The following is a 60,948-nucleotide window of genomic DNA, read 5'->3' as shown; positions in this document are numbered from 1 at the left end:
AAATGCAAGTGTTTATCTGAGATGCCTAAATGAGGAGAAAAAGAAGTGAGCTGAATCTGAGGTAACACCCATCTTCTTACTTGGGAGATGGCAGGGAGTAGAGAAGACAGCTCTTATCTGAGGAGACAGCTCTTATCTCAGTATCTGGAGTAGAGCTCGAAGACCACAAGCTTAGATCTGTGGTTAGTGACTCTCCTGCAATTAAGGTGAAACCTGAGATCACTATGTAATGATAAGTCTCTGGACTTTGTGGTTGTAGAGCAGCATCTGCCTGACATCTGCTAACAGCTCAGAACAGTTGAGCTGAGAGGCGAACAGTCCCAAGCATCTCAACAGGGTGCAGCTCCTCAGCTACGCTGGCGGATGTTCCCAGCACCTTGTTGCATAGATACTGCACACGGGTGGATCCTGGAAGATGGCAGAAATCAGGGTTCAGTTCCCTTCTGCTGAGGAGAAACTAATTAAAAATAACCTTAAAATACAATAAAATTCAGTCCCTCAAACTTTTTTTCCCCCTCCAGGAAACGTCGTGTGAATTTTGTGACTTATACTTCAAGCCTTCCAAGGAGGGAGACTCCCAAAACCACACTATCCTTTTACCCGAAGAGATGCTCTAACCTATTGGCATGCAGATGCGGTCCATGCGAAAGCGCTGCAAAATGCAACCTGACGCTGACAACCAAGTCATCTCACTTCCAAAGTAATGTCTCTCCTTTCCTCAACATACCCTACTTGCTGAAATTTTGTCCTCAAAACTTGTATTGAGTAATATTCAGGAAACTACCTCCCACCCATTTCTTTCAAACAACCCCTTGACTCTGCTGCTGCTGTTTTCACGGCACTTTCAGGTTGATGATGAACAAAAAGTCTACAAAGTAACATCTTCCAGGGTAAAGACTCCCTCCAAATTCCAAACAGCCAGAGTCTGGGTTTTGGTTTGGTTATTTATCCAACAGCTCAAATTCTGCAGTTGGCCTATTATCAGCCTCAAGACTACATGCAAGCAAGATTAAAGAAGGCAACTAATTTGAAGTGAGAGACAAGCTATCAATCTGGTTAAAAAAAAAAAAAATGCACCTTGATCCAGCATTTTGCTATTGGTATATATGTGTCATTCAAATGAGATGCATTAATCACTGAAGAATACTTGTCAAAAATCAAGTGTTTTCTACTCAGTCTTTCAGATGCAGATCTGAGGAGGTGAGCTGCAACTGTACATGCAATAAGGTTTCCAAATTACTAGCAACTCTGAGCTGGTCCTAAATGCAAAACAAAAACCAAAACAGCCTAATGCTCTATGCATGAAAGATAATAAGCAGTGAATGGGTCTGCATACCTGGGAGACTGGCAGCATATTGCTCTGAAATTACAGAAGCAGTACCCTGGAAGATGATCAGCATCTTCTGTGACATGTCCATACTTGGAATATTGAGATAGAGCTAATTTGCTTAAGCCCCAAAAGCCCACTTGTCTGCTTCTGAACTGGCAGGGACAGGAATGAAAACAGAAATGCAACAAGATATGCCCTTCCCGGGCCCTATTTATTAAGTGAATACAAAAATAAGATCATTTAAGTGCAGAGGCACAGTAATCCGCTCCATTGTGAAAAGATATCTTGGGTTAGCAGTAAAAAGTTTACAATGCCTTGTAAACAGACCCCTTTACAAGCAAGAAGAATACTGAAACATGACACACATTGGATTAAAAGTTCCCTGTTGCAGCAATACTCCACACTTCTCATCTGGCAATTTCAGAGCACTTCGCAAAAGGTGAGAGCATCCTTCACTCTGTTTTCAGAGGAGCACACATGAAACAAATGAAACACAAGGAACTTGCACTGTTAAAGAGTTGAAAAAGTGCCACAGCATTTTCCAAGGATGATTGCTTATCCCTTGTTAGGTTTGTTTTGCAATGAAAAATAATGGCCAAAGCTATTGTGCCTTATGGAGGTTTTAAAAATTACTACTTTTTTTTTTTTTACAGTAACCTGTTGCACGGTTGAATAAAAATTTTTTTTTCTTAATACAGTACATGGCATTTCTCCTCAATTGCACCAGAAGTAAATTTGGAAGCACTTTCAGTTTGTTATAGGCAAATAGGAAAGAAAAACAAGTCAGGCAGGCTTTCAATCTTTTTTCCATCTCTCTGCCCACTGTTTCATCCCCACCCTTTCACATCTCTGAGTCCACATACATTCCATTGATCAAGTAATCCACTTGTGTGTAATCCTTCTTCTTGTAGCTCTCATAGGCCTGCATAAGGAAAAGAACTATAACAGTTATGAAAAAAACCGTACCAACTAAAAGCACTGCAAGAAGCAAACTTTTATCCACTAAGTACTGAGTCAGGGGCTCGGCAGCAATGCGAAGATACTCATTGTCCATGTCCTGAGTTTCTGCAAAGCCCGAAGCTGTTGTTTTGCGTGCATCTGCTGGAGCCGTGGTTGTTGAAAAAATGTGAGATGTTGACTTTATCCCATGCCCAGTCATAGTTTCTGCTGTAGAGGCAGTAGTTAAAACTGTGGCATCTCTTGTAGAGCCCAGAAGAGAAGTTGATTTACTCAAGGATGTTGTGGCTGTACTTGCTTCTGGCCCTAGATACAGCAATGTAATGCCAGGCAGTGGATTCCCAGAGTGTGAACTCTCCAAGGGGTTGAATGCCGTGGCATGAATGGAAGCAGTGGAAGATGCTCCTGCATCCTGCGGGATGAGGGTGGTCAACGTTGTGCTCAGTGTCGTTGGGCCAGCTCCAACAGTGGAGGGGCTAGTAGAGCGGGGAGTGCTGATGGTAGTGATGGCTGGGTTAACCTGCTCTGTTTGAGCCATTTGAGTACCTGCTTCAGAAATGACAGCAAGGGGAACAGAAGTAGAAGTGGGGGACAATACTGAGACAGGGCTACTATTTCCTGATTTTTCAGTGGTGGTCACAAGCTTGGTGACATGGCTGGAAGTGGAAGCAGAGATGTTAACAGAAATGGGAGAAGAGGCAGTGGATGACATGGCTTCAGCAAGGACACCAGAACCTCCAGGGCCATTTGAGGCTTTGGCAGTTGTTTCATAAGCTGTAGTGAGGACAGTTGCGTTTATAACATTTGTTTTTACGGCTGTGGCAGTGGTGGTGGTTGCTGTGGTGGTGGTAGCATGGCTTGCAATTGTTTTTCTTGCATTTGTTGTTACATCTTCACTCCCAGCCACAAACAAATGCTTCAAGTCAATCTTATGAGTCTGAGCAGTTGTGGAAAACAGGTTTTCCATGTTGTGCTGGTCAACCCATGCATTCAGCATCCTCTCCTTTCTCTGCAGATAGCTTTGGTGGTGAAACAGGACTGTCTCCCTTTTCCCACCGACAATTTCTTCAAAAAGACAAAACGAATGAGTTTCGTAAGAATAAAAGTCTCAAGCTCAAATCTGACCTCATAACCCCAACATGCAAATCAGAACACATATTCTGCAGTACATGTAGTACAATCATCTTGAAGTCAGCAAGAACATGAAAACTCAGACTCCTGCCTTTATGGCACATAATTCCTTTGGGGTTGGGGGGCGGGGACGGGGACGGTGGGTGTTTGTTTGTTTTTTGCCACAGACCTCTGGCATTTGCCCAAACAGGGAATTAATTCCACAAAAGGGGGGTAATGAAGCACAGAGCGACAACACAGAAGCACATTATCAACAAGAGCAACGTTACGAATGCCAGCTCCTGAGAAGACAACTCATGCTTTCAAAGTTACACAGCATCAACAAAGCCTTCGTGCTTAGATTCATAATTTTCACCTCTCAAAACTGAGTGGAAATTTCCACTTACACCTTCATACTTCGGGAGAATTTCCTTCACAGCTAGTGATCTAGATTTATAGTGACATAAATCCCATCTGCTTATCAAAGGTCTGGTTGCTATGTTGCAGAGAAACCTTTGCCAACCCAAAAGAACCATGAACAAACTTTCTTTTTTTTAAACTTGGGTACAGCGAACTCTTGGAACATACTTTAGAAGATTGATTACCAACCAGCTCCAATTACCAACAAGCTCCGTTTTGTTATTGTGTCACTTAATTAAAACTGAAGACCTGCACTGGAAAGTCACCATGAGCAATTGCTGCTAAGGCTGCTCTGATTATAGAAGCAGCCTGCTGCCTCTGGCACAAAATCCTGTCAATCTCAGAAAAAACAATGCCAAGACATTTTCCTTTTCCTTAAAAAAATATAAATACATCTGTTACGCCTTTATTTTCCAAAGGACAGCGTGTGGAGTGCAAATGGCTTGAACGAATATCTTCAACATGGAGACAAACTGTTACTCAGTAACAGTTACAAAAGTTACTCACTCAGAGACACATCATGCACATGTAAGTGCCAGAGCCCTTACCAGGCTAATGAAACAGTTTTTCCAGTGAACTGGTTTTACCTACAGAATCATCCTGCAGGCCTTTCACAACCCATCTGCCTCAGCTGAAAGCCAGTCAACAACTAAACCTAGGCATTTAAAGCAAAAGGACCAGGATTCCGGATTTAGCAGGAGCCTGAAGCATGGCGTTACCTCCGAGCAGATCTTTGATGTCTTGTTCTCCAGCATTCTGGCACACGCTCAGCTGGCGACACTGCAAGAAGATGCAGTGATTCTGGTAGGGCACAGACCAATTACAGTAATGGTTATCTGAAAACAGCAGAGAAAATGGGTTGCTACACATAGTATACTGAACACACTGCTTCATGGCTATAATTAAAGCATTTAAAAAACCCAAACAATAAAAAAAAAAAACCAAAAACAATAGCTGCAAAGTCTGGCCTTAAAGGATCCTAACTCAGCCCTAGTGAAAATAACTGGAAAGCCAATGAAATCAATATAGCAGCTGCAGCCTACCTACCTGCTTGTCTTCTGGTACCAACACCTCCTAACAACAGCAATTCACTCACCCAGACAGGAACAAAGAGAGTGCACTACAGTTTGGACCCATCTAAATGCTAGTGTTCATCTAGATGTCTTAATGAGGAAAAAAAAAAGTGAGCTGAAACTGAGAAGACACCCATCTCATCACCCATGGGAGACAGATCTCATCTCAGTGCTTGGAGTTACACAGGAATTTACTCCTCATTCACTGAACAATAGTATCATTTAGCCATGGGAGCCATCACAGAAATTGTCTTTTAGTAAGTCAAATCCCAACTCAAGCTAAATAAACTCATCACAGCAGGAACTCTCTCTCCTGGCATCCCTTTGAACTCACTGACTTCTTTCTGAGTGTGTCTACATACACATAACCAAGCTTTGAGGGAAGGAATGGACCTCCTCTAACCAGCGTCGAGGAGACATCTCAAACGCTGCTCCCAGTTTTGGGCTCCCCAGCATACAAGAGCAGTATCGACATAGTGGAGTGAGTCCAAGGGAGACTACTAGATGTCTGAGGGGCTGAAGCAGATGATTTACAGGAAATCCCAACTCAACATCAAGGGAAAAAATTAGCTTCCACCACGAGGGCACTCAGACACTGGGCTGAGGGCCAGCGAGGTGGTACACTCTCCATCAGGTCTTGAACAGTCAGATCTAGGTCAGGTTCAGACCAGAGACCTTCAGAAGGTCCCTTCCTGCCTAAATTATGCTATGATTTTATGTAATGAATTTCTGGGACACATGCTGTAACAAAAAAAAAAAACAAAACAAAACAAACACAGAAGAAGATAACACAGTGCTCAGTCTGGGATGAAGCAGATGTGTGCCGAACTGACCACCTATCAGTGGATTAAAGGGAACTTAAGTGTATGGTAGGAGAAATTAATTTCTGTGTTTTGTTAGAAGTGTGAGAAAGCACAAAGAACATGCCTATGTGGTACATATGGCTATATTTAAAGCTCTTATCTACAAAGAGAGTTACCCTCACTGAGGATTAAGGCTTTGGGAAGCTTGAACTTTTCATAAAAACACATTTACATTACCACAGTTATTAAAAGGGCTTGTGGAAAATTTATGGAGAAATCCCTGTACCAACAACTGCAGTCTGTTTTGACAGCCCTAAAGAAACTAGCAAAGGTGGAATTTTACTGACTTTGATAAAATCTTAAGAAAGTGACTGAAACGATTCAAAGCCTTTAAAAAATTGTACTTAAAAAGCGATAAAATTAAAAGCTTCAACAGTCGCACAGAGCAGGAGATATAGCAGCAGCCCTTCAAGAAATTAAAATCCAGTCCTCAGAAATGAAAGCATGTTTGGATGTGCCCTGATTCCCAATTCCACCTCCCATCCCTCACTCAATAAGCCATGCTAGTGGAGAAACGCACACCATCTACTACTGTAAATTGTGCCATTTCTCACTTCTTGGGAAGGGGAAAACAAAAAGTCAGCAGCATGTATTGCATTGGCTACATATCTAAGTCAGTCAGTTCAGAAAGGTCAAGAGACTAATGGGGCCAGCATGGCTAAAGCACCCTGGCTTTTGCTGCCATCAGGATGGTATCCAGCTGTTCATGACTTCCCTGCTGCTCCCCAGGACAACCAGATACCTCGGTTGAGCTGGACTGATTAGTACTCCCTTTCATGCAACTCCAGATTGAGGCTCCATCTGATGTGTCCACTGCAAGATATGTGCCACCCAGTGACTCCTTTTTGCTCACTTCCCATTAGGAGCCAGGGGGGAGGAAAAAAAAAAAAAAAAAGTGGAAGGACAACAAAAGCTCTTCAGAGCTATTTTGAAAGGAAACCATGTAGGCAGACACCAAGGTCTTGCCCTACCACAAGGTCTTGCCCTACCAAGCTGATTTATTTCATTTTTAAGCCTGCTGTTACTGGAAAGAAATCACAGATGCCAAGGCAAGCAGAAGCCAGGTAAGCAGATGTATTGTTGAAGTAGGGAGCAGGAATATTTGCTCTTGCAGCCATGTCATATTTTCCCTTTATTTTTCCCAGAACATGCAAGATAGCCTAGGATTGTTGCCAAGTGGCTCTGTTCTCAAAGCCAGACTGCTCAGATGGCCAAGATGTTCCCCTCCAGCCCTGGGCTGGCCACCATAGAAGAAACCAGGGAGAGCTCCAAATATGGCAGGGGATGCAAGGAAAGTGCATGAGCTTATCTTACCTCCCAATATGGCTTTACCATGCTCACCAGGCATCTGAGAATCCTGGATTGCCAGATCTTTGCTAAGATGGGCACTTTCTCCATCATGTATAACACTTACCCCAGCAGCATCTGGAGACTTGAACCCATTGCATTAGACAACATACAGAAGTTGGAGTTACTACCCATGCTGTCAGCTCTAGAGAGTTTTGCTGCTTTTATTAGCATGTAATTGAAGTCTCAAACTCTTTCATGATATTGGTAAAATTGTTTTGTGATATGTTAGTTTGCTAACTACGTATCCTGGCCTCTGGTGTGGATATCCAAAGGTGATGCCGGAATAGCTAGACCAGCAACCATTCCCTTTTCTGCAGGGCACATCTGAGATGTGAACATACTGGCAAAAGCAGTTCTTTCTGTGACAGTTGCACTACTTCTTTAAGTTAGTGATGTTATATCAGCAAGGGTATAAATTACATCTACAGAAGAGAGCCTAACCAGCTAGGAATGTTACTTTTCCACTTCTCCAAGCAATGTAGCTATGAAGACATCTCCCCATACAACCTGGGCTTGCAACTTAACACTATAATACCTTAAAAAATAACAACCACTGCTCCTTTATTGACAGTTACTTAGGTGTAACTATTCTGACATCTAAGCCTCAGGCCTCATGTCTCTGATGAAAGAAAGCACAAAAATAAATATACTTGGGGAAGGTGGGAATGAAGAACGAGAGCAGTAAAGATGATTTTAAAACCTAAAGCTAATCATAAAAAAAAAATTTAGGTCCTTCTCTCCAGATGATCTCTCTGCACATGTCTACACATTTATGTCTAGTGTTTGTATCTTTTGCATCTCCCTTGACACCAGGTAGTGCATCAGACTGGCCATCAAGTAACAAATAGGAATTAAATTGCTTCAGTGGGTTTAATACAGAATGTAAAACCTGAAAAGGTATATGCTTTTGGGTTTAGTTTTGCGTGGTTTCCTGAAGATGGAACGGGTCACCTAATTCCACAGGCTCAACCCCCTCTGCCCAACAAAGCTAACACTCAACTGGACTTGCTCTGTAGAGAGCTTGCTCTTCATCTTTCTAGGGTTTACCCCCTTAAAAAGCAGAAGCTGAAGTTTTCACAGCTCTGATGCCTGGGAGACAAACCCACTCACATATTACCTCCTAAATACAATGCTTAGTTTATAAAGGTGCTTTCTTTCCACTATGAAGGGATGTCTAATGTTTAAAATAAAGGTTTGAAACCACTGGGCATTAAAAAAAAAAAAGGCATCTTTATGATGTTCCTATCAATCTGATCATCAGACATTCATCCACCTGCGCCAAGGTCTCATCTTCACCACAGCATCATCAGTTGTTTGTAGGTGCTACAAGCTTTCACACATGGCTAGATAAGATAGGGTCCTTCATAAGGACGACTCTGAAAGACTCATTTAGAAGTTTAATGCTTTTTAAAGACATCTCAGAGGTAGACAGCAAAAGGCTCTCATCTCCCCAGACTTGTTTAACCCCATGCTTGGTTGCAGGATACAAATGGTTTCTTCTAAGGCAGAAAAAACACACATAAATACCAGCGAGCAAAGACTACTCATTCCAGTGCAGCTGTCTACAACAGCACTGTTCACTTGCAAACATCTGGCAGCATGGAATGATCATTCTTCAAGTCAAGTGACCTAACACCATTTGCATGCTACCAGTGCACACCAAGTGTGAATGCATGCTGTTTCTTATGGAAGCTAGAAGGGCCCTGGGAAAGGGTTGTTCTGGATTCAGTTTAACCAAAGCTGTCAGAAGTTATTTAGCACCACAGGACTGCACAGAGAAGCCATAACTGTAAATGCCTGTAAACAACTGGAATTAAGAAAGGTACTTGTCAGGGGAGCAGAGGAGACCTTTAAGGAACAGAAAACCCAGCTGAAATTCCAGCTAAGGCACAAGAACCTCACCTGAAGCACCTGGGCTTTGACAAGCCTGCCTGCACTGCTTTTCAGTTGTAAGCCTGTTTATCTGCACTACATGGACTCCTCTCCCTTTCAGGACAGAAAACCTGTGTTCGCATATACAGAAGGAAATCAGCAGGAAGAGTACAATGGCAGTCCACATCTTCACAGTTGGCCTTGCAGGGAGGTTTCTCTTCCCAGGAGCAACTCTTTCTTATATCACTTTCAGATCCACTGCAATATACCTATTAAAAAAAAAAAACAAAAAAAAACAGAAAAAAGAAAATGGTCAATTTATATCAAGGGTGTTCTACTAAACACAATCCTATCAACAGGAATGGGAAAAAAAAGTACAAAAAGCAGGCAGGTATCATTACACACAACATACAGGCAATGACGCAGAGGCAGGAAGAGAAAAGACCATCCCCAAATTCATGGAGAGGCTCTTTCTTTGGAAAGGGTACTTTGTTCTTCTTCCCTTAGGCCCCTACAAAGAACAGCTCAAGTCAAAAGCCACGTGTACAAAGCCAAACTCAAAGCCCACAGGCATACAGCACCACAGACATGATGCCTTTTGACTCACTCTGGGACCCTTAATGTTGTTCCCAGGCTCAGCAGAAGGGTTTGCATCAGCTTGAGCACACTGATAGTCTGGGGAACTATAGTCCTGGCCCTGCCTTTGCACCAAGTCAGTCAAAAGCAAGTATCAACCTTAGCTGATTCCTGCTTTGATTTTCCTGCTCATTGCAAAAAGCTAAAAGAAACTTTGATTGAAATATTGGCTTTTGCTTGTTTTCAAGTCTTCCAAGACATTACACAGATGCATCAGCTGTTACTGAAGAAGATTCACACCCACAGTAAGCCTTCATTTCTGCACATAAAACAATAAATAGGCAATGTCTTTTCTTCATTACCAATGCACACACGAGAGACTGTCCCAATGGATGGGCTCTCATCCTTGAAGTCACTGGAGCAGCTCCCATTGACTTCAGAGAAGATCATCAGCTTCTTCCTGGATTTACCCTCTTGTTTCCAACACTTTTTAAAGCTTTATATGAGCTTCCAAACAGTTCAGCCTGAACCAGACCAATTTTAAGTCTCTTCCCTAAGTAGTTTTTAAGGGCAACACTCTTCCTCATCACTGAAGCAAGCTTTAGCCTCATCCTGCAGTTAGGAAATGTCACAGCCTTCAAAGAGTGTTGAGATTCAACTTCGCGTGACATCTCAGAGGTTACGTGACGACTGCAGTTGAAGAAGCAAAGGCACTTCACAACACAGAACGAGCAGCATGTGTGAATGGTATAAATAGCATAGTGAAAAACATCCAACAGTCAACAGTAACACGCATAAGACCCTGATTTAGCCATCCATGCAAGAAGTTTCACCCTGAGCTCTCAACTCCAGTCCCAACCATGCTTGTGAATTAAGTGTCTGAGTAAGAACCTTTTTTTCTTCCAAGAAAGCCCAAGATAACATTTATTAGCTTTGACTCCCAGATTGCAACATTTTGATACTTCATACCATGAAACTTTTGTTTCCAAATTTTCCTCCTTACTCTACGTCCTAAAGCCCTGAAGAGGATAATGGAGTTTTAGTCGCAAAACCACTCTGCCTGAAAAAGGGTGAAATATAAACAGCTACCCCAAGCTTCACAAAGGACACACCACATACAGGTCCACACTGGACTATCAAAGAGTCTGTTCTGGTTTCAGCTGGGATAGAGTTAATTTTCTTCACAGTAGCTGGTATGGTGCTGTGTTTTGGATTTAGTATGAGAATAATGTTGATAACACACTGGTGTTTTAGTTGTTGCTAAGTAGTGCTTACAGTAGTCAAGCATTTTCAGCTTCCCATGCTCTGCCAGGTGCACAAGAAGCTGGGAGGGAGCATAGCCAGGACAGCTGACCCAGACTGGCCAAAGGGCTATTCCATACCATATGACATCATGCTCAGTATATAAACAGGGGAAGCTGGCCAGGGAGCAGCGATCGCTTCTCAGGGATGAACTGGGCATTGATTGGCGGGTGGTGAGCAATTGCGTAGTGTATCACTCGCTTTGTATACTATTATTGTATTATTATTTTTGCTACTACTATTACTACTATTCTATTTTATTTTATTTCAATTATTAAACTGTTCTTATCTCAACCCACGAGTTTTCTCACTTTTACCCTTTCAATTCTTTCCACCATCCCAGCAGGGAGGGGGGAGTGAGTGAGCAGCTGGGTGGTGCTTAGTTGCTGGTTGGGGTTAAACCATGACAAGAGTCAAAGATGGGGACAAAACTTGATACTAAAATGCAGTGCCTCAATTTCAGCATCCCTAGTCACCCTGCAAGTTCCCTCACAAACTCAAAGCCTTCTTCCTACCCTTTTATTTATTCTAGTAAAAAGAGTTATTTTGCCTGTTGAAAATAGATGGAGCATTTCTACATCTTCTGCTCTCCCAGAGAGCAGGGGAGCCCAAAATGGATGGATGACCATCGTGGACGACCATCCCACCTGGCAGCTGGAAGTATTTCTAAGCCTGACCTGGCAATAGAAGTATTGGCAGGGAAAGGCAGCTCACCAGCCCCATCTAGTACTGCATACAGAGACTGCGCCTGGTGTCCAGCCAGCACCAGCTTTGCCGGGGTCTCTCCCATTTCGTGCTGCGCATGCACAGTGCAGGCTGACTTTGCTCATTCCTTCTCATCACTTGCTCTTCCAAGCGCACCTTAGCAGGAGTTGCAAGAATCAGCACAGGAGAGGAGATGACCTGTGCGATACACAACCGCAGCCCCTGCAACATGGGATACAGGCATCGGCTGCTCAGGAAAGCAGCCCCATGTTTTCGGCAGGGAATTGGTAATGTGAATTTGTGTTATTCAGCCAAGATAACTTCAATACTTTTCCCACTCTTCTAAATTACAAGGCACTTCCACAAGTATGCCTTAGCCTTTAGCATGCTCTTGCTGTCACTCTTAGCATATGCTGTAGTTTTATCATTGAAAACTCCAGTTGACAAGACTGGGAGCAAGGGGGAAAGCATGGGAAGATGTGAAATACTCTCCCTGCAAGAGATTTTCCTAGAGCAGACAAATCCTTATTGCTGACAGACAGCAAAAGTTTGCTTTAAACTCTGAATCCTTCAACTTAAAGCAAGCAATTTGGGTTCCCTCACAGATACTATAAGTACTTCACCAAAACACTCAGAGCACCGTTTATCAACCTGCACTCCCACCACGTTATGCAGAAATAAGTGCACTTTTTGTAAAGTTCACAGGCCACAGGCAGAGATTCAGCAAGCAGTATCTGACCCACTGAAAAAAAGAAAAAATACATCATTAAAGGTAAATTTTATATTTTAAAGAGAGTCCAGCTTATGTTTGCTGCTCTTTTTCAAGGTAAATGGCTTACAAGAAGCAATATTTTATAGCCTAAGAAGCGAACCTGAGATTGGCCGTGCAATAATGTATGCATGTACTGTTTTAAAGAAAATAGTAAAGAATAACAGCAATGAATACAAACACAGAGCACTCTCTTATAGGGTTTTTTTTCCTACCTTTACTAATACCTTTGTAATTATACTAACCAACCCTCAAAAAATAAACATCTTCCATTGCATTTTGGAAATGCAGATATAGCAGGATTATATCTATGCATAAATACTATCATTATTATTATTATAGTTAAAATTCAGTCTTTTCGAACAAAAAATAATTTTAATTAATCTCAACTGACCCAAGAACTACATATATTTGTAAGATCAATTGTTAATCACACTCAGTGTCTAGAAGCTGTTGCATTAACACAGCTGTCTGTCCCCTATGCACAGAGATGGTTTGTATCCCCAACTACATTAACCCACCAGAAGTCCTTCCCATCACAGCTGACTTTGGTCCCACTTGACTGCAACAGCTCCAGAGGAAAGCAAAATCCTAGTAAATGCCTCTCACCTCTTCCAAAGCACCTGGCAGCCTTTCTGGATTAGGCCAGCACCAGATGGGGGGGACACACCGAGCTCAGACACAAGAGGTTTGTCTCCCCTTTCCCTCTCACTAAACATGGTCTCCTCAGTGGCCAACTGATAATCCCTCCCCCAAGGTGCTCAATACAAACTTACAAGCTTAAAATAATTTTAAATGTTCTTTAGCCTATTTTAAAAATCCCTTTATGAATTGCAGAGTGAGCGTGTGAAGTAGACAAAAACAACACACAGACTGTAAGTACAGCAGACAGGCAAACAGCTGATTTCTAAATCCAGCAATGGGATAACCAGATGCAGTCGTACCTTAATGCCGTCCAGATGATGCTTGAGATGTTGTATTAAATATCAGAACCTCCAGCTAGGGGTTTGGGGTTTTTTTGGCCTCTTCCACCTTAGCACAATCCTATACATCCAGAACAAGAGTCAAAATTACTTGCAGATCACCTTTCCCAACTTAACAACTGCTTTTTATAGTTAAAAGCAATAAGCTTTATTTCTGCCTTCCCATCACACTTCTAGCCAGTCCCACATGGCTCCATTTGTACTCAGAGACCCCACTGAGTGCCCACCCTGCACACCTACATCCCAGAAAAGCACCAGCTAAAGCTTCTTCTCCAGATCACGTTGCTCCCCAGAAAAAAACAGTCTCTGGCTGTTGGAGACAACACAAAGGAAGAGATGAACACTACTGTTCCCGTCAGAAGTAATTTCGAGAAATCAGGGCAAAATTCACTCTTTGAGCACTACCTTCTCCATCTGTAGAGCATCCCCAAGGAAATTAAAAGTCAAACTAAACCACAAAAGACAGCAACAAATAAAATCTGGGAAAGGACTACACTCTGAAAAGTGCAAAGTTTACTTTTACCATTTGTGGCTATAACTCAGCAGGGAACAAGCATGCTGGAAAACGAAAATAACTTTGAGTCAACAACTGAATGACTGATGACTTTGCAATGTACACACACATCCAGAGGGCATTGCCTGCTGGGTTTCAGAGCGTTCCTCCCTTCTTGCTGATCTCCCTGTGCTCGAGCCAAGGAATTTGTGCAAAAAAAAAAATTCAAAGTATAATTTCAAAAAACATTGATTGGGGTGATGTTGCAAGAGCAGAGTGAAGACTTTGGAATATAAACCCCTTGCCTCCATGCCCTCCCAGCTAGCCTCAGTTGCTCCTGGTTAAGCAGCTGCAAGGTGCATGCAGTGACCGTACCAAGGCAAAAGGAGAGATGTAGAACAAGACAAAAAAAACATGGAAAGAAGGAGTGTGCATGCTAGAGATCACAGGTACAAAGTAAGCAAAGCAAATCATTTAGGGCAACACATGCTCCTTTGAGCTGTCATCAAAGAGCCAGCAGACATTGCCCCAAAATTCGTACTTAGAAGTGTGCATGGACTAGGCATGAAATAAGATCAAAGAGCTGCAAAGAAATCTTCTATCCTCAGTATAACAATAAAGCAGGGAAGACAAGGGTGGAATACCTTTTGCAGACAACAATGCTACTCTCCCATCAAACTGAGAAGGCCTGGTTTCAACTTGCAAATGCTGCTAAGCACTTCATGTGTTGTCAGCTCTCAAGACAAGTGCTATATTTCACTCTTTAGAAAAACAAAATTAAATCAGATTTTGCTAAGGGAAGACAAGCACATCTCATTTTGTGAATTGAGGCTAGAATGCAGGAGGCAGGGAATCTGTGGTGCAATCTTGAGAAGCATTTGGCTTACCAAGCTTATCTCCAAGGCTGAAGTTGCACAAGTGGATAGGTCTGGAGACAGAAGGGGCAGCACCAAGGCACATGAGGCTGACCCACTGTTAGGTGAGCATGACCAGATCAGGTTACATCATTCTCTGAACAGCAGCTTTAGAGCCATTAAGTTCCTTTGGCTCTCAAAGAAAGTTAATGACAAGTTACAAAGCTGTTTCTACAAAATGTCATGTGCTGTCAACAATGAAGGACACACCAAACAGAGGTTGTGAAGCAGAAAAGTATTAGAGACCACAGGGAAGGAAATGCATTATTAAGTTCCTGATCTGGACAGAGTTCCTTTGACTTCCCAAGATGCCTGCACAGCGTGAAGCATTCCCACTTCCTTAGAAAACCCAGGATACAATGGTCAAAGGTCCATTTTCTGTCTCAGTGCCCCCACCGTTTTCAGCATTAACAAAATGCTCCTCTGGGAGGATGAATGAGGTGGGATGTGCACAGTTGACACTTTCAGAGGGAGTTTTGAAGGAAAATGTGCCTAGAAATCACTGAGTGTCATCTCATGGATACATCAGCCAGGCTAGAATGGTGACCAGCAAGTTGGGTCTGATAAACACATGGGGCTGACTTGAGGCCAGCAGAGCATTCGAGGCTGATCTGCTGCAACAATAGGACAGAAGTTACACATGCTCCGAGATGCGATTCAGAGAAGAAACATTGCCAGCTCAGGTCCAGAACAACATCACTTATGTTCCTTCTCCTACCACGTAACTTCTTCAGCGCGTAACACCGCACAGCTGGCCATGTATTATGGAAGAGCTGGCACATCCCTCCACATTAGCAGGCACACTCCTCACTGCAGCAGGCAGAATAGGGTATTGGATGGACATCAGTTTGGTCTTCTGCTGCCCTTTTGATGTTCTTCCTTATACGTGTCCACAAAAAAAATTTAAAAAAAATCCTACAAAGCCAAAAAGTCCACACAGACTGCATCACACTGGAATCTGTTAAGAACAACAGCCCAATAAGCAAAAACATTTTAATTAGGCATCCTTCCTCAGTGCACCCGACACACCCTCTAGATTCACATTTGACCAAGTTAGATGGGAGTTATTAAGCCAGAGAGCAAGGAATAATCCAATGTCACTGAGCAGACAGCCTCTGAGAAGGCTGCTGCATCGTCTGGAAGACTGGTGTGGAAATGGTGCTTTTTAAAAGTTTTTAAAGTTTGCAGCTGCTGAAGTATTTCTCCAGCTGCCACATATTACTCTGCAAGAAAATCCATTCTTCTGCTCGTAAATGGCCAAACATAATACATCAGAACTTTCAAGATGCTCTGCATGAATAGAACACCTTAAAGTGTCTTTCAAAGAGGTGTAATGCCAAGTTTTGCTGAGAAACTCCACGATCACACTTGGACTTGGCCAACACATGAAACTTTCAGAAGTATAAAGCACTTCAGGCTCCATGCTGACAAAGGCACATTATGCTACACAGGACCAAGGCTGTGCAAAGCTCACGAGGAAGAGCATCTCTGCAAGGTCAACACCACCTCACACCCACAAAAGGAATGGAAAGCCATTCCTTGGTGGATTAATTGCAGGCTCTGAACAGCAGACCTCATTCACACAGATATTAAAGTGCTGTTGCCTTCAGGTTCAAGATTTTCAGCAGGTTGCTCAATCTTCCTTTCCCAACCAGGAACGCAGAGAGGAAGAAGGTTAGAGTCCATGTCTGACAGTGACAAAATCTGAGCTCAGGCTCCTTCCCCCTTCCAGCTTCCTGTGGAAGTGATGCAGGGCTATGGATTCACAATCTTTGGCACATTTAGCCGCAGTGGTTTTTGTGGGTGTTTTCTTTTCGATTAGTTTTGTTTTGAATATTACCAGCTTTACCCGTCTCCATCTTTCTGTGCCTTGGTTCCCCAACCATATTCCACTCTCTGGGCACAAGGCAGAGAGCTTATGCATTTGTTACCCCACTAATGAGGACAGCCCACACTGGCACCATTGAGGCTTCATGGTTATCACACTTCACCTCTGAAAAAATAAATGTTAAAGCCTAAAACCCCCAAACCAGCATCACCCATCCATCACTCTTTCTCACCCATATTAGTGCCATGTTCTGCAGTTCAGATAGTGAGAAGTACTACTCAGCGGGACACTTTTCTTGTGAAAAATGACCAGACAGCTGGTTTTGGAATATCTGAAACAATCCAGTTTTAATATAAAGAAAAATGAAATGCTAAAGGCTAACTGCATAAAGCTGTGACTGGACAATAAATCTGTCAACAAAAGTACCTCCAAGCAATAAAAATGTGCACTATGGCTCAACTGCAACCTTCCCTAGTCTGATCTGCACCCAAAGCAGTTAGCAAATTTTCAGACATGCTGTTGTCTCATGGGAACAGGAGAGCATATGCAGGGCATTTCATATCATGTGTTTCAAATTAAACAGCTTTCAACAAGATCCTCAAAGGAACCATCCCACTGGGCTCCCACATGAACTCTGCAGCCATCAAGCTAATACAGAGCAAACGAGATCAAGAAGGGCAGAAGGCAAGCTCATGATTTTTGTTTCTCTAAGTGCCTGCAGAAGCAGGTACTCTGCAGCATGGGTGCTTCATGCTTGCTGAGAGATGGCATTAGAAGCTAGAACCAGCACAGTGTACATGCACAGGAATAAATTGTGTCTGAGGTGCTATTACATTCAAAACTGCCATGCCTGGAGCTAACAGACTTACTTAAACAAGCAGTGACTTCAGCCTGAAGGTACAATTAACCAAGTGTTACTTCTGGAGCAAATAAAACTGCCAATGTGTTAAAGTCTGGTCACCCACTCACCTCCTGCCCTGCAGAATTTTACCGCAGTCAACAATTTTCTGGCAATACAGGTCAAGTTAAATTTCACTAAAGTTGATAGCTTCAATGCTATCTTTCACTCCAGATATTTTTGAGACATCATTATGCTCCTGTATAGGTTCATGTAGCTGTAATACTAATTTTAGGCGTGTAGAAACAGAGGACATGTCTCCATCCAGAACACAAGGTTCTGCAATTTTGCGCAGGAATTTAAGCCTATGCATGGTTTTCAGCAGGGTTATGCACAGCGGTGATGGCACCCTATGTTATAAAAGCATCAGGCAATACTGTGCAGAGCTCAGAAACGGAGAAGAAAGTTCAGCCAGCCTGGAAACAGCCAAAACATGGTCCCAGTGCAACAACTGAAGAGGAACAATTGCTCAGTGCTAAAAGAATTGGAAGGAAGGAAAGCATTTTTGGCTATTTCCCCTTCTGCAAGGAAGTAGGATCTTTGTGCATATCCTGAAATATAGAAAATAAAAAAAAATAATAAAAAAAAAAATCAAAAGATACATGCCTTCACCTCCAGTTATCCTTGCAAGCAAAACAATCTGAAGGCTCCTAGACTATAGAAGCTTTCTTCTTTTTAAGCTAACAACTCTGGTTAAAAAACAAACGTAGCTTTATGGAAGGCCCGGCAGGTCAGACGCAACAAAAAGACATTCCAGCTTATCACAATCCAGTATGATACTTGGGAGCTTTTCACCATATGTATGTTAGCACAAATCAAAAGATTCTTCCCAAACTCTCCAAGCCAGGAAGACATTTATAGCAATACCAAATGAAGGTTGCTGGCATATGCCTCCCTGCTTTGTGATTTTGACAGCTTGAAAGATGTGGAAATCACAGGGCAGGGTGGGTTTGGGAACTTAGTCAAGTCTATTTTCTCCAAACAGAGAATCAAATGCACGAGCAGCTCTCCTCATCCTTGCTGGCCTTCCCTGTGGTGGATTCTTCATACCCAGTAAGTCTTCAAGTCATGCACCAACTTGAATTTAAACCTATGGGTCATCAGAACCTAGAGGAAAAACATCCTTCCCTCTCCTGATTCTCATGGATGTCTATGGCTGCCAAGGCAGCATCTGTAGAAGTGCTTCAGCCCAGCTCTTGGGTCTCTTGTCTCCTACGTGGCAATAGGGCAGCAGCTGTGCTCTCCTACCTCATTCTAGGTTCCCTCTTTTCAGTTTCACAGGAACTCATTTAAGTTTTGAGTCCTGATGCTGTTTAATAGGTCAAACTAAAATAAGCTTGGTTTGAGCTCCTCAAAGGTTTTCCAGTACAAAATGTCTTTGTATAAAGAGCCCTTGATTCATGGAAGAGGAAATGCACAGGCAGTAGCAGGTTCTTCTGAACATATCTGAGCTCAATATGGAAGGTCTGTCTATTTGTCTGCTGCTGATGCTGCTAACGAGGACTCCAAAACTCTTCCACAGGATTACCTGAATACCATGGGCACCTACAGACACTCAGCAGAGCACGTCATCAAGAGAGATTACGGCTACCACAAACATCAGTTTAACTTATATCAAAGACATGGAAGTGAAAAACTGCTTGTTTTCCCATAATCTCTCTCGTGTTCTGTATTTTACTAGACAGATGGGGTCCAAATACAGATATTTTCTGAAGCACTCTTGGATGCCTCTGTGCTTATCTCAGTCTTCAATTTTTGCTCAGCAGTACAGCAACAGAATATTGAAAAAACAAAGTTGAAACCTCTCTCTCAACTTGTAACACCTGAACTCGAATCAAAAGAAAGAGGTTATTCTTACTCCTCCCGAAGTTGTGACCTAAAAGCAGCAGCATAGACTGAACCCATTAGAAACTTCTGGCTACTGGTTTTATGCCAAAGATGCTCTGATCATGTAACAAGGAGAACAGTGAACTAGAAAAGCCAAAATACCAACAAGATCAGCCCACCCGGTCCAAAGATGAGCTCAGCATACACTAATTATCTAAGTCAAGAGACTGCCTGGGGGAGGTTGTCCAAGCACAGACAACAAAAACAAGGATAAGGACAAACATGTGAAAGCCACACTACAAGTAGTAACTCTTATTGCTCACTTCGATACACTGAATGGTGTTTTGAAGGCTTCGGCTCCAACATAATCCAATACAAACCTGTCTGATATCATTAGATTGCAGCAGAACACCATTACAGGTCAGCAGTGAACAGGTGGAACAGACTGTGATTGAATGAAATAAGATACAAAACAAAAGATATGCAAAGAATTAAATAATTCACACTTGAATTAATATGCATGGCCTGCCTACCAAACCCCACCTTTTGCTCCAAACCCAGTTTGCTGCTCGAGTCTCTGTAAGCCTGGAATGAGAAAAGGCTATAAATGCAGAAGAGCGAGGACCCAGGTAGCCAGCACCGAGGTACAACACTTCAACTTCATCCTTTGAAGCAAGTTTAGGATCCTCAGAACTAGACATCAGACAAACAAGTCCAACTTGCAGGCTGGAGAATCCCATCGGCTGGTTGTAAGGGCCTCCCAACCATAAACCCACCCCCACCCTCTCAGCTGCTCTTGCTCCTGTTAGAGACTGTTCAACTATTCACGAAGCAGCAGTAAATCACACCAGTAGACTACCTCAGTTTAGAGCCAGGTACACAAGGTGAACTGGCACCAGTTCCGCCTTCCTTGAAAGCTGCAATTTGTAGTAAACCCAGAACTGCCTCATAAGAAGCAGTCATCCATGAAGAAGGACGGGAAACTTGGAGTGGCATAATGCATGCTCTAGCATGAAAATTGTCAACTACTAGGAAGTGTATTTGCTTCTTAAAATCATCCAGAAGCCTGAAATTTTCCAAAGGAGATCAGAGAGAACTCCAGAGCTATCTTTTAAGTGATCACATGGGTCAGAGGACCAGCAGTCTCCTCTCCTCTTCAGGTTCCCTCTCTATTCTGGGTCAGTTTAGTAGAGAACAAGCATCTTCTCAGGACTTGAGGGAGAAGTGTCCTTTGTGGAAGGCTGTGGCCATCTCAGTAAGAAGCTGGAAGAGTAACTTCCCAAGTTGTCTCTGGTAAATCTAATCCCAATGCTTACTTCCAAAAGGCCAAATCTTAAAGAGGCAGAGAAACCTAGTTCCTCTAGCCTTAAAACATGGTTGGGCACAAGGTGCCCTGGCAAAGCAATATGAAGGAAGATTGCAACTGATGCCAGGTTTTCACCTTCTTCGTTAACAACTGGTGGACATCAGGCTTCAGCAGTGTGAAGCCACCAACTTTCAAACATAAACAAACAGCAAAAAGAAAGAACATTTCCACAGGATGTTGGGCACCAACCTTCAGCTCTTCCAGCTCTCCTCTGTAATTCCAAGGTTTACTTCCCCCCCCCCCCCCCCCGCAACCTCTGAAGCGCCTAAAAGAGGTACTTTGGCTTTTCATACAGAAATCTGTCTTTAGGCTTATAAAGACAAGAGCCAACAGAGCAAATCTCAATCTAGCAAGGATTAAGTCTTACAAAACCTGTCATGGTACTGAAAAAAGGTGCATTTGGTTTCAATGGAGAAAAGACTTGGTGTGCTCCACTTTATGGAAGAACCAGCTCCAACTGGGACACTGTGACAGTACCTCTCTGAGACCAGAAGCTGTGACCGAGCTGCATGTCTCATTATTTAGCATGGTTACCCTGTGCCTAAAGCTTTAATAAGCTTTAGTTATCACCAATGAAACATTTGCACAACCTGTTCTTGGCTACAGAACATTTATGTATTTAGCAAAAGCATGAGATAACCTGAAAACACAGCTCTAAGCCTGACAACATTGTATCAGACACCTTTTCATCAGCAGGAAGTACATAAATTATTATCCTAATGTCAGTAAGCATGAGGACTTTATAAGGCAGAGTGCAGATAATATTTAGGTGAACCACTATGGAGAAGAAGGGTTCTCCATCAGAAGAGGCTCTGCTCCAAGTCCAGGGTCCCAGTTCAGAGAGATGATGCCAGAGACAGACAGGGAGCATGAGCTTCAGCAGGGCAAGGAGACACCACCTCCCCTACCAGCTGCATCTCAAACAATGCAAGCACCCACAGGAGTGTTTAACAAAGCCATTATAACAGCTCACATTTTAAACTCACTAATTTTCCTGAGAGCCTAGCTGTAACTGAACAGTCAAGTACTTTTAGCATTCAGTGGAAGGATCTTCACGAGTTTCACGTGCAAGTGTAGAGAAATTAAAGGCTTCCTCTGCCCTAGAAAGCAGCGCTTCTGCCTCCACCAGCTTCCCAGCAAAATCCAGCTTCTGTCTCAGCACTCAGCTTCTTGGGCCTCTGAGCCACTTTACAGGAGGGCACTTTCACTCCAATTGCCTGAAACTGTATCGTGAGGTAAATCCACACAAGCAGATAATGGAGCAGAAAAAGAGCCCTGCAGTGAGGATTAGATGTTCACAGCATGGGTTGGGGTTTTTTGGGGCTGGTTTGGGGTTTGAAGCATGTATTTTAACTCCAGAAGGAACCTCTGCAGGTGTAATCTTACTGATTTCAATATGGTTCTGCAAACAAATTTGTCCCAAGACATGCAATAACCTAAGAGCTTATTTAGCAGAAGGGTTTGCAGTTTTTGGTCAACTCCCAGGGGACAGCTTGCCCGCTCCACAGTTTGCATTACAGCTGTTTCCACTTTCAGAGGGATCAAAGACCAAGTGGAGAACATACCACCCAGAAAGAACTGCTTGCTAATATTGCCAAAACTGGGGGGTGGGGGGGTGGGGGTGGAAGGCAACCAAAACCCACAAAACCCCCCACCTCACCAGCATTTTCTATTTATATTTTATTCTAAAACTCTCTTTCATTCAGATATTCTTTATGAGGATTGGTCATCAGCACTGGAAATCCACTTCTGTTACAGCTGTTTATTCACTGAATGGATTTCATTGCATCATCACATATCCAGCTTCTAGACATTACAAGATTTTCAAAGCCTAGAAATCCTTGCTCCCTTTGCAACGGACAGAAAAGCAACAAATCTATGAATACACCAGATCCGTTCAAAAGCTGTTTGCTAAATAGAAAACAAACCCAACTTCCGTGCTTTTGCTTTTCAAGTCAGCTGGTAACAAAAGCCATCTGCATTACAGCTCCATCCAGGCCACGTGCTTCTCAAAGTCAAGCAGCAAGTATCCCTGAAAAACATTATCAGCTGTTTCCATGTCAGCATATCTGCCTTAGGCAGCAATTCTTCAAGCACACAAAGCACATGTTTAACTTTGTATGTGAGAGTAAGTTTAGCAGAACTAGTGGAACCTGTGACCTGCATAAAATTAAATCATGTAACCACTGGCAGGCTCATGATATTGCATTCTCCTACTGGCTTCATGGCCCAAAATGTGCCCACTAGAGTAATGTATACCCCATATGTCGTCAGTGATGCATTTCAGCCACAGCACATGCCTACTCCAGCCATCTCCGAGATGGTCACTGCAGCCAGAACACATGGATCCTACCATATCTACAAGGCAAATATAAACTGTTCGCCATCCCTCGAAAAACACCGTCATAGATGAAGATACAATTGTTCTTGGTGTCAATTATCGCCTTGCTTCATGGCTCCAGGAAGAGTCAACACAGCTTTTGTAGGAGGAAATTATCTTTCATATCTAAAAATCTTTGAGGCTATTCATTACACATGGATTTGTATAAAGATTTTTGGTAATGGACCATTTCAAAGTTCTAATGCAAACTAAGATGCTGTTGGCTACAAAGAAAGGCTTTTGCATGGACTGATAACTGATTAGAATAGGAAACAGCAGAAAGAAGCCACAGGTTTTCATGAGGACAAGTGGCCACCAGTGAAGTTCCAGAGATCTGTGCTGGGGTGTCTGCTATTCAATGCACACAAAAGATTTGAAGAGAAAGGGAATGGTGAGAGGATATTAGCTTTTAACTGAACTGCCAGAGGGTCTCATGATACCAAGTGTCAGGGGATGATGTCTTTATCAAACACTACTGATCACTGTTGAAAACAACACTGTACTAGACAGACCTCTGCTTCTACCTCATGCAGATAGTCTCATGCACTTAAGGTCCACTAACATGGCGCAATAAGCTGACCAATGAACAAGTCCTACTGCTTTTATTGACCAAATGTCCACTGCACCATTTTTAATAAAGGCCCAGAAGCAGTGGTGTGGACATACAGTTCAGATGACAAAGGCCAGAAGCTCTTCTAGAAACATGGGAACCTACACACCATGCAAACTAAGTTTATTTTGCACCAGGTAGCTTGGCCAAAGTTATGACTTCCAGTTAGACATTAAAGAAGCTCTCTGCACTATTTTCACAGAATCATAGAATACAATCATAGAATCATTTAGGTTGGAAAAGACCTTTAAGATCATCAAGTCCAATTGTTAACCTAGCACTGCCAAGCCCACTACAGAATCACAGAATGGTTGAGATTGGAAGGGACCTCTGGAGGTCATCTGGTCCAATCCCCCTGCTCAAGCAGGGCCATCTATGGCCAGTTGCCCAGGACCATGTCCAGATAGGTTTTGAGTATCTCCAAGGATGGAGACTCCACAACCTTCCTGGGCAACCTGTTCCAGTTCTCAGTCACTCTCACAGTGTGGAGGTGTTTCCTGATGTTCAGAGGGAACCACAGGTGTTTTAGTTCGTGCCCATTGCCTCTGGTCCTGTCACTGAGCACCACTGAAAAGAGCACTCTCCCTTCAGGTATTTATATACATTGATAAGATCCCCCTGAGCCTTCTCTTCTCCAGGCTGAGCAGTCCCAGCTCTCTCAGCCTTCCCTCATAGAAGAGTTTCCCAGAACAGAAGTTATACCACCAATTCAAGAACAGCAGCTTCTACAAATGTAGAAATGAAGGACAGTTCATATAGACTGCACTAATGGCCACGTGATGTGGCTTAATGCACTGGCAGGAAGACCTGTTACCTTCAAGGGCGTATGCTCCATCTCACTATCAGGTGAGATATGGTCTTCGCTTACACTTCTTGTTCTTAAAGGAGCTCTGCATAGCAGTACCACATTGACACAATGCAGGAGCTGCTGCTCTTGTAAACGAGGCCATTTCCAGGCATGGAAAGCATCTGAGATACATCAGGCTTAGCAGTTCTACATCAGCCTAAGCAAATATTGTAAAGACACTACATCATCTGTATCACAAACCAAGGAAGATACCATGACTATCCCACAAAAGCCTCACTATAAAAAGGAACTGGAAAGATTAAATAGGTTTTGCACATTTTTTTAAGCTGTAGATAATCAGGATTCATTAACAAAAAGGACAAATGACAGAAGATGCTTGAGGAGGGAGCATGTTTGCTCTTTTCAAAGCTGGTCACAAGTGTTCACACTCAGACCATCTGGTCATGCACTTTCCAGCACTTTTCAGCATGCTCATGAATGAGACATTTTCCAAACAAAATTTTTTAAAAACATGAAACCTGGTTATAGAATGTTTTCTTTTAAAGGAGGGAAGCACATTGCTCCTTTTTTAAACCTCATCAGGTCAAAGAGTGTCAGAAACCCACATGAAGATTCACAGAAGTTGCTGTGAAATCCTAGTGACAACATCATCTTTTCAGATCAGCTAGGATACAAAGAGCTCTAGAAACAGGAAGAAATGATAACTTAAAAGAAAACTGGTCTCAGCAGGAAAAAACCCTTGACCAGCACAGCTAAGAAAGGCAGAAAAAAATAAGCAATACTTACTGTTTATTAAGCTAACAATTAGACTAACACCCATTTACTGCAGGTAGAGATCTAGGGAGTAAATGCTCTTTGCTTGGACATGGAGAATTTCAACTTATCACTGAGCATTTCTCACCCGTCAGAAACTCCCATCCTTAACCCCCTGTTTATCTTACGGCAAAAAAATTAGAGAGCTTCTTTTCCACCATGCTCTCCTTTTTTAATTAGGTATGGGAACTTAAGTCCAGATGCTACTGCCAGCAATGCTGATGATGTAAAGTTTCATCAAAAGGATGATGATGTAAAGGATCTTTGCTGACACAAATACACCAGCCCAATCTTTGCAATACCAGTCAGTTCATAGCACGACAGGGCATCAGTTCAAAAGAGCAGAGCGTAGGTAAGATAGACCAACCCTCCCTTATCTCACAGGGTAGAAAAAGAGGCATGAGAAGACTGAGCCATTTGTGTATAGCTATAGGGGGAACTGGTCAGAGCTGGAAATGAAAATTGAGTGTCTTGAAATCCAGCTTAGTGCATGAGCTACAAGACAGTCTACTTTTCCTGTGAAAGTATATATTTAGTACGAGTGTCATTAAGAGCACCTCAGGAACATCCAGAAATACCTGCTGTGGGGTTTGTCTTTTCTGAAGAAGAGGGGGAAGAGGGGTGTTCCTATAACATAAATCACATACAAATCAAAAATAGTCAATAGTAAGATTCAGGGGATGATGTACATTGAGAAATGAGGAAGTGAAGAGGTAGCACAAACACATGAAGTAGCCTCCTCTCCAATTAATGGCTTGCTTGATCTTAAATTGATCCCCAATATTTCCCTTCAACCAGTTTCCATTCATAACACTTCTATCTTTATTCCCTGTTCTTCAATTTATTCCTAGTTCATGAATAGGGATGAATTTTGGCCTCACCCGTCTGCACATGCTCAGTTCCTGCTGACTTCTACAAAATCTCCCTCTGCTAATGGACTTGTTTCACAGAAATTTCAAATCTGTCCAGAGGGAGAAAAAAAAAAAAAAAAATGAGTGTAGAAACTTACCAGGCAAACACTTGTAACTGTTTTCTGGCTGTCAGGAATTATTGTGCCTTTAGGGGAAGCAAAAGCCAATAAAAGCCTGGATACAGTAGGACTACAGCTGAAAGTATAGGGGAAAAAAAATGTGTAAAATACTATTGTATGCAACCAGAGAGCCACTTCTCTAAGATTGTCAAAGCATTTTCACAAAGAGATGGAAGAGTGGGAAGGTTTATCCTGCTTTTTAATACAGAGAAGCCAAACAAAGAAAGATAGAGAAGATGACTTGGCAAAAGAACATGCTTAATCCTATTAAAATTAATGAGATTTCATCCTGGTCTCCACACACAAGTTCTATTGGGAGTTTAACTTAAGTGGATTTAAACTCAAATTTAGTTAAAGTGTTGCAAAGTCTCCCAAAGCCAAACAAATATAAATCCAACACAAATATACATGCAAAATTCAACGCAAATTTCATCAAATCACTTTTTTTTTCCCCTCTTTTTTTTTTTTTATAAAACAAATCTAAAACCAGTGCACCTTCTCTATCTGAAGTATGCACTCAAGTGTTTTGCTGAACTATTGCATAAGCAGTTCTCCAGGCCTGGCACCAAGTCAGCAGGAGCTCAGGGGAGGCAATCCCAACACCTTCCTGGACAGTCAGAGGCAAGAGGGTCATCATTAGCAGAAGCAGTGATGATTGTGAAAAGGACTTGTTGAACGTCTCAATAAATAATAAAAAAAAAAATGGCCCTTGTACACAGACAACCTCCCCTTCCCTCTCTGTGTATTTAGGGAACATCGGAGGTAGCTATGGGGGCTTGGACTCTCCATAGCCATGTCTGCAGAGCACAATTCAGTTGTCCTGTAGGGGACACAGCTTAACTGAGACTCCCCAAACAAAGGTAACAGGAGCTGTGGCAATGTACAGAGATAATCCGGGCATGCAACTGCACCAACTATGCAGACCTAACTTCCTGCTCAAGTGGAGGACCCGGCTGGTTCCTCAAGCAGGTGCAAGGTGTACAGATGGACTGTGGGTCCTGCCACATGCATTGGGGGATGGTCCAGCTGGCTGCAAATAAACAAGTACCCATACCCCTGGCTCTCTGCCCTCTGTTCCTTTCTTCATACCATAGAATCATAGAATCGTTAAGGTTGGAAAAGACCCTTAAGATCATTGACTCCAACCATTAACCTAGCACTGCCAAGTCCACCACTAAACCATGTCCTTAAGCACCATATCTACCCGTCTTTTAAACACCTCCAGGGATGGAGACTCAACCACTTCCCTGGGCAGCCTGTTCCAGTGACTGACTACCCTTTCAGTGAAGAAGTTTTTCTAAATTCCAACCTAAACTTCCCCTGGCGCAGCTTGAGGCTGCTCCCTCTCGTCCTATCACTTGTTACTTGGGAGAAGAGACTGACCCCCACCTCACTACAACCTCCTTTCAGGTAGTTGTAGAGAGCAATAAGGTCTCCCCTCAGCCTCCTCTTCTCTAGACGAAACAACCCCAGCTCCCTCAGCCGCTCCTCATAAGACGTGTGCTCTAGACCCTTCACCAGCTTCGTTGCCCTTCTTTGGACATGCTCCAGCACCTCGATGTCCTTCTTGTAGTGAGGGGCCCAAAACTGAACACAGTACTCAAGGTGCGGCCTCACCAATGCCGAGTACAGGGGCACTATCACCTCCCTGGTCCTGCTGGCCACACTATTCCTGATACAAGCCAGGATGCCATTGGCCCTCTTGGCCACCTGAGCACACTGCTGGCTCATGTTCAAGCGGCTCTCAACCAACACCCCCAGGTCCTTTTCTGCCAGACAGCTCTCCAGCCACTCCTCCCCAAGCCTGTAGCGTTGCATGGGGTTGTTGTGACCCAAGTGCAGGACCCGGCACTTAGCCTTGTTGAATCTCATACAGTTGGCCCTGGCCCAACGATCCAGCCTGTCCAGGTGCCTCTGCAGGGCCTTCCTATCCTCCAGCAGATCGACACTTCCACCCAACTTGGTGTCATCTGCAGACTTACTGAGGGTGCACTCAATCCCCTCATCCAGATCATCAACGAAGATGTTGAACAGGACCAGCCCCAGTACTGAGCCCTGGGGAACACCACTCGTGACCGGCCGCCAACTGGATTTGACTCCATTTACCACCACTCTCTGGGCTCAGCCGTCCAGCCGGTTTTTAACCCAGCGCAGAGTGCACCCATCCAAGCCATGAGCAGCCAGCTTCTCCAGGAGAATGCTGTGGGAGACTGTGTCAAAGGCCTTACTAAAGTCCAAGTAGACAACATCCACAGCCTTCCCCTCATCCACTAAGTGGGTCACCTTGTCATAGAAGGAGACCAGGTTAGTGAAGCAAGACTTCCCTTTCATAAACTCATGCTGGCTGAGCCTGATGCCCCGGTTGTCCTGCACGTGCAGCGTAATGGCACTCAAGATGATCTGCTCCATGACCTTTCCTGGCACTGAGGTCAGGCTGACAGGCCTGTAGTTCCCCCGATCCTCCTTCTGACCCTTCTTGTAGAGGGGCATCACATTTGCTAACTTCCAGTCATCTGGAAGTCATACCACATTGCCCTACAAGGAAAAACAAACAAGCAATATCCCAATGTGCTTTCCAAATGGTTGACAAGTTATCATGTGAACTGGGAGAAAAGGATGTGATGGAAAATTCAGGCTTACACACTGTCATTCCAGAGATTTCACATTCTGTAAAGTGCATTTGAAGACTAGCTCTCCCACCACAGCGACGCAGCCATTGGGGACCACGTTTCAGTCCCGTCTTGTCCGACAACACTGCACAGCACCAACTTGGTGTCATTGCAGTAGCACCCCCACCTCTGAGCACTGAAACCCAAGACCTGATCCTTGAGGCCAAGCCCACAACGGCAAGGAAAAGCAAAGCCAGCAAAGGCAATGGAAGACTGCCAGAAGTTTTGGCGCCTATGCTAATTGACATTCAAAAATTGCCCAGAGGAAACCTCATTTCATTGATAATCACAATAATGGCACAGCACAGCCATCAGCTAAATGCAGGGTTTCCACAAATACACCTAAAGAACCAAAGTAATGAGGAAGCCAGACAGCACAACAGCAAGCAGATAAGTGCTGCTCTACACACCAGCGAGGCAAGCATATGATTCCACTGAGCTTTAAAACTCACTTCTGCAGTTCTTGCCACCTGCTTTTGTTGGATAAGTTGTTCACAGGAACATGCAGCAATGTCCATGCAGACATTCCTTCAAGAACAAGGATCATTGAGTCCAACTCCTGTCCCTGCATAGGACAACCCCAAAATTCACACCATGTGTCTGAGGGCACTGTCCAAATGCTTCTGGAATATTGTCAGGCTTGGCACCATCACTGCCTCCCGGGGGAGCCTGTTCCAGTGCTCCACCACCCTCTGGGTGAAGAACCTTTTCCTAATATCCAACCTAAACCTCCCCTGGCATATCTTCCTGCCGTTCCCTCGGGTCCTATCACTGGTCATCAGGGAGAAGAGATCAGCGCCTGCCCCTCCTCTTCCCCTCGTGAGGAAGCTGTAGACCGTGATGAGGTCTCCCCTCGGTCTCCTCCAGGCTGAACAGACCAAGTGACTTCAGCCGCTCCTCATACAGCTTCCCCTCTAAAACCTTCACCATCCTCATGGCTCTCCTCTGGACACTCCCCTAATAGCTTTGTATCTTTTTTGTACTGTGGGGTCCAGAACTGCACACAGTACTCAACATGAGGCTGCACCAGTGCAGAGTAGAGCGGGACAATCACCTCCCTCGACCGGCTAGCAACACAGTGCTTGATGCACCCCAGAACACGGTTGGCCCTCTTGGCTGCCACGGCACACTGTTGGCTCATGTTCAACTTGCCGTTGACCAGAACCCCCAGATCCCTCTCCGTGGGGCTGCTCTCCAGCCTCTCGTTCCCCAGTCTGTATGTACATCCAGGGTTGCCATGTCCCAGGTGCAAAATACGGCACTTGCCCTTGTTAAACTTCATACAGTTGACGATTGCCATCTCTCTAATTTGTCCAGATCTCTCTGCAGGGCCTCTCTGCTCTCGAGAGTGGCAACGGCTCCTCCCAACTTTGTGTCATCGGCAAACTTAGATAGTAGTCCTTCAAGTCCTGCATCCAAGTCATTTATGAAGACATTAAAGAGCACTGGCCCTAAGACGGATCCCTGCCGAACCCCGCTAGTGACTGGTCACCAGCCCGATGTAACCCCATTTACTACAACCCTTTGAGCCCGACCCGTCAGCCAATTGCTCACCCATTGCATTATGTGTTTATCCAGCTGCATGCTGGACATTTTGTTCAGGAGGATACTGTGAGAGACAGTATCAAAAGCTTTACTGAAATCCAAAAAGATTACATGGACTGGCTTCCCTCGGTCAACTGGGTGGGTAACCTTGCCACAGAAAGAAATTCAGTTTGTTAAGCAGGACTTTCCCCTCGTGAACCCGTGCTGGCTGGGACCAATGACTGCATTGTCTTTCAGGTGTTTTTTCAATAACTCCCAGAATAACTCTCCATAATTTTGCCAGGCACAGAGGTGAGACTGACAGGCCTGTAGTTACCAGGGTCATCCCTGTTGCCCTCCTTGAAGACTGGGACAACATTTGCCAGCTTCCAGTCAACTGGGACCTCTCCAGATTTCCAAGAGCATTGAAAAAGCATTGAGAGAGGTCTCGCTATGGCATCAGCCAGCTCTTTAAGTACCCTCAGAAGAAGGGGGTCCCCATCCCACGACATAGATACGTTGTCCTTTCCTGGATGAATTGCTGCACCACAGGCACCCTCGGTGCCTTACCTGCATGGTGACCTCCTTGGATTGCCGGCAGACAAAATCTGGAGGATCTGCAAACAACATTTCCAAAGTGCACAACCAGCTCCTGCCTGCACTCATTTTTCAGCATCACTACTATCCCTGCAGTGCCAGCAGCATCCTTACACCCCAGCTGTCAACTCACAAGCCCCATTGACTTCTCCAAGTCTAAATTGTAGAAAGGGAACCATGACTTCAGTCCAAGGGAGCAGAATTGACAGGAGGAATGAACACATTCAGTGCTTTCTACAGTCCAGAGAGAAAGGGTTCAATTGCAGTTTACTTCACAAGACTTCTTGGCTTCCCAGTCAACAAAGTCAATAGCCCTTTGGGAGTCCTTCCCAGACCCAAACAGGCTGGGTATCATTGACAGCTGGGGTACGAAGAAGGGTTACACCTGCAGGACAAGCTCGAAGACAGGAAGGGAAGCAACCTTGCTGAGCCAGAGCACACAGTGTCAGATGGCATCCAGCAACAGCACACACAGTAGAGATATTGCCCTCCCAGTCCTTTTAAGGGTAGGAGGAAAAAAGCCACAAAAATAATCTAGTTTGGCTCCTGGTACAGCATAAACCATGGAGTTTCATCCAGCAATTACTGTGCCCAGGGAGGGGGGAGGCGGGAAGGGTATCTCATCTACCACACAAATTAACTTTGTACCAGCTCTCTGTCCATAGGGGTGAACACCTCCTTCAGAAACGCAAATGGCCAGCTGGTATGGATTGTCATTCCTTTGCAAGGGAGCCATAGCAACGTACAGCAGCTGAGGATCTACACGCAAGTGCCAGTGAAGTGACTGTTTTTCCTCCAGCTTTCCAAGTGTGTAAGTGCTCTTGCTATTAGAAGTTTGTATCAAACACAGAGCAACAATTAAAGTGCAAGGATAAATCTAAGACATTAGCAGTGCCTGAACATGCTTATATGTGGGGTCCAGTGATGAGAGCAGAAACAAGTCAGAGCAGATGGATCTGAGCATGGTTGTTCAGCACACATATGCAGGCAACGTAGATCTCTACATGGAGATGAGGGCTGAGAGAAAATTCATGTACATGACGCCCAGCCATCTGCGCGACTGCTCTGAGCCATAAGCCCAGCATCACTCAGAACATGCATGTCAGCCAGGATGAAGCAGCCGCTGCAATACACCTGGTTTGTGGGTACGCAGCAGAGCAGCAAGTTCATTCCTCCTACATCCAGGTCCCCCATAATTTTTCACTGCAAATACGCTGGCATAAACTCTTGCTGGACCTGCTTTACAGAGCTTTCAGTTTATAAAACTGTGTTCAAGCGAGGATGACGATACCTAGAATGTGCTCACTTAACACTATGTGTCAGAGCACAGGGAGACATCAGAAGAACTGTATACTAAAAGCTTCATGGAGAAAAGTTTTATCCATGCCTTTAAAAAAAGGCAAAAAGAGGTAAGAAACTCTAAACCAAGCAAATCAGTTCTTCATGGTTTCTTCAAGAAAAGTTTTGGACATTTCCAGCATGCACTACTCTAAACAAATATCTCCAGTCCTTAATGTCCCTGCGACATGTTCCCTTGAAAATTTAGTCAGTCACATACAACTGAAAAAGTCAGCTACGACATTTAAAAGTAACTACGTTACCTAACCCTGTAATCCAGGCTGTGCAGCCAGACATTTTAAACACATTATCAGGCCTTCAGCATGGATGTTTTTCACCACTGAAGCTTGAAATTTCGTTTGCAAATTACTCCCATCGCCTTTGAAAAGTCTGTGCCAGGAGACTTCCCTTAGAAGGCAGAGGCTGCAGGTTGCATCGATGTGCCAATTAGAATTTCAATAGCAGATAACCAGATGCAAAGTCTGTTTTCTGGCAGATGGGTTTACAAACCCAGCAGGGAATTTGCAATTAAAACAAAAAATGAAGATGTCTACATCAACGTGTTAAGAGGCATGTAGTCTACAATTATCCCCAGAAAAGTACTAAAACAATACATGTGTGTATACATATATCATATACATACATGTAAAAACTAGAACCAAGCAGCAAACATGCACAGCAAGTGCATTAATCTACTACAGACATGAAAGCTAATAAAAATGGATAGATTCCTTCTAAACTTTCCATTACCATGTAATGAATTGCATTAACGTATATAGTAGTGGATGATTATGGTAGATAAGTAAGATTAATACAGAAATACATGCACTTTTGAGAGACACTGCATCAACATGCATCGTAATAGCGTAGTTTTCAAAGCTACTGATCAGCCACGCAACCCTCTGAGGTCTAAAGGGCAACAAATACTCACTATCAGCAAGTTTACCTCATTAGCAAGACTGCAACTTAGCTCAAGGCAGGGAGGATTAGTATTTCTATGGGTTTGTTCCTCCAGTAAGCAGTCGGTCAACTCGCTTTATCAGGAAACAGGAGTGCATGACCAAGCCTGGTAGGGATTCAGTCAGATAACATGTAGGACATCAAGGCACCTTACTTGACAGGATCCTGAGACAGGATTTTTCTTTGTCAATCCTAGAAGACAAAGTTTGGGAGACAGCAGGGGCGAAAGTTAAGGGATTCACTGAATCCACCAGAACAAGATCCACTGCAATAGCATGTCCTCACAGGATGCTGTATTTGAGAGCTTGGTCCAGGAACGGTATTTGTTCTTCCTACCATTTACTGGATTCCAGCTGACACCTTACTAACATTGCCCAGGGTACAGTTAAAACTACTGAACACCTTTACTTAAGGTATGATAAGATGAAAGATTTCAGTAAGGTACCACACAAAGCAGGATTCCATTTACAAAGGTTATCTCAATCGTACACGCTTGACATTATTTATTCAGACACAAGATATTTTTACATATCTGTGATGCCATGCGTAAGGGTGATCTGCTACAGACACCGTATTTTTGAGGTTGTCCATAGGGCCTAAAAATGTTACATTTCAGGCAGTGAATGACTTGCTGAGTCAATCAGCTCTCTTCCTCGCAATGAAACTGACTTTCCCCCGCTCCCACCTCCCCAGGAACAAAATCATCTACGAGCACGCACACATTGCATTGCCGGGGAGCAACGGGCCAGCGCGAAGCCATCGCTCCCACGATTGCTACGGAGGGGCTGCAACTTATTTGCAAATTTATTTGCAACTTATGTGGCAGTTTATGGGAACGGCTGCCGAGCCCCTGCTCCCCCGCCAGGCCGCAGCCACCCGTCCCCGTCCCGCCCGCTGTCCGCAGCGGTTCGAACCCACACCCGCTCCGCGGCCCCAGCCCCGCCCCGGAGACCCCCGGCACCGCCGCTCCCGAGGCACGGCATCTGCCCCGTCCCCGCTCCCCCGGGCCCAGGACGAGCCACCGCGCCCGCACTCACGACGTAGCAGAGCCCGGCGGAGGGCACGGCCCCAGGACGGCGGGGCGGAAGAGACGCTCACCCCGGCGGAGGCGGCCGCACGCCAGGCGCCGGCGCGGCCCCCGCGGGCAACGAGAAGAGCCCGGCCGCCCACCGCCCCGCCACATGCCACGGCCTCGCCCCGCCCCGGACACGCCCTCTCCTCCTCTCATTGGCCTGTCCGCCCACTGGCCCGCCTCCTCCCGTCCCGGCCGCACCTGCTTCCCTCCCGCCCCGCCCCCTCCGCCCGCGCCAGGGGCGGAGCGTCCCCGCGCGCAGGCGGCGCGCTTCACCCCGGAAACACCGAGGCGCTGGGGGCAGAGGGCGGAGGGGTAGCTGCCTGCCCGTGGAAGTGACGTATGCCACGGGGGCGGGGCCTGGGCCTGGGCCAGGGCGTAGGGGCGGGAGTGGCCCGGGGGCACCGGTGGTAGCGGCGGGGGGGTCGGGCGGGTGCCGCAGCCCGCCCCTGGGGTGCGACAGGCAGGCGCGTGTGGCGGCCCGAGCCGGCCCGCTGGCCCCGCTTGGTGCAAGTGCGAGCTCGACACCAGCCCACCGCGGCTGCCGAGACCCGGCCTGGGCGGCCCGCACCCCCGCCGTCTCGTCAGAGCTTTGCTGCCTCGCTGCGGCCCCGCGGGCCCCTTGCGTGGCTCCGAGCGGCAGCGCTGGCCGTGCTGTCGTTTCTCTGGAGTTGCACTAAGCCGCAAACGACCCTGGCTGTTGTTGTTATGCATAAATTATCCTAAATGTGCACCACGTCTTAAGAGCCGCGTTTTTTAGAGTTTGGTCTAGGATACGCTGGTGAGAAGCGATAGTCAGGTGAGGTATTTTCATTCTCCTCCTGAATTTTCATAACACGAACTCAAGCATTCACCATCTTCTGCAAGTTGTGGCGCAGCAGCGGGAGTGTCTTTTTGGCAAAGCTCAGTTTAATACCAACGCGTTTTGCCCATGTTTTCTGCAAGTAAACATCACTGGATTTTTTGTGATGAGTAGAGGAACAATGGCTGGATTAGTTGGGTCCAAACTTTCATAATTGCCACCAAGGAGGAAAAATTACAAAAAAATGTACAGGCTATGAAAACCACAGATATTCCACCATAATCTAGGCATAACACTTCTCATATAATCCCTAAACTAGGCAAGTCTCTGGTTTACTAGACATGATAGTCCACTGGCAACAGCATTGTTTAAGTAGAGAATGCTGCTGAATTAAATGTTGAATCAAATAGCAGAAATCAGCTCCTTGTTGATTGATTTGCTATTTTTAGTGCTGCTGCCTATGCCAAAAGTTCGCACATCAGCAGCCCACAGCTGCTTGGGGCAAACCCTAGCAACAGTGGAGCTTTGAAGCTTTTATATACCACGTTATGTACACATATATGCAGACTCATATATATGTCTGAGCCGCGTTCTGAAGCATGGAGCCAGCTCCATGAAACAGCAGAAGGTGCAGGACTTCCTTTAAGCCATGGGTGCCCATTTTAGAGCAAGCACACTATCTCCCGAATTCAGCTCTTTTGGGTTATTTACAGATTGGCCAAAGAAGAGTCATCAAAAGAAGGTGCAGAAAACAGCATTGTGCACACACAGGCACCGTCCATATTGTGAGATGCTTTACATAGTGATTGTGGCATTGAACAAGTGAAGGAGCCCGTGCTACCTCAAATTATGTGAGGATTTCAGCTGCTACTGCTAATCTGGCCATAGATGAAAGTGATGTTGAAATCATTCATACATCCCAATGCAATTTTAGAACACACAAATCTATTTTCAAATGAGCAATGAGGAGGAATTGATACCCTGGTCCATCAGTTAATTAAAAGTAGACAAAATGCAGAGCTGTCCAGCACTCCACATTAAGGACTCAATTTAAAGCATGTGTGTCTGGGTATATTTTATAGATAGATCATTCCATCATTCATGTAGGATACCGACATCTACTGAAATATTCCCTCCCCTCCTTTCAGAGAAGGAGGAAGGGAGAAGGAAGCTCTGCAATTTAAGCGAATTAGAAGAGACAGTTGAAGGGGGGAGGAGGACTGTCTGTTGTAGAACAGATTATCTGGCAGGACCAAGCACAACGATGGAGGAAATAATGTGAAGCTGTTGAGCAAAGCAGGAGGGCACATGGCCCTTAGGGTTGGTGTAGTGGGGAACAAGCACATTTCTGGGAAAAACAGTCTCAGGAGAAAAAAAAATGCACATGGAGAAGCCCATATGAGGAATGGGGAAATACAGGCACTGAAAAAAAAGCTGTGATCATGCAAACAAAGAGAACGGGATGTCATGAATGTGCCCTCGCTCACCTCTCTCCCTGTGATGCAGGGGGAATGTCAGTCGGTCAGGATGTTTCCTTTGAGAATCCCAGAGGACATCATTTTGAAGTGTTTAGAGATCTTTGCAACTTTACATGCCTCATGTGAAAAGCTGGGGTGCTAAGACATACTTGCAATAGCAGGTTTTCATAGAATATAAATGAGGGCTAAGCCACCATTGAGCTTTCACTTGGTTTGTATTTATTCCAGATTGTCAGGAGAGCAGAGATTATGGGACATAATGAAATGCTGTCAAAGGGGATTGGGCTGGAGGTGCAGGAAAGGAGATTTTAGGATATTAGTTTAAACAGAAATGGCTCCAATATAGCCAAGCTATGTCCCAGATATTAACCCATTCAGGGATTTTGCACTGACAAAAGAGACAAAAAGGCAGGTCTGCCTTTAAGAAATAACACATTTCTGTTTTAAGAACAGATGGTGATTGGGATAGGGAATATTTGCTCTTCTGGACTGTTCAGATAAACTTAGCCAGTTGATGCCATGCAAAGAACAGTCACACATCTCCTATTATGTCTAAGAAAGGGTGGAACTACATCCCTTAAAACACATGGAAGGCTGAACCTCCCTATCCTGCATTGTAATGGCCCTTTTCATCCAGTGCCAAGAGAGGTTCCCAGCCTGCTTGGGAGAGCTGTCCCCCTAGCAGCATCATCCCTCCAACTACTGCATGTGGTAGGTACAAGCTCCTGTAACAGAGTTTTAACTTGGTGGGGGCCAGATTCACCTCTGGTATAACTCCAGTCTAATTAAGCCAAGAACTTATTTAGCCTGAAATAATTTTTTTCCATAACCATCTTTTCACAGAGAACGTGCCTCTGCCAACTCTCAGACTGCGATTAGGGAAGAGTCTGGATAGAACTGTTGACAATATCTTTGCAGAGTACTAAATACCATTGAATATGATCTGTAAATATTTACACTCGGAGGAAGAGATTTGCTCTTTGCATAGTTTGCATGCTGGCATCTGCTAGGCTGAATAAATTACTAATAAAAATCACATTGTGAAAAAAATAGTCCATGCTGATTCTTTGGAGCTATTTTATTAAAGACAATGGTGTGATAAGGAAATGCATTCCTTGGGAATTACATTCTCTCCAAAATTTCAATCCTGGAATAGGCACTATTGGTCTGTGGAACTGAGGCAGCACACATTGCAGGAGTGCAGCTTTTCCTAGCGAGGAACCCTAGGCTGACACAGGGGACATTTTAGTTGGGGAAGGAGAGTCCTTCTCCAGCAGCACTAGTACCTGCAGCCAACTGTAGAATGGTTCGCTTTGGCATGACAGTCTTGAAGGGTTTTGGCCACGGTTCCCTTCTGGTCTTGCATCTTTCCCAGCCCTGAATTCAGTCCCACCAAATCATGAGTCTGCCCAGCTCTTGTAATTTTGAGTCTTTTCTGAGCATTCTAGCTTCCTCAATCAAGATCCTGCATGACAATCTTGACTATTATTTTAAAATGCCTTTGGTGTATGTGAGAAAATGTCTGGAAATGTGAAACAAGTGCCCTTCAAAGTGGAAAAATGGATAAGCATATCTCAATTTCAGTGAGCTGAACTCCTCATATTTGAGCACAGGTGTTCCCATGCACTGACAGTAGTCACTTAAAAGTCAAATTTCATAATTAAAATTCTAAATGCTCCTTATAAACTTATTTTAAAGCCAATATCTTGGCAACTAGCAATGTGCACCAAATTAAAGAATTGGTCACAGGAACAGAGCATCAAATTGACTGCATTTTGAATTATTATAAAGAATTAAATGCATGCAAACAGCTAAAAATTGTCTTCTCTGTGCATTCACAGAACATTACAACTACAGATATATCATTACTCAGGACCCATCAGGATGCTCCAGTTATGTTCAGGCTCCTAGAGTTGTCCCACTGGCATCATGTTACTGCAGCTTCATCATGAAAAATGGATATCATGCTCTGCTAGAAAGCCTGCCTCTCTGAAGCCATGGGAATCTCTGAAGCACAAGTTAAAGCATACATTAACTCCTCACAGCTAAGAAGCAGCATGAAAGATATTTCTAGCAGTGCATTATCAGACCTGTATTGTACCTGACATCATGGCACAATGTGTTGCAATGTCCTGTGCTTAACTATCTTTCTCTTTACTGGCTAGCATTGCCTGCTGGTGCGGCTCCTTGCCAGGCTCGTCATCCTTGATGGAGTAGAAGAGAAAGTACAGGCTGAGAGCAGAGGGAACCTGGAACCGAAGAGAGCCACAGACTATGCAAGAGGTAGGGCAGAAACGGGGTGCCAGCAAACTGTTAAAATTGCCTTAGGGCCACGGCACAAGGCAGAAAGCAGCCCTTGAGAAGTTTCTAACCACAGTCCCACCGTGTTACCCTGCTACCACACTGCAACCTGGAAAATCTCTTAGCTGAGTATAAATGCTTGGTTCATCCATAGCAGATGTTGTGCCACGTGAAGACTGGGTGGGAGTGCTGTCATCTCTGGGCTGCAGTTGGCAACTACACTCCACTGATGTGGCCTGGTGTACACTCCAGTAGGCAATGGTGCCATCATGTACCATAGGGATATATAATAAAACCAGAACTGAAGCTTACAATATAAATTAATTCCAATTGCCAAGGGTTCAAATTCGAGCTTCTTGGCTGTTCTAGCATTTGGATTTCTCGTAGCACAGCGACTGCAATATTGCCACAAGGGGGGAGCATATGGTGTTTTCTACTTCTGGTTTGTAATGTTCTTGCTGAACAGATGTGGAATGTGTCTGATGGGTGCTGTACAGACACACACAACAAGAGCTGGTCCTCACTGCTAAAACGCCAGCCTGAAGAAGAGCATACAGGCTTTGTCTTCACTAATGGGGGTGGAAAAGGAGAAGGGACATGTTTCCAGTGCGTTAACTGATGAATTTTTCCTAAGGGAAAGTGAAACATGCTTTGATTGGTCAATACAACCTGCCTTGTCCACACAGAGATTTTAAGCACGCCTCTCCTTCTGGCATAGGTGTGGCAATACAGGGAAGTAGAAGGGTTGGGAGAGAGACAGATCAGAAGTGCCAAGCCAGGGATATAGCGAAATTCTCATGAGAGCTACTGTTGACCTGGTTTCTGCTCTGCTGTGTTTAGCTCATCCATAAGGATTTCTGATGCACGCCAGAATGCTTTGCACTGGCTGCTTCCCTTTTTGAAGGACAGCCCAAGCTGATGCAAAGGATGTATTTAGGAACAAGAGGCAATCCCTTCAGAAAGTAAAGCTGGAAAAGCAACATAAGCAAGAATCCAAACAGTGGAAAAAATGGGTTGCTGAGTGGGGTGGCAGAGAACAGGCAACCGCTATTCAGAAAAGAAAACAAAAGTCATGAGAGTAGTCACCAAATCCCATCTTTGCCTAGAGCTATGCTGGGACAATTTTTACCTTGAGGGATTAAAGACTGCTTAAAAATAATAACCTGGAACTTGAGCCTGCATCCTTTAAGCTGAAAGCAGGGTTTGTCCTGCTTGAAGAGATCAGCCACGATAAGGAATCAAGCTCAAATGCTACTTTCCCAATCAAATAGGCGGCAGACTTTGCATGACACCTGATTTTGAGTGCAACATATTCAAGTCAAATACAGGGCTTCCTGCTTCAGTCCTCCTCCCTCCCTCCTCACACCACAAACCAGGACCTTGATCCTATGTCAAGAACACCTGAAGATTACATGCAGCTGAAGTCAGAGCCGACTGAATGCTCTGCAAATGTTGCTGTTGATTTTTTGCTTTTTCCAACCTGTGTGTGTGCAAGCAATGGATTTGCCAATGAATTTTGCATTGTTTTCTCTCTACTCGCTGCCTTAACAGCAGCATCCATTGAACCACCAGCCGTCTGGCCTTCGACAGGCACAGAAGGAAGAGGCTGTAGCTACTTGCATAACTCAAAGAAACAAAGATCGTTACAGCAATGCCTGGCAGTGTTGCTGTCAGCCTCATGTTTGGTGGCATTTCTGCAAGACACCATTCTGCCCACCCCCTTTCCACTCCAGGGTTTATAGCTTCAATATTAAAATAAAATATGAGGTGAACAGAAGCCTGCACAAGTGAACTCAGTGTGGAGCAGATGTGGTTTTGGTTTGTTGTGCTAGGAAAAAAAAAGGCTAGTTATTTTAAAATAAAGCCTTTTGACTGGATTCAGACAAGCTGAGGCATCCCTGCATAGAAAGAGGCACTGTATTATTAACAAGCCATCACAGTCTGTACTTGTAGATTTAAAAAAAAAAAAAAGAAAAATCAACCCAAACAAATCACACAGCAGTCTAAACAGTAGAAGCCCTGATGGAAGAACAGGGTAGCTGCTCTAATGATATAGCACATGCACAAACACCTAAATCTTTTTAAACAGGGGTCCATGCAGTGTCCACAGAAGCTGGAAGACAGCAGTGCATGGTGCCATTCTCCTCCTGAGATCAGGTACAACCAGGACAAGAGAGGGCAGTTAATCAGTAACATACTTTCTGTTGCTTAGTTTCCTAAATGACAATCTGTTTAACATTAACTGAGCTGATTACGGATTTTTCCCCTTCCATGTGGGGGACATATCCCAGCCAAGGGATTCAGAAACTTCCCCAGGGCTGGCAGGGGAAAGAGCAGCAGGAGGCAGCAGTTATGGGGGGGACACTCCAGGTGCCATATGAGAGTTTCCTCTCCAGCCTTCCTAGGACACTGTGGGTTTCCCAGCTTCCACCCAGAAAACCCCAGGACTGCCAAAAGCCTCACAGAAGGAGTGGGGTGGTGGAAGGAGATTGCCTGAACACCAGTGGGGAGTTGAACTGACTGGAAAGGAGTTGCATGCACACGTCGAAGGCTGCTTAGGGACTGAGTCCCCTTTCCAGAGCCTGCGAGGAAGCAGAGAAGGGTTAAAGCTTCTTTTCCTCACTGCTTTTTCTGCTTGATTAGCCTATTGCCATCCTGTCAGCCAAAATTAATGTCTTTGATATAAGCCCACCCTCATGCCACTTTGGCGACACAGCTGAAGTCACTCTGTAAAGCACCAAGACCAGCACTCAGCCAGCACTAGCACCCCTAAGGATTTTTTTGACCTTCTCTTCTGGGCTTGGCCCCATCCCAGAAGCAGAGCAACCACGTTCCATTCATACACGTGCCACCCCACACTCCACAAGCACCACTCAGCAGCTGGATAAGGAGCGTTTGCCTTCACTGCATCTGCTGGCGGGGAACATGCCCCACTGCCAGGCAGTAAAGCTGCAGTGCTCCGTGTGCTCCAGGCTGGGGTTGAGCCTCCCAAACACATGCACACACACATACACACGCACACAGGCGGGAAGGTGTGCGCTGGCTGCAGGTAGAAATAAGGAGCACAGAGGATGGAGAGGGACTCCGCACCACCACCGCCTCCTCCTGCTGCACCAGGTCTCCTGCGCATCTCAGCAAAGCAGCTGCTAATAAACATGAGGCTGTCCAAGGGGACAGCATAACGTGGGAGCATGCTGGCAGGGGAACCTTGCTCATTGCCCCACAAGCACTTGCACGTTTCTGAGACAAACTAACTGGGAGGTCTTGTACATGTCCTGCCCCCACTCTGCAACATGGTTGCAAAGTGATCTGAGTTTCATACTGCAACCTGGGCTGTTTGTGAGGTTCCCCAGACTGCTGGTGTCATGGCAAATGGACCTCCTGTGATATCTACACCCCCCAAAGACCACTTCACACAAACAGTGCAGAGCAACAGACTGTCGCCAGCTGTTGGTTGTATCCATTACCTTTCCTTCAGCTCTGGTACGTCCTTGCCCCTGTGCTCCATGGTGATGCCTTCAGAACTAGCAAAGTGCTTTTCAGTGGACTTCAAAGCGCTCTTCAAAGTACTTGATCTTACAGCTGCACTACGATCTCTGATCATAGCAGCGTCTCTTCTGCCCCTTTCAGACTGGCAGAAGGTGTGCATTGCCTCCATCCTTACAACTAGATCATTTAACTCTGAAACCTAATGATAATCACTTTAAAATGTTAGTTTTTTAGAGGTGGCATCCAGCTGCTCAAACCTGAAGAGACACTACTCTTCTCTTATCCTGTAACCACACACCTAGATAATGGTAGGAAAAATAGAAATGTCTCCAAAAAATATCGACACAAAAATACATCCATGTCCCTAAATCATCAGTAGACAGATATTTGCTTTTCTTGGCTTCACATGCTTTATTTTCATTAAGATGACAGAGTGAATGTGAATGCAGAAGACTGCCTAACACAACAGTAAACTACAAGTATGCAAATGTCCATATTAATGGGGCAAAATATCTGTTGCCCTTTATATACAGCCTAAGTGTTGGTCTCTAAATGGTACTAAAATGTATGTTCTTATACTGGAAAACACTCCTACATACACATTCACTATACCAGAGATCACCATCTGTCAGCGTCCATGTTCAGGACTTCAGAGGATCACTTTCAAAACAGAAAACAACCGCTTGGCAAACATTGACTCATGCCGACCCTTGGAGTTCTGATTGTCCACAGGGCAAATAATAGCCTCTAGCATGTGTATATGGAGAAACCAGATCATCAAAAGTCTCTCCCTGGTCATCTCTTTTTCCTGTGGCCCTCCTGTCTCTGAGGTCTTTCTGTCATAGTCAAGTTTAAAGTACACTTGCAATGGCTGGTCCTATTCGCTCCTTGGGCTGCAAATGTAAAGCTAAGACCTACATGGAAGGAGAGGTGTGTTGTGGTAATGTAGATCAGTGCTCTCCAAACTTTTTGATTGCATACCCCTATCAGGAAGAAAATTTTGAGCACACATACCCAATAGGTGTATATTTATTTAGTTATACATTATATACATGTACTACTGAAGTTATAGTATTTTCTTCCTGCACCCCATGGGGTGCATGCACCCCACTTTGGAGACCACTGATCTAGCCAACAGCTAAACCCTCCTGCTTGTTGCTCTGGGCTGACCCCTTTTGTAATCTCTATTTCCTAAATCAGAAGTGTAGAAACTCCTTTGGTCCAGGCTCGCTCTTCAGCAATGCCAATTGGCTTGCTAGAGGAGAGAGGGAAACCACTAGAGGGAGAAGTAAGAGTTTTCCATTATGGGAGGGGAAAGAAGAGTTTGAGCAGGAGCTGTTGAATGGGTCCCTAAGAAATACTCTTACACCAAAGTCCACCAGGTCTCATGGGTACATTGTGGTGCTCAAACTAAATCTGTTTTGTTGTAAGAAGGAAGAGGATAGAGAGGGAAGAAAAGGATGCAAATAATAATCATCACACTGTACTGCCTGACAACTGTGCCTAAGGGCAGCACACTACTTCCAGCTGGTTCAACTCCTGCAAAAATCCTTACAGGCTACAGGGGAGTATCTACCACCATCAGTCATGTGGCATGGGCTGCATTACTTGGCCATGGGCCCATTCAATCAAAGTACTTTTTAATACATCCATGTTGAAGGACAAACACCAAGAAATAAAAGAGTTTCATCCCAAGCCGACAAGAGGTGGTGCGGAGGAGAGGTACAGGCTGCATCTTGGACAGGGACATGGTGAATGTGGTAAAACACAAGCTGAATACAGACATATGGAGCCTTGCAAAAGACTTAGCAAAAACAGCTAATACAACTTTGGGGTGAGTTAACAGGAGCTCTCTGTTGGTATAGAGGAAAAACTCTATTTTATTGGGTACTAAGAATTAGCTTCGGGCTGGCAGAAGCCATGTAGATTGATCACTCTCGAGGGAAGAGGAGACAGGACACAAAGCAGACAATTCAAACAAAGCTTCTTTTCTTGCCTTTTATTCTCATGAATGTTCCTCTCTTGGAGGGGGAAACAATACAGCTAAGTGACTGGCCTCTCTATTGCCCTAGCTCCTTTCTTTGTGGATAATAACCCAGTTCAGCAGCTGTTAGGTCCTTCGGGCCAGTAACCTTAGCCAGACATTTCATGCCAGGAGAGAAAGAGCAGCAGGTGAGGAGGGAGCAGGTGGCTTGGGAGCTCATATCAAAGATCTGTGTATCCTAAAGAGCTTTATATAGGGGGAGCACAGGAGAAACAACCTGGGAATTATTCAGGGCTGGCAACTGGCAATCAGATTTGGAGTTGTGAGTCATATCTGTATGTTAGGCACCTCTTTGGTACTTTACAAGTATTCCATCAACAGTGAGAAATAAGAGGGGACTCAACATCCTTGATACTGCAAAAGCATAGAAAGCCAATGCATAATCACATCAGGAAAGAAAAACCCTTAAGCAAAAAAATATGCTTGCAGGCTTTTTTTTTTCTATCAGTATGAAGCAATATGGTCACATGCCACTTCTCTGCTCATTTGGTCATCAGAAAGAACCCAACTAGAGCAAGTTTCATCACTTCTGTCCAGAAAAAATGTTCACATCTGTTGGCATAGAAAACGATGCAAACAAACCACTGACACTGCATGAGGTCCCTAGTTCCACTTGATCTGAGGCTGGCACCATGCTATTTGAATTAATAAGGTAGTGGGTGCAGTCCTTCTAAACCCTGAGTGGTTGCACAATGCATTGAGCAACAACGTAACACATTGAAAAAATCTGTCATTGCTGGCATATGACCTGAATGAGTGAGATATATGGCTCTCCATTCATTAATGTGTGGCAACTGTTTTTCACTATGTCGCTCAAGCCACGTCAAACCTTCAGCAGACCAAGCAAGTTAGACAATACTTCACAGGGTTCACACAGTTATCCAAAATACTAGACAAAATTCCCTAGATTTTTAGTAGATCACAAACCATTTTTAACAGTTTTTAACTTACCTACAGTAACAGATAATCTCTGGTTTAATAGACTAAAGAGGAGAAGGGGAAGTGAAAGCTGGAGTTCCTGCAAGAGAGGGCTAGCACCCTTCAAAGAAATAACTCAATTTCAGACATCATATTCATGGATTGCAACCATGGCTTGCAGCCTTCCCTTTGAAAGGGCTAAAGCCTCTAAAAGAGCCAGGGAAGGCACTTGCTCACTGGGTATCTTCCACAAAGAAAGCTCAGCTCTCGTGCTTACTGCAGTGATGTACCTCCCCTTTGGTGTTTGCAGGAGCAGCAGGTGGGCTTCAGAGATTATCTCAGTTCAGAAGCTCAACCAGCTGCTGAAAACTGATCGGGGAAATGGTATAGTTTGTACCCACTACAACAGTTCAGGACCTGCCAAGACCAGTTCCACAGCTGCCCACCCACAGAGTAACAGAAGGGGTCAGCTATTATCGTTAGGCATCTCAGGAGGCTGCTGCCTGCTTTCAGCCTCCAGAATGATCACCTGCTGATGTCACTGCAAAACACAGGATTATTCAACATCCTTCGTGACTTCTGCTAGCTTGATGTTGACTGCTTGCTAGGTGCCAGGAGACATTACTCATCACATAAGAATTAAAATTGTTATTGGCCATGTTTTTTGCAGCTGGGCTTTCAAACTGGTTTCATTTTGCCAAGGGTTTGTGTTGCCAAGCTGCTTTTTTCTTTTTGATTCATGTTAACTTTCATTTGAGCTGACTGTCACTGCATGCACTGAGGGTTACTTGTCTGAATATGGAGGTGCATGTGTGCCATTGGAGCTTGTCCCTGTGGACATACTGGTAATGTTGCTTCTCACATATCTCCATTTTGCCTGCATGCATTGCTGCAGGTCATGTACCCAGTATGAATGATCATATACACATACCATTTATTCCCAGCCCAGGAGGTGGGCTGCAGTCTTGAAGTTGGTGGTAGAGCCCAGAGGCAAGAAGGCCTTGGGATCATGGGCTCCCAGCACAGTTTTGGGGAGCTGAGAGGAGCAGCAGCACTGTCTGTACAAGTGTGTGTCCTGGTTTTGGCTGGGATAGAGTTAATTTTCTTCATACCAGCTAGTATGGGGCTATGTTTTGGATTTCTGCTGAAAAGAGTGTTGATAATATAGAGACATTTTCATTATTGCTAAGCAGTGCTTACACAGAGTCAAGGCCTTTTCTACATCTCACACCATCCCACCAGCGAGTAGGCTGGGGGTGCGTAAGAAGTTGGGAGGGGACACAGCTGGGACAGTTGACCCCAGCTGACCAAAGGGCTATTCCATACCATATGATATCATGCTCAGCATATAAAGCTGGAGGGAAGAAGAAGGAAGGGGGGGACGTTTGGAGTGATGGCGTTTGCCTTCCCAGGTAACCGTTACGCATGATGGAGCCCTGCTTTCCTGGAGATGGCTGAACACCTGCCTGCCAATGGGAAGTAGTGAATGAATTCCTTATTTTGCTTTGCTTGTGTGTGCAGCTTTTGCTTTACCTACTAAACTGTCTTTATCTCAACCCATGAGTTTTCTCACTTTTACTCTTCCGATTCTCTCCCCCATCCCACCGCGGGGGAGTGAGTGAGCAGCTGTGTGATGCTTAATTACTGGCTGGGGTTAAACCACAACGCGTCAGGAGGGCATTAAGAGAAGCTGTGGCTGGTCAGACTAGCTCCTGCCAGCAAGATGCAGGAAGACAGAGCACGGTTGCATTAGCAGTGGTCCAAGGGTTTGTTCAGGGGAAGAGGAGACTCCTAGGCTAGATCTGTGGGTGAGAAGATGGGCTGATCTTCTGAAGGGAAAGCAACACTGTCATTTTATCCACACTGAGAACCTGTGTTACTGCCTCTACCAGCACTGAAACATCTAAACAATATAAATAGAGAATAGGAGAGTGAGCTTATCAGGGCATCATTTTGTCTCATAGGATATCATGCATCTTAAATAAATTACCATGACAATAGCATTTAGACCATGTCTGCTAATGCCAGGCCTCTCCACGCATCTTGTGCCTCCCTGGTAAAGCAGCCACAGACCTGACACAGAAGAGCTTCCCTTTCCAAGCACTTCTTTTTAATCCTCAACTACATATTTGTTGCTCTGGCTTCCCCATGAAGTGAAGTTTATAGTCCTACCCTCCAGTACAGCTGGGGCCCATGGGACAGAAAGGTTGTGTTCTCTGATGCTGAGCTCCTACGAGCTGAAACAATAAGGAGGAAGAATCGTGGCAGTACCCCCATTGAGGAAGAGGAGGCACGAAGCCTTTATCAATTATGAGACAGGAGGGAAGCCACACAAGATGCCTGTTGCTCCAGGAGTCACCAGAACCAGCCCTCCTACCTAGCCTTGCTTCTGCCTCATCACAGCACTGCCAGGATAAATACAAACCTCAGGGGAAAACAGCATTTGTTGCTTTATTGAACTGTCTCTAGGGATTGCTGCTGATTTTACCTTCTCACACGGCTTTCCATCATTAATCAAGATCACCCCCATCAGAGCAGCCAGAAGCCTTTAGGAGGAGGAATTGCAGGAGAGGAACCTTTGGAAATTAACTCAGATGCTTTGGGCCTGACTTACCTGCAGCATTGTCAACTCTGGCTATTTTGCAGTCATGCAATAGGGCTTTGGGGCTGTGGGTTTCCAGCTTCTGAATAGTGACTTAGATACCTGAGCTTTCACCCACCAGCAATAATACAGATTTATAATCCTTAGGATTAGAGAAAAAAGTCTAAGAACAAGTGCACCCTGTAGCCTACAGTAACCAGCAAAGCACTATGTTTTTAGGGAAAAAAAAAAACAAAACACCTTAATATTTCAGGATGCTTAACACTGAACTAGCACATATGATGCTTATGATCACTCTCTCCAGCCCCCAGTTTCACTTCCCTTTGAGGCATCCGAAGCTTAATGTCACCTCTTGAATCTCCAGTCAGACTCTCACCGGGCTAGTAGAACACCTCCTTCCAGCCTAGTTGTCCCACTGCCACTGCCTTAGAGCACCAGTCTTTCTTCACCATCAAGTGACAGCTGAGCTAAGCCTTTTATTGCTTTCTTTGCATCCAACAACTGTCACAGGCGGAGCAGAACAGAGTGAATTGATCTGTAGTTAACCCTCTCTTGGTCATCCAAGACCTACATTAGAAAAAGTTGGTAGCCACCCCAATCCTTGGCAATTCCTGGACTCACAGTGTCATAGCAGGGCTAAAAGCCCCAAATCCAACAGTGATATACAAATTTTGTTGTGTTCTCAGAAAGAATTATTCTGTCCTTGCAGCTTGTGTCCTGATGGCTCTGATGGTCCCTGCAGGTGCCCCTGGGGTCTAGGTTGTGTGGCCTCGCCTTGCTGAGGGAAGCTAAACCCTTGCTGAAAGCTGGCAGGAGAAGTGACCATTTTACCATAGGAAGCTAGGTCACCTGAGAGGACAGCCCTCCCTCCTCCTCATGGGTTTTGTTTCTGATCCAACGGAAGTCAGTACATATTTCATCAAAACATGGTGCTTCTTTTTGCAGTTGTTTCTTCCTGATGCTGGCAATCTTCATGCATGGCCATGCATTTCAGATGCGTAATGCAGCATGTCTGTATGCCCTGGAGGCTGCTGGTTCCTGCCAATGCGAATCCATATGGGGTTATTCAAGTGTAAAAGAGTCCAAGATTTGACCCTTAGCCTACGAACATTTCTGTTTCCAAGTGAACTTTTCAAGTATTTCTTCTGATTTGGGGTGACAGATGGTCTGCCCCCATGCTCTGACTCCCCAGACATCTAAGAAAGCATTAGCAGGTAGATGAAGTTCAGAATTCACCCTTGTAAAACAGCTGAGTCATCATCAATGCAATAAACCGACAATGCAATAAACCCACATTCCAGCTCAGCTAGCAAGGTCTCTCCCTCAGGGCTGGATCGCAGTGGCTGCCAAAGGAAAACAGAAGGGCTTGAAGGGCTCCAACAACACTGTCAAACTTCAGAGCAAGGGCATGGGCAGATCCGTGGGCGTCCTGACTTGACCCTTTGCCAGCCAACCTCGTCCCTCTTTGCTGTTCACTAATGTAGATTTAGCATCAGCTGGCAGAAAATATGCGCAGTCTATACAAAGTCAGAGATTCCTTTATTTCTCATGATCTCAGGCCTGCAGAGTTTTCTCAGGCTTCATCATTTGCTAGTGGAACCGTTGCACCTAGTACCATGTTACAGATGATGACACTCCCTTTTAAGCTGAAAGTTTTCATTAATGGCAATAGCCACAAATAATAGACAACTTTCTGGACAGCCTGGGTTGCACCATTAGCTTCTGGGGTTATGAAGGACAACTGACTCCTGGAAATGTCTACCTAAACAGAGAGGTACCTCATGGGGGAATCATATGCAGAGTAACATGCAGGTTTTTTTCACTGCAGACTGGTCTGTATTCACACATGAGATCTAGGTGGAAAGTTGGCTCCCTGCCCCCTAGAAAACAATCTGGACCTCCAAACCTGCATCATACTCTCATTTTCTAACTACTACAGTCAATGGCAAAATGTCTTCTCTCCCCTTTAAATGCAATCACTTGCTGGGAAATGAGAAATAAAACCTTAGCTGGTGTTTGTATAGATTAAAAATTACCCAGCAAATTCACTTCTTACACTTGAGTTTGCAGGCCAGTCGTCCATCTGTGTCAGTCTGACACTAATTCATTGCTGCAGGACCCCACTGGTGGAATTGCAAGCCCTGTAGCTGAATGAATCAGACCTTTCCCTTTCCACTGCATACCAGTGTAGGTTTGTACAGCTCAACGTACCAGGCAGCTGCAAATAAAGCCTAGGGTGTGCTGCAGATAGAAAGGGTCCAGCTGCCACCATCAGGAGTGCTGGGGTAGGATAGGTGAGCGCAGATCCGCTCAGACCTCAGTCAAACTAGGAACAGGGAAATCTCTGCCAGGGGCGCAGGATAGAGGAAATAAATGAGTTCACAAGATTTTAGAGACTGTTAGATGGAAATGAGAGGTAGAACAGGAAAAATGCCAAGCCTTACATAAGAGTGGTGGCTTGCAAACTGCTGTGGGAGAAGAGGTCTCCAGGAGGATGCGCTAAGTTTTGCTTTCCTGGGATCGGGGAGAGACAGGAGGTATTTCTGTCCAACAAAACCCTGTAAAGGCAGGGATCACTTGGCTGCAAACAAAAAAGGAAGGGTAAGGCAGGAGAGGGCGCCACTGGTTTGCTGGCATTTCCCACCTCATCTGGGAGGCTTTGCTGATCCCTGCTGACATAAGTCCAATCCAAAGCTGATTGAACTGTTCCCACCAAGTGCAGTGGACTCCGGATAAAGTGTACAGCAGAGAGATGTGAGCAAGACATGCTGAAACTTCCCTTCAAGGAGGTAACAGGCGGGGTGGTAACAGCTCTTGTGGGGTGTTACCCCAAGGATGCATTTCTCCTGATGCACACCCCAGTACCAGACTGGCTTCATCCCAGAGCAATCACATAAAACATGCTCATGGCCCATGAAGCATGGAGCAGCTGTGGCTCTGTGAGTCTCCCAGTGTGTTGGGTCACTACCTGCTTGCTGCTTGGTCACATGCTGCGGAGCAATATGTCCCCTCTGCATCCCTCTCTCTCCACCTTGCTCCTGCCACTGATGGTAGAGGGATCACTGCAGGAAGAAGCCACAGCCTGGGTGTGAAGGGAGCGAGGCGGCAGGATGGCGGACAGACATGTATGGGCTGCGAGTGCATTTGTGCTGCCACTTCCCGCTCGCCTTGTGACAGCTCAGCTCAAAGCTCCGTCACGCTGATGCAGCTCCCCAGCGTTACAGGCAGAGGAGGAGAAGGACATGCTGCTGAGGTATCTGCAGTGTGTCCTCTCCTGTCCTGCAGGGACACGGCTGTGCCCAGCAGAGCAGCCATCACTCTGTGCATGGGAGGAGCAGTGGAGGCTGCCACTGGGGAGGGAGAGAAGCACAGAGGGGTGGAAAGCCCTCATTTGCAAACATGATGTATGGCTGCTTTTCCTTACTTGGGGTACACTGAAGAGCTCACTGGCCTCACAACACACTGGCTCCACTCACGTGTCAGTGAACAGAAGCAAACGGGAGTATTTGAGAACAAGAACTAGAGTGATGTGGAAGGAGAGGGCACTGCAAGTGATCCCTGAGCCTCCTTGCAAAACATCACGGACCGTTGAGAGCCTGCACTCGCACTCTTGCAAATGCACAGCTGGAGGGTAGTGCTACAAGGGGTGGGGGTGTGGGGAAGGAAGGGATGGGGTCCAACGAGGAGCTATGCCTAGCAACTGGGGCTGAGGATGGCACAAAGCCCAGCAGACAGCCAAGCCAGAGGAGTAAAATAGGAAAAGGTCTGCAATGGCACAAGAGCAAATTCTCCTGAGTCCCCAGGGATTTTCCTGCTCCCCGAAGCAAGGCAGAGGGCCTGGCAGAGGCCTTGGGATCAGACAGAGCTCTGGAAAGGACTGAAGGTTCCAGTTACTGGAGGGGGCTTTGGGGGAGAGAACAGAGGGGCTTTCTTCTAAGGAACCGTGCCCCCACCTGCCCACTTTGTAGAATCATAGAATGCTTTGGCATAAAGGGACCTTTAAAGGTCATCTAGTCCATCCCCCCTGCAATTGGCAGGGACATCTACAACTAGATCAGGGTGCTCAGAGCCCCATCCAGCCTGTCCTTCAATGTTTCCAAGGATGGGGCATCTACCACCTCTCTGGGCAACCCGTTCCAGTGTTTCACTACCCTCATTGTAAAAAATTTCTTCCTTATATCTAGTCTGAAACTACACTCTTTGAGTTTAAAACCATTACCTGTGCAGGACCTTGCACTTGGCCTTGTTGAACCTCATGAGGTTCACACAGGCCCATTTCTCCAGCTTGTCCAGGTCCCTCTGGATGGCATCCCATCCCTCAGGTGTGTCAACTGTACCAGTCAGCTTGGTGTCATCTGCAAACTTGCTGAGCATGCACTCGATCCCCCTATGTCATTGATGAAGATATTGAACAGCACTGGCCCCAGTACAGATCCCTGAGGGACACCACTCGTCACTGTTCTCCATCTGGACACCGAGACATTGACCACTATCCTCTGGATGCGACCATGCAGCCAATTCCTTATCCACTGAGCATTCCACCCATCAAATCCATATCCTTCCAATTTAGAGAGAAGGATATTGTGGAGGACTGTGTCAAAGGCCTTACAGAAGTCCAAATAGATGACATCCGTAGCTCTTCCCTTGTCCACTGATGTAGTTACTGCATCAGAGAAAGCCACTAGGTTGGTCAGGCAGGACTTGCCCTTGGTGAAGCCATGCTGGCTGTTTCGAATCACCTCCCTGTCCTCCATGTGCCTTAGCATAGCTTCTAGGAGGATCTGTTCCATGATCTTCCCAGGCACAGAGTTGAGGCTGAGAGGTTGGTAGTTCCCAGGGTCCTCCTTTTTACCCTTTTTAAAAATGGCTGCAATATTGCCCTTTTTCCAGTCACCTGACCGCCATGACTTTTCAAATGTCATGGAGACTGGCTTAGCAACTAAATCAGCCAATTCCCTCAGGACTCTGGGATGCATCTCATCAGGACACATAGACTTATGAATACTCAGGTTCCTCAGGTGGTCGCAAACCTGATCTTCTTTTACAGTGGGAGGACCTCTGCCCCCCTGATCCCCATCAAATGGCCCATTGACTCGGGAGGTGTGAGGAGGGACGTTGCCAGTGAAGACAACTTCTCCTCACCCACCACAGGCTGCTGGTGGTCCTCACCATCCGTAGGGCATTCAGAGGCCATCTTCAAAGGATGGCTTCTTTGGTTTGCACTCAGTACCAGTCTGACCCTCTAGGAACAATGATGTTGCTGCCTCTGAGAGCAGAGGATGACTCCAGGTGAGAAAAAAAACAGTGTGACTACAACATGGCTGTTTCAGAAAGGATACCCAGCCCTGGCATTGCTTCCCCTTGGCAGGAAGTGCATCAGCATCTCCCAGCTCCTCTCTGCTGTCTCTCCTCAATACTTGCAAATGCTGCATGCTTTTGATGATGCATTTTTTTCCTTGCTGCTTGGTACCACCTTCACTTCTTTTCCTCCTACCAACCATTCTTCCAAGAGTGAGGGCATCCAGGCAGCACCTGGGTGTGTCCCAACCTACACACGCTCTTCCAGATCACTGGCACAACAGTGGAGTGGGAGATCCAGCGGTGCAGGGGTTTAGTGGTTCTGCTCTGGCTGTCTGGGTCTCTCCCCTCCCGTCTTCTCCTGTGAAATAATCAGTGGGTTTTAGCCTTGCAGGCATGCAGAAGATGTCCAGCTGCTCTTGTGCAGGCAGTAGTATCCTCTAAGCTGCTGGGGACTAGCTGTCTGAAGGAATCATTTCCAGGGACATGTTCAGAGTTGAAGGGTAAAATTGAAAGAAAAAACAAGCAGAGAAGTGCAGCTTATTCCAGCGACATTTAACACAGAGGCCAAGGTCTCAGTGTTTGTATCTCCCAGTATTTTAGGGAGAGGAAGGATTGTTTTCCAGAGGCCCTGACTTAAAAAAAACCCACAAACATATAAAGAAATACTCATCTTTGTGGAGGAGAGAAGAGCACAGCTGAATGTCACTCCCTGTCTCAAACTGAATTTCTACAGACTGGCTCAGGAGATGGGTGGCAGGTAAGAACATGGACAGATTTTTCTGTGCATTTTTCAGCATCAGGTCACAGCAAGCAATGAGATGCAATGGGATTTGATCTGCCTAGCTGGCCTGGCAACCAGCCAGGCCAGGATAAGGCAAGAGAGGCCATGGTTTCATAGCACTGGTAGCTTTCTTTTGTCTGAAAGAATCTAGCAGTTGTGAGACTAGAGAGAAGCATCTGCCTGGGTACTTGCATCTCTTTCCCTCTATGCCATCAAGTTACCAAAATCAGCTCATTCAAAGGAAGAAAGAGGACACAGAGTTTGCTACCAATCCACTGCATTTTTGCTGACATGTTAGAGCACACAGAGTTTGCAGCCTTCAGCCATTCTGTGCCCATTAACGTGAAATCAGTGGTTCAGATGGAATGGAAGAAATTAGTGGAGGTAACTAACCTCTGCCTCCTCTGATACAAAAGCTCAGAGGGCTCAAATGAGGGCAAGAGGTGGCAGATTCAAAACGTTCAGGAGGAGGAGGCTTTTCACGTGATGTGTAGTGATGCCGCAAAACTGCCCACAGCAGGATGTGGTGAATGCTGGACAGGAAAGACCAGACAAGTTCAGGGAAGACAAATCCACCAGGACACAGAAGCCATACTTGGCTCAGGCAGTACCTAAACCATACATTGGTGGAGGCTGCGAAAACCATCAGAAGTTTGACTCTGGGCTTGCTCTGTTCTTAGGCTCTTCTTCAGATGCCTGCAATTGCCCACTGCCAGACACAGGAGAGGAAGCAAGGTGACTTGGAGGCTCTCACTGTACCCAGGAGTCATTCACAACTTTTACAACTGCTCATTTGCAGCTCTGTGTCAGGGCCCTGAGGACATCCATAGGCCTTAATTAACCCAACCACCCTCACCTGGGACCCCAAGCCACAATCTCTGCCCATGGGCCCAGGAGCCCCATTTAAGTTCATCCCTGGCCCTTCTGGTCCTGGCCTGATATATGTTGTAGGCATACTTGGTCCCACACCTCTTCCTGGGGTGTTTGGATTTCCTGGCTTGACCTCAGACCTGACTTGCATCCTTATTTCTACTTGACTGTCACAAGACCGTTGATGGGACCCATTGCCATTACCATCCCTGCGCCCCTCACCCAGCTCAGATGCTGTGTGACTGTGCACTGTCCATGAGGGTGCTACAGCCCTGTGTACACTTGGGACTTAAAACTGGCTGTAATGGGGGTATTACAAGCTGGTGCTAGAGGACTAGTTTCTGTGTCCTCTCTTAGCTTGGCTGGAGGAGGGTACTGCTAGCTTGCAGCAAGGCTGTGTTACTGGAGTGGACAGAAGGCTGTAAAACAACCAGTGAGTGTCAGACTTTCACCATAAAGCACAGGATACAATGGCAAAGCCAGGGTGGTTTATGAGGGCAACAGGCCTCTGAGAAGGAGGAGAGCCCCAAAGCTGAATCTACAGCAGGATGTGGTCCATCAGTCAGAAATGAGATACTCTATAGGAGAAGGACTGGGCACTAGGGGCCCACGCTAGTTCTGTATTGGTTAGGGACACTTCACGAAAGCTGGATTGCTTTAGTTAGATTGTTCAGCCAGGCAAGAGGATGAAATTGTATTTCTCCTATAGGGACAGTGTTTACCAGAAGCAGCAAACTGCTTTTTGTTTTGAGTTCAGCTGATAACTGCATCCACAGGTGCTGTTTTATCACCAGAAGGTCCCTGCATGTTTTAGACTGGCCTCAGAGCCTCTAATCTTGCCAGAGGTATCTGCTGCACACAAGTAGGCTGCTGGAACAGCCCAGCTTGGGGAGTGTTTCAGCTGACTCCTTTAGCTTCACCAGGGCCTCGCTGAGACTGGCAGCCTCAGATGTCTCCGCCTGGGAGCGATCTCCAGTTTTACAGCTCCACTGTTTAACCCTCCCCTCCAAGGAGACTTGGCAGACCATGAGGAAGGCCAGCTGGTGATAGCCTCAGGCTCTTCCTTACCTGCCTGTCCACTTTGCTGCATTCACTTCTCTCCTCACTGCATTATTTCAGTTACAAGTAATTGATGTTTTTGATGAGCAATCGATGAGTTGCTGTGACTCTTCTCCATACTGTCCCCGGGCCTCCGTTTATGCTCTCCCAGTGCTTTTCTGGGGGCTAGTGATCAGCTGCATGGACATCCTCACCCTCAGGTGAAACACCCTGCTTTGTTTTGCCACAGCAGCACTGATTGCTGTTGTGTAATGCAGTCCTGGAGCTTGTCTTTTCTGCCTGAGCTACACAAAGTGCTAGGTTCACAGAGTGGCTCAGATTTTCTTCTCAGGAATGAAGCCTCTCCCCTGTTTCTGTCTCGTGTTGCTTGCAGATACCCAGGGAACCAGTGGCAGAATTTCCTTCAGGTCTTTTCTGCTTCTTCTAGGGTGTTTCAGACTTGCTGTAGCTTTTTGTCATTTGTCTGCCAGGGTTTCTCCTCAGTTTCCTTTTATTCCATCTATGGACTATGGGAACATATCAGTGTTTCAGGACTTTACAAGAACTCTGCTTTCCTGTGTCCCATTTTCCTGAGTAGCAAAAAAGAGCTGCTCCATGCTCAGGTGTACAGCCCCCCATGCAGCACGAAGATCGCCTCATTCCTTGGCCATGCTTTCTCCCTGGCTGACACCAGAGCTGCTGCTGCCCCAGCAGGGTAAAGCTCCCTTTCATCTCACCAGGTCATGCAATCTCTGAGAAACAGGCCAGGCTGACTGGGAACCACCAAGCTGGAGGCAGTGCTGGATGCTGAAAATGGGAGAAATTTGTCTGCCCCTTTTTGAAATGGTAGCACTAGGCTGTTCCAGTTTGGCAGATTTCTGCTAACCCCTCCTGTCACCTTTTCAGTATAAAAAGCTTAAAACCCTTCTTATTCTGGTCTGAGAGGAAAGTCCCTAGCTTTGTTCCTCCTCACCTGCTGTGACCCAATTACCTGCACTAATGATGAAGTGAATGATACAGAGGGAGACTGTGCACCCGCTTGTCCATCCCTGCTACGCCCTGCACCAGGATGTGCCACCAATGGAGGTGGAGAAGACCTGCTTGTTTGACATCTCAGCTGAAGAGTTTTGGAAATCTGAACACTTTATTTACCATCCTGAACAGAGTCCGGAGCACTTGGAAAAGCCAAGGCCTTTCTACCTGAACATCATCAGAAGGCACCACAAGCTGAGCATGGGATACACATGGTAGTCTTGGGTTAATCAGAGCAGAAAGGGCTCTGCAGACTGAGGGGCATGGCTTGACATAGAGTGGGCAAGTGTTTTTCAGGGAGGAGCAAGCTGCTCCAGATGGAAGCAAAAGCTCCACATAGGGGGATGCTCCCAGGGCTGGGAAGAGAACACTGGTCCTTGGCTCCATGGGGAGCCCCAGTGCTTTGTGACCTTGCAATGCAGGCTGCTGCTTACATGCAAAGGGCCACGAAGTCTGCAGCTGCAGGATGTTGTGTTGCACAAAGCTTAAAGCACCAGTTCACAACGTAAAAAGGAATGGAGAATTAGACCCGTATTCTTTGCCACATACTGGTCGATCCTCAGCAGCAGGCAGCTGCAAATTGAGATTGCGGCAATGTAATTGAGCTGAAGTGCTGCAGCAGGCTTTGCTTGATATTCCCAGTACTTTGCCACACCACTTACCTTGGGGAAAAATGTTACGAGATAAGGGCCAGCTACACTTAATTGTTTCCACATAAGTAGTGATTACCTGCTAGCATAGAAAAGCTATGTGTATAGAACTATGGCCTAGGAAAAAGTAGTTAGGACTGTTTAGATTTCCTTTCTGCTCTTTATATTGACAGGTTGACAGAAGAAGACCAGCAGACATGATTGGTAGCATTCTGCACAAGCCTGGGGTCAGCCCCATAACTGGTCAGGATTGATGCTGCACTATTTGCATGGCAGCAAACAGATGCTTTTCCCTGTGGTTCCCTTCCAGGCTCCAGATCTGCCTCAGCTTCTCTGCTGCCTTAAATTAAAAACAAAATAAGAGCTCAGGGAAAGGAATCACTTGGCAAAGCATTGCATGGTCAGGAAACCTCAGCTCCTCAGAGGTAAAGTTGCCTGTGCTCTCACTGAAAATGATCCCCTGTTGGTAATCTCTGTGAGATTTGAACTTTAGTCCCTGATCAGAGACTAGGGAGGATGGGATGGGTGGGGGAAACTCCTTTAGCAAGAGGAGGAAACAGTATCCCTGCCTCTTCTTGCCAGGGTTGCTGGGTTCTGGACTCTGGTCCTGACTCCACCACTACTTTGCAGTGTCACCCCATGCAAGGTTGGGTGCTCCAGTTGCAGCACCCAAACAAAATGACAAAGTAACCAAGGCACATGGAGCCGCAGGCGCAACAAGTATGGTGGAAGATTCTCCATGGTCCTGGAGGGCCTGTGAACTCTTTTCAGTCTTTTCTACCAGCTCTTTGTTGAAAATCTGAATTGATTAAGTGTTGACAAAAGCAAACATAGTTTTAAGTGGGTCCCTTTTGCTCATCAGTCCCCTTCAAATGAATGCTCTTGGCATCTGTGATGTTATAATGGTATTAGTTCACTCATTTCTGTACCATTTCAGAGGAAAAGCCAGGTGGTACCTGGCTTTATCTGTAACGAAAAGAACAAGGTGAGGAAAAAATACTTCATTTCTCTTTTCAAAAAGAGATTTCAGGCCTCCTTTTATCAACCCATTAAAGCCTTCCCCATTACCCAAAGGAGCACATCCCCTTTGTTAAAGGGGGACAGCAAAAGATCTCCAGAAGGCTCTGGAAGTGCACCATCAGATTTGGCTTTTTTTTTTTTTGGTGGGGAGATGACCTCTCAGGAGGGGGACAGAGTCATTTGAGGATGATGCACCTTTTCTGGCTTGTCAGAAAGGCAGCTTCAGTCCCCCTTGCTTCTTGTACTCCAGTATGGTCAAAAACCAAGACCCACATGATGGGTCCCACACTGTGCAAGCCACCTGCACAAGGGAGGGAATGGGGAATGCACAAAGTTTTGCTCAGCTCACCGACTTCAGCACTGAGATGGGAAAAATTCTCACACAGCTGTTGCCTTTTGTTATGAGCCCCGAGTGGCTGAAATGCAGCTGTTTAATTAGCATATGCCCCAGAATTTGGGGCTACCAGCTCCTCAGAGGCTAAAATTTGGATGATCTAAGGCAGGGAAAGAACTGAGGCTTGTGGGGGGTTTTATTGGAGGACTGGGAAATTGGCTGCTTGCAGAAATGAATCATATCAGCATGACACACTAAAAATCTGGAAAAGCTGTTGGCCACATGACCAATTTGAACCCCATGTCCTCCTTGGAGACTGGTGACTGAGCTGGGGAAGAATCAAAAAAGTTGAGAGTCCGTTGACTGACATCACCATTAATTCAACTGCTGTCTGAGGTAAGGAAAGGGTATTGTCTTGGCCTTAGCCAGGAGTAAATTATGCATGTTTACAGATGCATCCTTCAATGGGTGTCACCACTTCTCAACCAAAATAATAGCAGAAATAGAAAATACCCTTAAAACAATAGAAGTGAAGTAATTAAAAAAAAAAAATCTTAACAGTGGTGAATGTGGTGTCCTGGCAGCATGCCTTTAGAATTTGTTTAGTAAAGGCTTTAAAAAGGCTGGGCTGGCAGGACACACAGCTCTGGACAGAGAGATGAACCCACCCAGGGAGGAAGGCTGCCTGGCTGCAAGATGCCATTTGCTGCAAGTCTTCCAGAGACCCGACTATGCTCTCTACCAAGAGTCCCAGCAGTCCCAGGTCCCACAGGATCCTGAGTCATGGCATAGACCTTTGGTTTGCTCTGTTTTTTAAAGGAAAAAGAAGTCACTGCATAGGGGACTGAGTTAAAGACTTGAGCATGTGAGGGGGAGGTGATCAGTGATCTGCGTCTTTCTGTCTAGGGTGATAAATTCCCAGCCACTTGATGGTTTCAGATTTGCTGACATCAGACTGTTGTTAGATTATTGGTAATCTGAGGGGCGGGGAGAAGCAATTTATTATGTTTACACCATGCTCAGGAAAAGTGTTGATACCTCTAATCATCATTGTAATAAAAGGGAATATTAGTAATAAAACTAATCCTTCACTCAGGACTTCAGCACCACAGTGCAAGGGATTTGCATGATGTTCCTTTCAAAAAATTGACTTCTCACTCTCCCCTCTCCCCTTCTATCACTGCTTCAGCAAAACAAAAATCTCCCCAAGCAGTTTGCAGCATGGAACATATGACAAAGATGAGCAGTCTGACCTCTCTGAGAAGCAATGATACAACTACATGCACACATACAGTTGCAGTAGCTTTCTGCAACCAGTTTATCATTAAGCTACAAGGAGCATCTCACATGTCAGCTTGTCAGAGTTCCTTAGAAAGTTAAATGGTGCACACTTTATTTGTAATTAAATGCAAATTAAAACATCACTCATGAGAGGGCTGAAATCATGGAAGGGCACATTGCATGCATTAAGCCTCAGGATTTGAATAATGTCAGAGAATATGCTGTTCCTTTTTACAGTTTGTTTCTGTCCTCTGACACCCCAGCAAAGTGAATAAATCACTCTCTTCCCCCTTCCTGGAAAGTGAAAGGGGAAGATTCAATATCTGCTGATGAAGAGCATTTGAGTCATTCACAATCTGCTGATTGGAGCCGCTCAGTCCAAAGTCTGAAAGGCAGGGATGGCAGCAGCTCTGTGGGGCTTGGAGCAGGGTCAGCCAGCCTGAGGCCATGTGTCTTACTGGGCATGCAGAGACCAGCCTGCTCTCCAAGGCAGCCTGCCACATCCTCAGTGCTGAAGAAAATCAGTAGATCTGCCCTTGAATTCAGCTGTGAAGAGGGAGACGGTGTTGG

At 45.4% G+C, this 60,948-nt stretch overlaps 1 protein-coding gene across 10 annotated transcripts; it reads right to left on the bottom strand.

Moving 5' to 3' along the window:
* Window positions 1-1,510: 1,510 nt before the first annotated feature.
* Window positions 1,511-34,563, bottom strand: CUNH11orf24 (chromosome unknown C11orf24 homolog). Of its 10 annotated transcripts, XM_087745903.1 has the most exons (8): window positions 34,403-34,563; window positions 33,352-33,557; window positions 14,691-15,675; window positions 14,448-14,564; window positions 13,272-13,371; window positions 9,006-9,244; window positions 4,537-4,653; window positions 1,511-3,352 (listed from the first exon to the last, which is right to left on the bottom strand). In XM_087745903.1, the coding sequence occupies exons 6-8, from the start codon at window positions 9,160-9,162 to the stop codon at window positions 2,172-2,174; spliced, it is 1,455 nt and encodes a 484-aa protein (XP_087602029.1). In that variant the 5' UTR covers window positions 9,163-9,244; window positions 13,272-13,371; window positions 14,448-14,564; window positions 14,691-15,675; window positions 33,352-33,557; window positions 34,403-34,563; the 3' UTR covers window positions 1,511-2,171. The 10 variants fall into 10 exon arrangements, with proteins under 10 accessions (XP_087602029.1, XP_087602030.1, XP_087602028.1 ...); XM_087745904.1 differs by lacking the exon at window positions 14,691-15,675; XM_087745902.1 differs by lacking the exons at window positions 14,448-14,564; window positions 14,691-15,675.
* Window positions 34,564-60,948: the final 26,385 nt, after the last annotated feature.

The sequence above is a fragment of the Nipponia nippon genome, unplaced genomic scaffold (genome assembly GCF_047370975.1).
Source record: "Nipponia nippon isolate SJK-2023a ecotype South Korea unplaced genomic scaffold, ASM4737097v1 scaffold_10, whole genome shotgun sequence".
Taxonomy (NCBI): domain Eukaryota; kingdom Metazoa; phylum Chordata; class Aves; order Pelecaniformes; family Threskiornithidae; genus Nipponia; species Nipponia nippon.
The sequence above is the reverse complement of the archived record's forward strand: the minus strand, read 5'-3'. Positions and strand labels throughout refer to the sequence as shown.

Bases quoted from the DNA above. Each gene is read 5' to 3' on its own strand.
- CUNH11orf24 (XM_087745903.1), bottom strand. From the start codon at position 9,162: ATGTGGACTGCCATTGTACTCTTCCTGCTGATTTCCTTCTGTATATGC. The intron at 4,654-9,005 runs GTGAGGTTCTTG...TGCTGTTTTCAG, and splicing joins TCAAAGCCCAGGTGCTTCAG to ATAACCATTACTGTAATTGG. The intron at 3,353-4,536 runs GTAACGCCATGC...GTCTTTTTGAAG, and splicing joins CATCAAAGATCTGCTCGGAG to AAATTGTCGGTGGGAAAAGG.